General features: G+C 45.3%; 1 protein-coding gene across 2 annotated transcripts; it reads right to left on the reverse strand.

The window, feature by feature from the left end:
* Nucleotides 1–6,886: 6,886 nt before the first annotated feature.
* GABRR1 (gamma-aminobutyric acid type A receptor subunit rho1) lies at nt 6,887–40,035 on the reverse strand (the record flags this gene model as incomplete). Of its 2 annotated transcripts, XM_079716415.1 has the most annotated exons (10): nt 6,887–7,180; nt 8,537–8,733; nt 11,303–11,455; nt 13,424–13,564; nt 15,883–15,965; nt 20,167–20,390; nt 21,455–21,522; nt 22,988–23,094; nt 25,797–25,841; nt 39,914–40,035. In XM_079716415.1, 10 exons carry the CDS (start codon nt 40,033–40,035, stop codon nt 6,887–6,889), a joined length of 1,434 nt encoding a protein of 477 aa, XP_079572541.1. The 2 variants fall into 2 exon arrangements, with proteins under 2 accessions (XP_079572541.1, XP_079572542.1); XM_079716416.1 differs by lacking the exon at nt 25,797–25,841.
* Between the last annotated feature and the right edge of the window lie 19,497 nt (nt 40,036–59,532).

A 59,532-nucleotide genomic window follows, 5' to 3' on the forward strand; every position in this document is an offset into this window, starting at 1 on the left:
TTATCCCAAGTCACAAAACCCACTTAGGTGGGTTGTGTGTTTCTTAAGAGAAGCTTCCTTGTAAAAAAAAGATGTATATAAGAAGAGTTTATGATAGAAAATCCCAGCCAGAAAGAGATTGCAATCATGGTTATTTTGGATTTTTATCTCTCCAATAGATAAAGTAGGTGTCGCCAATCAGATTTTAGCCCATGTTCCCCAGCTTCTGATGTTGCTATTACCCCACCCACTCTCTGCCACTTTTTAAGTTCTGGCCTAAATATTTGTTCCATTGATCCAAGGTTGGACAAAAATGAATTTAGAAAATCAAGGGGAAAAAGCTACAAAGGCTTAGAAATTAACGCACAAAGCACAAATTTCTTATTCTAAGATGATAACAACAGATAATTTGACGAATAAAACTTGTTTTCTGTCCTCACTCCAATATGTCATAACCACATTTATTACCTATTAATATATGGCCTGATCTATCCATTCCCACTGCCAAAGAAGTATATTTTCTGCATATTCAGAAGCATGTTCTTCATGTTGAACCAGTTGTTGATGTTTTGGTTATTTGGGGCATTTGTTTATTTGTTTTTAACAGTGTGAAGGATCCTCATTCTGGCCTCATTTGCAGACAGCCATCATTGAGCTCAGGTTAGTTAGAGTAGAAAAAATCTAATTCCAGCTCTGGTTACTAATTCCTTTCACATCTCCTGAAGGGCCAGCTCACCCTCTTTCAGCTCTCTCGAAGGCCTATACAAACTGAAATGGAATTCTGGTAAGGGTGGAGAGACTCTTGAATTAGCTCTCCTGGAAATTCAGAATCGAAGTGAGGCCATTTAGATGATGATGAGCCCTGGAATTTTAAGGTCAACAAATCTGGAGCTGAATGTCATGTAGAGGACATTCTTCACAGCAAATAAAGCAATCAACCAGAAAAATGTAAAGGTAACTGCCTAGAAAGAGAAGCTGTCTAAAATCTTTCCAGTTCTCGTCAGGCACAGCTCTACCTCTGTTTACTTCATGTCTGTGCAATTCCTGTGTTCTTCTTAAGCTAGTTTGAGTGGGTTACTATTCCACAGAATCAGATACCACTAAGGTATAGTTCAGTACCTTTTGTGATTTTTAAAGTCTTAAAAAGCTAAGGACCTGAAACTATACTACACACAATTTATTCAACATAACAAAGAGTATTGATCTCAAATCAGCATCCAGTCTATACATTCATTGTTAATATGAGGAAGTAGAGTGTGACAAGAATATATGCTTAAGAAAATTCATCACAGTATTATTTTTTATCCAGTATTAAAGAAAAGATTGCCTTGTACATCCATAGTATGGAGTGATTTTATTGGCTGCAAAATACAGGGAGTTTTTAGTAGGAAAAATGGTCATACTATGTCATGGAAAAGAACCTATATCAATTTGTATCTAAAGTATGATGGCAACCGTATAAAACTATATAGGAAAAAAAGATGAGAGGTAATCCTAGTTGCCCATGGCTGATAGGATTAGGAATGGTTTTTTTCTGCTTTTTATAACTTGAACTTGACAAATTACCCCTGCCCCACCAAAATAAAGGTAGAAAAGAAAGGAAATACACCTCCCAAATCTGTACTTAAATTTCTGGTAACTCAGATTCATACTCCCTTAGAATTAAAAAAAATTTTAAACTCAATTGAGCTTTGTGGTAGAGGAATATTTTTTAAATATTCCTGGAAAAACATTTCTTCCTATTTTGTAGAGGCATTTGCGTTCTTTAATCTGGGCTTGGTGCTTGAGGGCTGTAGGCTTTAGGAGGGTTCTTTACCAACCTGAATGAGATCAGCAAGTCAGCTATAGCTCTGAACACAGTGCTTATCACATATAGTAAGCACGTACTATTGAGTTGATTAATGTATAAATGCAGCTCTTATATCACTTTTTGTGAATGATACTCAAAGGCATATGGTCAGGTGAACCTAGTTCAGTGCTTTGCTCACTTGTATGCACATAAGACTCACCTAGGGAACTTGTTAAAATACAAGTTCTAACTGGGTGTGGGGTGGAGCTTGAGATTCTGCTTTCCTCACATGTTCCTAGGTAGTGCCAGCACTGTTCTGGGAATTGCATTTGTTCCAATTAAAAATAGGTGCAGTGATTACCCCATAATGGAATTCCAACTTGAGGAATTCCATGGTAATTAAATCTTATTATGGAACAGTATTACAAAATGGGAAAATAGTTGTAATACTGTAGCTTAAATCCTTGGATTTTAGCTACCAGATATATTGGAGTACAGTCATGCCGTGTTTCATAACTAAATACCATTGTGCGAAGATTGTTAACTATTTGTAACGGCAAAGCCAGTAACTATGTTAACTAAGTTCATATTAAGTTGTAGTCATGGTATATTTGGGAAAAGCCAGAACATTAAAATGGATTGTTAAATAAGGATAGTTATATTCAGATGCACAGCATGAGAAAACGGTGCCAATTTGGGGTGAAGACTGAGAAATTTTCAGACTATCACTTTCAGATAATTTTTTATAAATTTGTTTATTTTTAATTTTTTTATTTTTGGCTGCACATGGTATTTTTTTCTTTTTGGCTGCATTTGGTCTTCGTTGCTGCACGCGGGCTTTTTCTGGTTGTGGCGAGTGGGGGCTACTCTTCGTTGCGGTGCATGGGCTTCTCATTGCGGTGGCTTCTCTTGTTGCGGAGCACGGGCTCTAGGCGTGCAGGCTTCAGTAGTTGTGGCTTGCAGGCTCTAGAGCACAGGCTCAGTAGTTGTGGTGCCCAGGCTTAGTTGCTCCGCGGCATGTGAGATCTTCCCGGACCAGGCCTCGAACCCGTGTCTCCTGCATTGGCAGGTGGATTCTTAACCACTGCACCACCAGGGAAGCCCTCAGATAATTTTTTAAGTTATCATTTTTTCATACTTGAACTATTTTTCTGGGTGTATCATTAAGTTGAGCAATACTAAAGTTGGTTGCTTTCCAATAGCTCTAAGAGAAAGAAACCTACTGGAAAATTACAAGTGGAATCCTGTTAAAACACGCCTGAGTGAGATTTAAAACTTGGCCTTTGCTCAAAGGAAATCTTGCTGTAGTAGCCAGGAAATTTTCCTACAGCAACTTCCGTGACTCTTTACTTAATCCTTATCAAACAATTACGTTGACCTCTGCAAAAATTTCTTTTTCCTTGGAATCCATCATTGGTAGGGACAACGTTATGGAATTACATTTATCTAGGTTCTACATTGCAACAATAACAAAAAATTCACATTTTATTGCCAACACCAGTTTTCTTGCTCCAACGGCTTTTCCCCAGCCACTTGGGAATCACAAAGTTTATAAATTGGAGAATCAAAGTTTAGATAAGTAAGGAGGGTTCAGTCTACAAAATGCCAAAGCTACTGTTCAATTGATCAGACTAGTCAAACTGTCGGACATTCTATAGACCCAAAAGGCATTGAATTTTTTCTCGCAGTCACTAGGGTTGTGTTTAACCCTCACTTGGGGACTTCCCTGGTGGCGCAGTGGTTAAGAATCCGCCTGCCAATGCAGGGGACACGGGTTCAAGCCCTGGTCCGGGAAAATCCCACATCCCGTGGAGCAACTAAGCCCATGCACCACAACTGCTGAGCCTGCACTCTAGAGCCTGTGTGCCGCAACTACTGAGCCTGTGCGTCGCAACTACTGAAACCCACGCACCCAGGGGCCCGCATGCTGCAACTACTGAGCCCACCTGCTGCAGCTACTGAAGCCCCAGCACCTAGAGCCCGTGCTCTGCCACAAGAGAAGCCACCATAATGAGAAGCCCGTGCACCACAATGAAAAGTAGCCCCTGCTCACCGCAACTAGAGAAAGCCCTCGTGCAGCAGCAAAAACCCAGTGCAGCCAAAAATAAATAAGTAAGTAAATAAATAAGTTTATTTTTTAAAAAAAAAGCTACTTGAAACCCACTAAACTCACCAATAGGTAAATTGTTTTTGAAATAAACAGTTTATAAAATACTCTGATCTCAAGAAAAATCAAATACGTCTCTTTCCACACAAAGGAACTAATACTAAAAATGATTCAAAGAAAATAGATTAAAATTAAATTCAGAATATGAAATTGAAAAGTTAAAGCATCCCATCACTACACTTCTCTATGAAATATGAATTCTGAAAAAACTAAAGAATATTGGTTAGGAACATAAAACACAGGAAGAGAATATTGCCGTGAAATAAAAGCTGGTCTGACTAGCCCCAGTGCTCTCTTGGCTAACACTCTGCACATCTTTGTGATGTCCACATTGTATCACAACAATAATAAGAAACCCTCAGACTCCTGGAGTGCCTTTTGAACTATCCAGCAGAGAATAAATTATTTTTGATATCGTTTTAGTCAAGTGTATTTTACAGTATTTTAACTCTTTAAAAATTAATTATTCAATATGGCCATATGGTACCTGCATATTGACCAGACAATATCATTAACCAAGTCTTCCTACCCTCCAGTCATGCCAGCAAAAGTTTATTAAGTACTATAGGTGCCCACATATAAGGCGAGGTTTTCTCCAGAATTATCAGAAAAGAGAGTTGCTTTGTATTTGGGTCTTTACAAAGTCAAATTACAGAGTTCTCTCTCAGTTACATAGCTTTGAGAGCAAAGTACTGTCTTGGGAAAACATTACCATGGAAATCACCTCAGTCGATGCTACTTTTAAATGCTTGTAGAGGTCACCTGGGAGAATTGCTAGAAAAGATAGCAAAGAAACAACATGAATTTAATAACTTATTCTTCATAATCACTAGTATAGATATCAATGTAAACAAGCCTTTTAAAGATAAGTTTAAAAAACAATATGTGATTATGTTGCAAAGATCAAGAGTAAATACCTATAAGATGCACTGGATATACTATTATGCAGCTGAATAATTCCCATGGGCATCTGTTATGGGCTGAATTGTGTCCTCCCCAAATTCGTATGTTGAAGCCCTCACCCCCAGTGTGACTTATTTAAAGATAGGGCCTTTAAAGAGGTAATTTAGGTTAAATGAGATCATAAGGGCTGGGCTCTAATCCAGCATGACTACTGTCCCTAAAAGAAAAGGAAGCGACACCAGGGATGCATGTTCAGAGAAAAAAGCCATGTGAAGACACAGCAAGAAGGCAGCCGTCTGCCAGCCAAGGTAAGAGGCCTCAGGAGAAACCAAACCTGCTGATACCTTGATCTCGGACTTGCAGCCTCCAGAACTGAAAGAAAATAAATTTCTGTTGATTAAGCCGCCCAGTCAACAGTACTTTGCTCTGGCGGCCTGAGCAGACTAATACAGCATCCTATTTGTTGATTTGAATGGTGGAGTTTCCCAAATGGGGTAGATGGAAGTTCAGATTACGTGCCCCAGAAACCTGCCAGATGGTTTAAAGTGGCCTTGCTCATGAGGACAAAGCAAGTGGCAAAGATGTTTGTGAAGTTTGATTGAAATTGTTTCATAAAATAAGCATGAAAAAGGTAATGTTCTAAAAATATTTTTTAATATTAAAAGTTGACGTTCAACTATTTCATCTATATTCCTTTACGTTTTTCTACTAGCGTTTGCTAAAAAAAATTTTTTTTGATGAGCTTTTATTGGAAGAAATGGGAGATTGCCTTGTAATTAGGCTTTCTGCAAATTTGGGTCTTTTTAAAGATTAAAGTATAGCCCTCATTAAGAAATAAAATGATATTATTTAGTATAGAGATCAGTCAAATTAACTTTGGAATAAAAATGGCATTACTGTGTACAGAATTTAGTTGTTTCAAACAAATGCTGTTGCGGTAAGTTTGGTAGGGGTTGATCCTGTAGATATATGGTATGAATAGCTATTTGTTTTTTAAATAATACATCAGATTAGAACACTCTCCTTTATCCCATGCTCTTACATCAGTGGCCATTGTTTTCTGGTTCACAGAAAATGCTGGTATTCACTGAGTATAAATGGAGATGACCAGTGATGTGCTCCCATTTCTTTTTTTAAAATTCAGAAACCGTGTGTTTCTCATCCTAAAGAGTTACAGGTAGTCCCAAATTATGCATTTCCTTGAAAAGTTTATGCAGAAAAAAAGCAGTCTATTCCCAAGTTCCTCAGTGAAGATATCACATTACTGATTTCACTTTGAACTTGGACATGCTCCAAGGTGGAGATCCATGAAGCAGTAACTATTAAACGGGGAACACTTACAAGTTTTCTAGGCTAGTTACCTCTATGACAAAACTGACAAAATGCATGCATATACCCTCTTCTTCAAAGTTTCCCTACCAGGGAAATTTCCTACCCAAATCAGAAGCCATTGCACCCAATCAGAAGAGCTTTTCTGGTGAAGAGGTAAAACCTGAGGAACCACAAGAGGTAAATAAAAGGAGGAATATTATTATTGCCTTGTATTGAAATCAACACGAGGAGATGCATATAAAATAGGTAAGAGGCTATAAACTGAAGTATGAATTTTGATCAAAGTGGGGTTTAGGTACATGTATGTTCCATGTAAATGAACTTTAGGTGCTTCCCAGTTCCACTTGGTCCAGAGAATAGAATGATACTCACGTAAGGGATATGGTTCATATGAATAAGCATTTAGGGTCTAAAAGAGGTTGAACCACAGTGTGCCCACCTCACTGGCAGCGTGCTTTTCTAGGGGATCTCAGTAACAACTATCATCAGTTGCTATGGGTGTTTATACCTGCAGCACTGAGTATAATGTTGTGTACGCAATAGGTGGTCAGTAAGTGCAAATTAAACCAGTAAGTGTCTTGTCAGTGTAGTTTTGGAAAGATGGAGAAGGGTGGGTACTGTGAACTTTCTTTTCATCATAACCTTATTATTTTTCATCATTCAGGTATTTCTGTAGTACATATAGAAAAATGTGAAATTTATAGAATTACAGGCATTTATGAGAAAATCGACCAGTATATTAAATTGAATAAGATGTATGCAGCCGGAAAAATGATCCTGGAGTATTTATCAATGGCATGAGTGTCAATCTTCATGCTCACGTAGCTGCTCCTCTGGCTTTTCCTCTGTGGGGAGCTCCTCTCCGAGGCCAGCGTCAGCTGCACCATCATCCTGTCTGGCTTGTCTCTGTTCTCGGGCGTGTAGTTGCCCAAGTCGTTCACCTCCCCGTCACTGTAGCTGCCGTCCAGCAGGACCGCGTGTGGCTGAGGCAACCCGCAGGTGCAGGGAAGCTGCGGACACAGCAAACGCACGTTGGGATGTGAGCTCAGCATCCTCTCTCAGAAGCCCTTCCAAAGAAGCTGCCTAGTGGAGAGCATTGCCTTTTTCTAGTTTCTATTATGGGGTTGGGGGAATAATGGTGATGGCACAGGAAACATTCTAGAACAGCAGGTAACCCATCAACTGTTAGGAAACCACGTCATATCAGGGACCCACAAGAAGGTTCATGATCAGATAATCGGCATGTTCTCCATGAGATCATAAACTGATATGAGCCCTGATAAAAATGTTTACAATTGGGCTTCCCTGGTGGCGCAGTGGTTGAGAGTCCGTCTGCCAATGCAGGGGACACGGGTTCGTGCCCCGGTCCGGGAAGATCCCACATGCCGCGGAGCGGCTGGGCCCGTGAGCCATGGCTGCTGAGCCGGTGCACCCGGAGCCTGTGCTCCGCAACGGGAGAGGCCACAACAGTGAGAGGCCCGCGTATCACAAAAAAAAAAAAAAAAAATGTTTACAATTACTGCATGCATGCATGTGTGTGTGTGTGTGTGTGTGTGTATGTGTGTGAGAGAGAGCAGCAGGGTGGCGGGGGGAGGGATGGGGGGATTTGAAAGGTGTGGCATCGTGGGGATAGTTCTCTTATGTAGCTAGAGTTTTCTGGAGGAGATAACCATTGAGTTGCAGACAGGAGGACGAAAGGGAAACCAGGTAGGAGGGAAGATGATCTGGGAAGCGATGGGAGATGTATGAGGTCACATGTGGAGGAAAATTTCCTAGAATGGAGGATATGTTTCCCTGGAAGCTTTTATATATATAAATATATATGTATAATATATATATTATATGTATATGTATATATATTTATATATATAATGTTTATTGAAGCATTTATTATAGTGGCAAAAAATGGAAACAATATACTGCCCATTAATACGGGAATAAATCATGTTACATCCAAGCCATTTATTATTATACCACTATTAAAAAGAATGTCTTGGAGAAATTCCTGGAAGCTTCTTTTATGATACCTCTATGTTCATAAATCATTTGTTCCACCGCGTTGAACTACCATTTATTTTTATCACTAAACTACCAACACCACCAAGATTAAAGGGACTACGTCTTAGTTAACTTGGCTTAGCAGCTCCTGGTATACGGTAGGTGCCAAATAAATATTTGAATGAATGAAAGTAGTAGCCCAGAGTAAATTTCACACCGTTTCTGTTTGCTCTTCACACCAACCCATGAAGTAGGTGGAGGAGGGGGTGTCATTGTCCCATTTTACAGAGGGGTCGGACCTGCCCAGGGTCCAGAGCTGGTCCAGGCCCGCATTCCAGGGCAGACACTCGAGCTCACGGTAAAGTCACCTTCTCCTGCAGCTTCCGCTCTCTCCGCTCCTGCACGGTGGTCAGGTAGTTGACGGCCGCGTACTCCAGCACCGAGAGGAACACGAACACGAAGCTGACCCAGAGGTAGATGTCCACGGCCTTGACGTAGGACACGCGGGGCATGGAGGCGTTCACCCCCGTGATGATGGTGGACATGGTCAGCACCGTGGTGATCCCTGCAGACACAGAAAGAAGCATGGGTTTGTCTTTCACCAAACCCACTGGATGGCTTCGTGCCTCTGTTCTCTCTCCCAGCTGCTCCTCTAGCCTAGAATGTCTCCATCCCTGCCCCCTCTGTTTAGCAAACACCTGCTCACGTTTCCAGTTTTAGCTTTTATGAAGCTTCTCCTGTTTCTCCATCCCCCATGCTCACCCTCTCCCGGCTCTGTATCCCTGCATCTTCATCACAGCCTTTGCATCACGCTGTTCTTCGGCAGAGGGACCCTGACAGGCTGGCAGGGTCTTTCCATTCAATTGCTCAAAACAAAGATTGCAGGGGACTTCCCTGGTGGCCTAATGGTAAGGATTCCGGGCTATCACTGCCCTGACCCGGATTCAATCCCTGGTCAGGGAACTGAGATCCCGCAAGTCGCGGGGCACGGCCAAAAAATAAATAAATAAAATACAAATAAATGAATAAAAAAACAAAGATTGCATATATGAGCAGGTACGTATATTTCTTGTAACTCCTCCAAAAAAGGGGGAAAAGGTACACAAGTTTTATTTTAATCTTTGTGCCCTTGTTGCTGGTGTAGAATCTTGCAGTCCTGGCTGGGCCTATATTACCAGCTGTCAGGGCACCTCTGGCAGAGCCCCATCCCACTATGCTGCACCTGGCTGCGCATTCTGCCGTGTTGACTTGAGGACTCAGTCAATTTTACCAAGAAAGATGTTAACCTCATTTATGGGAAACAGATTTTTTAAACTAGAATGTTTACTTACTGAGCACAGTAACTGTTCAAGCTACAGAACAACCGTTAAAGGCCAGGGCATCTGTCAGTGGAAATTTCCCCAAGATTTCAAATTAAGCTCAGAACATTTGCTTGGCAAACACCAAATCACAGCGGATTGGGGTCATCTTAAGGGCCAGCGCCAATCCTATTTCACTAAAACCTGGTGAGTCATCTCTCCCTTGAAGCTCCTGGACGTATTAGCAATGGTGCCGTGTGTGGAGTGGGTGCGATATTTAAAGTGGGGAAGAGAGTTGATAGCAAATAGCTGTTGATGGAAGGCTTGTAGAGTAGGGATTCTCAGACTTGAGTATGTATAGGAATTACGGGGGCAGGGTAGGGGGGTGGGCAGTAAAACAATGATAATAATAGTTCATGAGCTTCTTTTATGCGAATTAAGTGGGATAATGTACGTAAAACAGCCCAATACTTCACAATTAGTATTAGCTGTTACTATGTTACCTTATGGATTCAAAGCAGTGACAGACACCAATGATAAGGTGTTTTTATCTTTGTGAACCAAGGCAAAAGATCACGAAGACTTGATCGACAGATCGATGAGTAAGAAGAGGAAACCAGTCAAGACAGGAAAAGGTAATAGATGCGCAAGAAAGTGGAAAAATAGTAATAAAAAAAGAAATCCGGACAAGCAATTTAAAAAGCAAGACTTCCTAAAATCTGGTTAGTTTTCTGACTTTAAATTGAAGAATGCGGGAATTCCCTGGTGGCGCAGTGGTTAAGAATCCGCCTGCCAATGCAGGGGACAGGGGTTCGAGGCCTGGTCCGGGAAGATCCCACATGCCGTGGAGCAACTAAGCCCATGCGCCACAACTACTGAGTCTGCGCTCTGGACCCCTCGAGCCACAACTACTGAGCCCACGTGCCACAACTACTGAAGCCCACGCGCCTAGAGCCCAAGCTCCGCAACAAGAGAAGCCACCACGATGGGAAGCCCACGCACCACAACGAAGAGCCCCCGCTCGCCGCAACTAGAGAAAGCAACTAGAGAAAGCCGCGCACAGCAATGAAGACCCAATGCGGCCAAAAGAAAATAAATAAAATAAAATTTTTAAAAAGGAGAGATAAATTGAAGAATAATTTGCTTACAATAAAGTGCATAAATCCTAAATATTGAGCTCAATGAATTTATATATTTCTACAACTGCCATACAAATCAAAATATAAAACATTTACAGAAAAAAAAATTACTGGGGGAGCTTGTTTAAAATGCAAATTCCTGGTCCTCTCTCAGAGCTTCTGATCCTATACATGTAGATGGGACCCCGGATTCTTCATTTTAAACAATTTCCCCAGAGACTGTCACAAAGATCCCTTGGGCCACCTTTGGAGAAACCCCGTTACAGAATGTGACTTTCTTAGGCAGGTGGGCAGAGAAAGCACCACAGGCCAGGACCACCCACCCCAGAACTCAGCTCTAACAAGATTAAAATGAGTTGTTTACATGGGAAGCTATGGTGACCTAGAAACAGCTTTGCTGCATAGATTTTTTTTTTTTCTTTTTTGGCCTCAATGCTTTGGGGATCTTAGTTCCCAGACCAGGGATGGAAGCCGGGCCCTCAGCCATGAAAGCACAGAGTCCTAGCCATTGGACCACCAGGGAATTCCTGCTACATAGATTCTTAATAGTGGCATTTTACCTGTGAATGAATAACAAAGTTTTTCCAAGTTATAATACCAACAAGGGTTCAGGGCCAATTTGGAAAGAATGGTTTTATCTGGAAGGAAGCACTTGTATTTTCAGATATCTGGAACGTGCACTTGAGAGGTTTCTTACCTAAAGGGACTCTGGCGGGCACAGCTCTGCGGTCGATCCAGAAGGACACCCAGGACAGCATGACCATCAGGGTGGCGGGAAAGTAGGTTTGCAGCAAGAAGAAGAAGATGTGGCGACGCAACGTGAAGTTAATGTAGAGACGGTTGTACCAGCCTGGGGGACACAGGAAGAAAAGAGAACACACAGCAGAGCCACTCAGCTCCTTCATAGGACAAACTTTATTCAGAGAATCATAAATGCCTTAGACGCTTCCCTGGAAACTTACCCTACCTTTATAAAGGGGAAGTGAGAAAAACCACGGAACAGAGTGATAATACGATAACTCATACCACATGGGTGAGTCCATCTCAAGGAATTTTGGCCCTCATTCTGTACGTAAAGGGAACCAGGCCATTGAAGACTCTTGTTACTCAAACTACGGCACAGGGCCCGGCAGTACCACCATTATTTGGTTGCTTGTTGGAAATGCAGACTCTCGGGCCCCGGCCCAGATCCTACTGACTCAGAACCTCCTTTTAACACTCCTCCCCACACGATTCCTGTACACGTTAAAGCCTGAGATGTATGGCTTTAACAACGCCCGTTTTAAATTTCTTATGGGGGAAAATATGTTTGAAGTTAAAATACCAAGCTAACTAGAACAATGCATTTAGGCTATGCTTTAGCTCCACCCTGTTGTTCTTTACAAGGAAAACTTACAGGGAGGGGTTGAAAGGAACAGGAGAATGGTGGAAGGAGAGGAAAAGGCAGGATAAATTGGACATGATGAGGGCTGAAAATAAAATGGGGACTTGGCAACATTAACTAGAAAACTTGGCATCCAGGACAATATTAGTGCAACGGTTATAATTATAAAAGCTCCAGAAAGTGACTGTGGAGGTGCTTACAGACTGCCTGTGTCCTTCTCAAATTCGTGTGTTGAAACCTAACCTCTATGTGATGGTATTTGGAGGTGGGGCCTTTGGGAGGTGATTACATCATGAATGGGATTGGTGCCCTTATAACGTGTATCGGAGAGCTCCCTCGCCTCTTCCCCCACGTGAGGACACAGAGAGTCTCTGAACGAGGGAGTGGGCTCTCATCAGACACTGAATCTGCCGGGACCTTGATTTTGGACTCCCCAGCCTCCAGAACTGTGCGAAATAAATTTCTGTTGTTTGGAAGCTACCCAGTCTATGGTACTTTGTTATAGCAGCCTGAAATGGACTCACGCAAGGAGGAAGGTCAAAATGCTAAGAGTCAAAGGAATGGGGGATCCCCCAAAGGACCAAGACTGGTGGGTGATGTATGCAAAGATAAGAGACACGGGATCGCCACATGTTGGAAGGGAGCAGTGCCCTCTGTTACAGATCAGAGAGACTCAAACGGTGGCACTTCTCTGGGTAGTCAACCATGCGATGTTTTAGCAACAGAAACTGCATAAAGATTAGAGCAAAATCAGCCTGAAAGGTAATTGGTCAAGAAAGAGGCAAGGGTTGGAGAGAGTGAAGCTCAGCTGTAACCTCAGCTGCCAAGAGGACGACCACAGCGCCTGCCCTCAGGCAACGTTGGTGCGGTGGAGGGTTGGCAAGCTTGCCCAGGCCCTTGGTTCAGAAAGCAACCACACTGCCCACAGAGAATGACCAATGACCAGTAGTTCCTGCACCATGGCTCACCAAAAGGGTCATAAGAGGGCTCGTGCAAGCAGTATAGTAGGAGGGGACTGGTTAAGAGAGAAGCACTCAAAGGGGCTGAAGCCAAGAGAACGTGAACGGAAAACAATAAACCTGAAATTGGACTATCTCTTGCCCATAGGAGAGGGCGCTCTGGGAGTTATATCAGGGTGAGATTCCCGCTGCTAAACTGGCGATGCCGTCGTCTCAAATAGACCTCCCCACGGGGCTTATGTTGGAGCCCTTACCAGCATTTTCTAGGTTATCACTTCTGATGCTTTGGAGGTATCAAAAAATCACCCCCACCCAATGCTCACCACCCTCTAGACCTGATCTCGAAGTCCAGATCCTTGGTTTCACATCCAAGTAGCACAGGCTCTGCTCACTTGACAACAAATTCACAGGCTTCCCGAGATGGAGGATGCCCCGCCCCCTCTTAGTCCCGCCCCTCTCTTAGCCCCGCCCCCACCTGTGCTGCTGTAGAAGGCCAGTTTGGTGGTGGTGTGGAACTCCTGGATGAGGAACTGGGAGAGTGAGATCCGCTCATCTGTCTTTAAAGAGTCATTGCCTTTCTTCCAGTACAGCATGAGGTCGTCTTCCGTGTAGGCATCTGAAAAGACAGAGACAGCGTCAGACGCCAGGAAAGATGGCGAGCCTGTCTGTGAGGCTCTGTGGGGATTGGGATAAGATGGTCTGAAGAAACAAACCGCAGTCTCAATGAAGCAAAAGTAAATCCAAAAAGACAAATCTAATTCTCCTCAGCCTTCCAAAAGTCATCAGGGCAGAGCTCTCAGGCCTAAATGATCATTGCTGCAAAAGTGCTCACCCCTCAGTTCAGCCTTAAACCAGATGAAATTGCTATATTTGTAGACCAGAAACTACAATTTGTGCTTCTAAAAATTTTTTTTTGCAGGTTAAACAGCGGCAACATTTCATATGGTCAGCTTTCTAAACCATGGGTGATGTAGACCTTTCTTCTTTCAAAGGGTGACCATGCATTATTGATGGCAAATACCTTTAAACACTCTCTCAGGTAATAAGGGCTGCATTCTAGCAAGAAAGGATCCATAAAGAGATGCAGCAGAACAAGTCCCTTCTCTGCAGGCTTCCAGTTGCTCCTGCCCAGGGTAGAATCAAAGTGATTCCCCTGAGGATTGCTTCCCCTCTGGCGCTACACTTCCCCACCCTGCCCACTTAGCTGAGCACACCACCTACCCCAGCCAAGCAGACCTACCTGCTGCATGGGCAAAACTGGGATAGAACCCTCAGGGGTTGCCGGTCCAGTCTGCTTGTGTGTAAACAGTTCTTTCTGGGGCTCCCTGAGGCTCTATTTTATTCCTCTTGTATTCTGCCTCTAACCCTTGACCTGTGTGATGGCTGCTTTCACGTGTCCCCTTGGCCAGGCTATAGTAAGAACCCAGTGATTCAATCCGACACTCATCCAGGTGCTGCTGGGAAGATGCTTCGTAGTTGTGACATCCACAACCAGTTCATGTGAAGTAAAGGCGATGATCCAGATTAATCTGGGTGGGCCTGATCCAATCAGTTGAAAGGCCTTAAGAGCAGATCTGAGGTTTCCCCGAGGAAGAAGACATTCCACCTGTGGGCAACAGGGTGGGCTCCTGCCCAAGAGTCCCCAGCCTGCCCTTCCCCAGGGCCTACCTTGCAGGTGCTCGCCAAGCCCTCCGGTCCCCTGTACTAACTCTCTCCCTGTGTATCTCCTATGGTTCTGCTTCTCTGGTGGAACCCTGACAGATGCCGCTGCCTGGGTATTGTGGAGAAAGCAAGGTTCTGGAGCCAACAATTAGTCCTTCCCTCTGTTACGCCGCTCCTCTGTGTAATGGAGATCACAGTAACCTCACAGGGAGCTTGGGAGGATTAAAGGACAGAGCAGGTGGAAAGCCGCGGTGCAGGGAGCAGTCACCCCCTTGGTCCTGGGGTTTATTCCCCCTGATCCCACACTGAGCGCCCTGCAGAGCTGTCCACGTGGCCCCTGCTACATGGGGGTCCACATCCCTCTGCTCCTCGGCCCTGGATGACTGGAGCCAGGGGACCCCTGCTGCACCACCACCGCCCGGGGAGGCTTACCAAGGTGCCCTGGGCCAACATGACTCCTTACGGGACTTTAACACAGGCTGAGATGTGCCCGTGGGTGTGTGTTGGTTCGGGAGAAGTATAGGGATGGGAGTCATGGGAGGGTCCAGACTGTGCCCATCAGAGGAAACGTTTTGGCAGAGATTGGAGCACGGGGGCAGGTTCGCAGAGAGCTAGAGATGCCAGCGGCTAGTCCTGGATGCTGCTGCAGCCTTGCTGTTCCTGGGGCTGGTGGTTAACTTTCCAGGGCGTGTGTGTATGTGTGTGTATGTGTGTGTGTGTGTGTGTGTGTGTGTGTGTGTGTGTAAGTTTCCCGAGGTCCCTTAGTTGTATCTGAGCATCTCAACCACCACCTGCACTCACAATGGCTGTCCCCTGGGGCAATTGCTGCCAAACTTGTTTTTGCCAGGAAATTCTTTGCTCAGTGGAAATCTTATTCAGAAGAGCAATAAAACAGATCCAAAAGGAACTTTCTGGTGGGCTGCGTGTGTGAGTGCTGGGCTGGGGGGCTTGAAAGGAGACCCACACTTGCTGAACCCTCTGCTTCCCCGCCCCGAGCTCTTGCCCTGGCGAACTGGGAAACATCTAGGTTCCACAGCACCAAAGTTCAAAGCCATTGCCATGGGCATGAAAAGGGTCAGTTATGGGAATAGAAGGTTTGAGTCCCAAATTTGTTTCTGATTTTCAAACTTACCCGAGACTTCGCTTCTATCTAAAAAGTCATTTTAAAAGCATAGGCACAGATTAGGAACACATCCTGCTCCTGTTGAGGGTCAGAGGTGTTCAGAGTAACTTCAGATGTGTGTGTGGATATCTGGGCACAAGCCTACTCACAGCTTTCAATTTCGAGCGAGCACGTTTGTGTGTCCAGGGGAAACCGGCTGAAGTCCATGTTGCACATGGCGGTCACTGTAACCCTAGAAACAAAAAGACAAAATCCAGGTGTGCAGAGGCTGCAAAGTACAAGTGCAAAACGATAAAACAAGCAGAAAGCCCGCTGCTTCCTCCCAATACAACTGCCTCCTTCTTGTAATTCAGAAGCAGTGTGCCAGCATTTAGAGAACCAAGCATCTTACGTGTGATACTCACACTGGAGTAATCTTGGGTGTTTACGTTTAGCCCCAGGGTCAGTGTGGGGAAAACAATGACTGCACTAAACTCCCATCACATGCAAGCATTGTAGTGAAGCAATGGTCTCATTCGATAAAACAATGTGAAATCACAACTCACCTGATATGGTTTCTTAAACCACAGGAGCATATATTGCTCTCTGGTTTCAGATCATTCAAATTCTTCTTTTACTGATTTTATAGATATTCAATATTTGTGTGCAGTGTCTTAGAAATAATATTCATGAAGTACTTATGCCAGTTGCCAGATTGGCACTTTTTTTTTTTTACAGTGTTGATATTTCTATATTGATAATAACATCTACTAGTGGATGCAGGTGTTTTTAATGGGTAATTCCATGGAGATCACAGTAATGGAAAAACACTGGAAGATCTTAAGGTATCAACATGCAAGCACTTGTTGGCATCTAATGGTTTTGTTTCAGAGTTTACACAGGAAAGTAAGATTCTGCATCAGAGAAGAAGCAAATACAGATTGTCAGTCATGGAAGAAAGATCTCCCGCCCAGTGTGGAATTCCATGGCAGGTTAAGATGGACAGTCATTGGCTAGTGAACATACTATTTTCCCTTCAACCACAGAAAATGGGTTATGTATAAGTTGTAAACATTATCTGGATAATTCACGGCCAAAAAGGAAAAAAATTCACTTGTAAATGGAAATTTCAAGGAAAAGAGCTTTCTTGAAGAAATTAATTATCCATATATTCACCTTATTTTCCTCGTTCCATTTGAGTGTTGGCATGGTTGTGTTCTGGGAGGGTTTCTGTATGGTTAACAGCTGGGTCATCTTATCTCCCCTAGAAATACTGATATACAGGATGTTTTTTGGGGGTTGTCAGGCTGGCCCCTGACTTGGACACCTAGTGGGTAGCCAGCCTCCCATTTCTCTGGACACATCACCAGATAACCACACCTGATAGCATCACCAGCAAGAAAGAAACTAGGAACTAAGCTTGGAGACATTTGTGGCACACTTTGGGGACATGAAATGTCAAAGGCAGGCAGTTTTTGCTGTGAACAAAAGGATTAAATAGCTTTACTCTCAGTATCAGTAAGTACAGGAACAGATGTTTCCAGAACCACAGACATCATCAGACTAGTTCTTGGCACCCTGACTTGATGTTTTTCCACTTGTAGCCCACACACTGAACAAGCACAGCGTGTGGTGTGATCTCACCCGTGTTTATTATTATGCTTCCCCCAAGTCCCTTTACGTTGTTCCAGTGGGAGGATCGTCCCTTGTCTGGGATGAAAACTTGCCAGGTCCTGTGATTTTCCTGCTTACTCTCATGTGACAGGCAGTCAAAACCCTCAGAAGTAACAAAACACATCTCACTTCCGAAATTAAAAGAATTTTGGTCCGAGATATTAATCAACACTTCACATTTCATTCACATCGAGACTTCCGCTCCCCCTCCCCAGCTAAGGCAGGGCTGGCATGTGAGTGGTCAGTGTCTGCCCATCTCTGGTCGCCTCCTACCTACGCGGGTGGAAGTGAGGGCGGGGGGAGGGCAGGACAGTTCTCTGGTGAGGGTGGCTTCAAGCTCTCTGGGCCTGCTACGCAGCTGAAGCGGAGACTTTCTTTCCTGTGTCCTTCATTCCCGCCGCTGGCCACCTGCATCCTTCAGCTGCATCTCCCATACCAGCTCTTGGCTCACCCAATGTCCATCCCACACACACTGAACTACTCCCAACAACGCTGGGAGTGCAGACCGAGCCCACCTGGCTCTGCCCCTAGGTGGTTAGGTAGCTCTTCTGTCGCCCACTAACTGCAGTGTCCCCCAACAGTAGGCACACATGCTCCAAGCTCTTCAAGTGGTCCCCATGGTCCCACTGCAGGCCCGCTCATGCAGTGCCCCCAGCTCTTCCCTCAAAACATCTCTTCCTCCCACAATCACTGACTCTCATATCTTGAAGCTGACTGGGAATTCAAGAGCCATGGAATTGGTTTTTCAAGCTACCTGGTGTTTTGGTCTAGTCCTCTGAATCCCTGGTGTTATTAGATCGTGTTATTTTGTTGGTGGTTGCTGAGCTGAAGATGTCTTGGCAGCTGCCTCAAATGTGAGGACTCCTGGGAGAATCAACCCAACGTGGCTTGGGGAAGAGGTTGCACACCCTTGAGCCACCTGGGTACTCCTGTGAGAGGTGGTATTTCAGGTCCTGCAGAGGAATACCCCATAACCCTGCTCTGAGTCCGGTATCAAACTGCTTAGATTCCAAGCCAGCATGAGTAATGAAGGACTATTATAAATATCCCTTTGGGAGATGGGGCCAGAAATTCAGCTTCGACACTGCCATCTCTGACTCTAAAGATACACTGCATCCACGCAGACACCCACTACATAGACACTGGTGTGTGGATTCAGCTTTACCAAAACCAAGTGTGTAAAACTGAAATGTACCGTCAGCATAGCACAGAAGGAGTAAATCTTAGCCAGTAGCTGAGTCGCTTCTCTGTGAAGGCCTGCAGCTCATCTCCACACGCCCTCCCAGGGGGAGGCGGGCACCACAAGTTTCTAAATTGGGCGTACAGGGAAGGCCCCACTGCATGCCTGTGCTTAAGGAAAGCTTCCCCAGGTCAGTGCTTGATGAGCAATTAAACATTTCTAAGGCTACTGCACAGCATAGGGAATACAGCCAATATTTTCTAATAACTGTAAATGGAGTACAGACTATAAAAATACTGAATCACTATGTTGTACACCTGAAACTAATGTAATATTGTAAATCAGCTATACTTTAATAATAAATAAATAAATAAATAAATAAAAGAAACATTTCTAAGGTATCTAAGCTTGTGAGAAGAGAAGATTTTATTCTTTATGTTTTCAAAGTGATGCTCAAAATACCATTTAAAATCATCAAGCGGCCCACGGTCCCCATAGTTTCTCAAGGAGAACACCAGGGAGAAGGGACAAAAAACAAGCCTGGGGCTTCCCTGGTGGCGCAGTGGTTGAGAGCCCGCCTGCCGATGCAGGGGACACGGGTTCGTGCCCCGGTCCGGGAAGATCCCACGTGCCGCGGAGCGGCTGGGCCCGTGAGCCATGGCCGTTGAGCCTGCGCGTCCAGAGCCTGTGCTCCACAACGGGAGAGGCCACAACAGCGCGAGGCCCACATACCGCAAAAAAAAAAAAAATAAAAAACAAAACAAAACAAAAAAAAAAACAAGTCTGAGCTGGCCAGGCAAGGTAAACAAATTTTCTTCTAAACCAAAATTTCAAATCGGAAATTAGGAATCGGAGGAGTTGAAGGAGGCAGGTCTTTGAGAAGAATACGTTAGCTACTTCTATGACCCCTACTAGAGAAATAAAACTTTCATTAAACGTTTGAAATTGAACTTGAATAGGGCATAAATCATAAGCATCAGCCTGAGAAATTTCCCCAACTGTATTTGCAAAATGAAATAATTCTTTAAAATGTTTACTCTGGGGCTTCCCTGGTGGCACAGTGGTTAAGAATCCGCCTGCCAATTCAGGGGACACGGGTTCGCGCCCTGGTCCGGGAAGATCCCACATGCCGAGGAGCAACTAAGCCCGTGCGCCACGATTACTGAGCCTGCGTGCTACAACTACTGAGCCCAATGAAGAGTAGCCCCCCTTCGCCACAGCTAGAGAGAGCCCACGCACAGCAACGAAGACCCAACGCAGCCAAAGATAGATAGATAAATAAATAAATAAATGTTGACTCATGTGTAGAGTTAGGTTTTCTTGATGTTGAGAAGTCGGAAGCTCCTGGAAAGTTAAAAGCTAAGCTGTTCAAAGCCAAAAAGCAGAATTCCCTGGCGGTCCATGGTTAGGAGTCCGCTTCGACTGCAGGGGGCAGCCGTTCCATCCCTGCTCGGGAACTAAAATCCCACAAGCCACGCGGCGTGGCCAAAAAAAAAGGTAAAAGCAAAGCTGCCGTGGTGGGACCAGTGATGCTCTTGGCTGACAAGTTCTCCCTTCCTCCCAGCTTCAGGAGTAAGAGGACTCCGAGGGAAGGGCTCACCTGAGGCTGTAGAGCACCGTGCCGTCGGGCTGGACCCGCAGCATCACGTTGTCCGTGGTGGTGTCGTGGATGAAGGAGCGCTTGGAGTGCACGAAAAACATGTCGGGGACCCAGATCTTCTTCACCAGCCGGCCGTCGAACGTCATGCTGAGGTTTTTGGTGCTCGGGAAGGACAGCCTCTCGTCCTTCCAGTAGTGTCGCAGGTAGAGGGTCATCGTGAAGTCCTGGGGGCCGAGGGCAGAGAGGGAGACCCCACCCACTGAACAGCTGGGTGATGGCAGGACCCCCTGTACCCCAGGCTGGGGAGGGAACTGAGCCCGGGGAGGCCTTGCTTCTAGTCCCTGGGGTTTGCTGCCGCAGGAGGCTCTCGAACCCTGCTTGGGGCGGGGGACTCAGCAAGAGGCTCTACAGAGGGAGGACCTGAGCCCCACTCCATCCTCTGACACTCACCTCCGCTGGGCGAAGGCTGCTTCCACCGGCAATGAGACCCCCAGCCTGAGGGCTCCTAACGCACGCACAGGGCCAGCCCCAAGTGCCAGATAGTTCAAGCCTCTGGAAGCAGCCCTCAGCCAGGGAGTGGAGTTGGGGGAAGGCTTGGGAGATGGTAAGTCACCCAGCTCCCGGCCCCTCAGCTGGGACAACCCTGAGGTGAGTTCTTTGCTGACTCGGAGTACCCCCGAGGGACCAAGTCTCACATAGATCTGGTTGGATGGCCTGGGCCTTTCTGCTTCCTTCCCTTCCCCTGTCTCCAGCCTCTTCTTGTGTTTCCTGGGATCGCCTGCAATAAACTGCTTGTGCTGGAATGATTGTCTCAGGTCTGCTTCTTGGGGAACCCAAACTAAGATAAGGCCCTAAAAAGTCCTGTAAGTCAAGGAGTTGTGGAATGTTCTATTTTTTATCTAAGCCCACTAAAAAGGAAAAACAAAGGAAACTTTTGCTTTTTCTGCATTTTCACAGCCAGACACAGAAGCCACAGCTGTAGCATATATCTGGCTCCTTGGACCCTGCTGTTTGTGTTGGAGAGCCTTTGCCCGGAGAACAATTCCAGTGGCAAGACCCTGGACACTGGGGCAGGGAAGATCATGTTTGTCATCTGACTCTGTTTCATACCAACTGGGTAGCTTTGAGCAAGTGTCTCAACCTCCCTGAATTTCTGTAAAACGAGTGTGGGAATTACCACCACCTGGGGAGTTATGAGCCTGGTGAATTCTGGTGTGTGGAGCTCCTGGCCCAGCATAGGCCCTGTGGGAATCTCCCCGTCTGCAGCTCTGGTTAGAGAAGCACTTACCATGTCGACCTCTGAGATGCTGTCCAAGCTCTCCACCTGCACATCCACGCCAACAGGAATGGCCGGGCCTGGGGACAGGGCACGGCAAGAGCATTTATTCTTTTCGCTTGAACTTTGACTGTGAACGAGACAGGCATAAGGAGCATTTCCCCTGGAACCTCCGTGTCTTGTCAGATTTGAAGGTTTGGTGTCCCACATGCCAGGATAACCAGAGATAAAAGGGTGGAGTCATGGGCTGGCTCCCTGGAATATTCCAACTAAGGTGAAAAAAAATGTTTTTGGTCTGAATCATCCAGGTGATTCTGAAACAATTAGATTAATATAAAGCATCTGTCTTTGGTTACACATGCTCATCTAAGGGGATGATGAAGACCTAGATCAAACTCAGGTCCCATCTAAGGAGTTACTCCTCAGCATGAGGTCACACATTTTATTTTTTTATATTTACCTTCTGGTTTTGTACCCTCTTTCATCTTGGAAGCCAATGTCTCTGGCCATAAGAAAGGCATTGCTTGGTAAATCAGTGCCCAAAGTCATATTCAAAACATTAGCCAAGTCCACAGATCTGCGTCTTTGCTACATGATGGAGTAGCTTCCATGGGGGATGTGATACACTGGGATGGATATGAAAACATTAGATTTGGGGGGGGGGTGTTTCTAGGCCATAAACACAATATTCATAAAGAGAAAGAAAGTATTATAAGGGAAGTAAATTGTTGCCTCTTTTCCTCCCTGCTTTCAGGCGTGTAGGGCAGGCATGGAGCACACTTAGATCATCACAGAGTAAAAAGGTGGATTTGGATCCAACAGCAGCTGATTATGGACTGGACAGAGACTCCCTTCTAGAACCTGTTTATTCTTTAGGCAAAGGTGACTGGAAGAAATAAAAGGCATGAGAATGATTTCTGAAATAAATTTTTTTTTCCAGGGAAAAAACCCATAAGGATGAAAACCCTATTTGACACTAAGAAAGCTGAAATCTGGCAGCTGCAGGCTAAGCTCCAGAGGGCTTTGGCATCCCTCAGCACTAAATCATTATTTTCTCTAACTATTTTCATTTAATTAAACCCAGCAGACCACACTCTGCCCTTGGATATGGACCCAGAGTTCTGTCTGCCAGCTCCCAGACAAAAACAAATTTAGTCCAAGATAGTTCTTTCCGAGCATTTTCAAGAGGCAGCTTTGGGCTGCAGCTGCCCTGTTTTCCCGTTGCCGTCCTCACAGCCAGCTGCTGGGCTCCCCGATGCTGAGCCATCCTTGTCAGCAGTGGCCCGAGGACAGCTCGGCTGGGCTGGCCTGGCCACCAACCAGCAGCCGCCTCCCACGAATGCTTTCAGCAGAGCCCAGGACAGGCCGGCCAGGGGAGGTACTCAGATGATGCTGAGGGCTCAGGGGCCTTGTCCACCAAGCACAACCAAGGCAGACGTGAATGCAGGAAGCAACGTTGAGTGGACCCTTGGCTTGATTTCTGCCCACAGACAGACAGAAGGACCTGTAGAAAGAAGACAAGTCCCCAGAGTGCATGTTTCATACCTCCAAAGCCAGGCCTCATGCTGAAATCGTGGTCATCTATCCTCAGGAGCTGTTCTGACTTTGTCAGTGGTGATTTGGTAATATCTGGGCTGCGTTTAAGAACTGGGCTGCAGAGGGAGAGAAAACAGGTTGATCACATAACCTAATTAAGCCAGATGAAACCCATTTGCATTCAGACTTGATCTTGACAAGTTTGATGGGATGTGTTATTTCTTCTTTAAAGCTGCTGGAAATCCTCTCTTCCTTTCTCCAGCTTTCTGGATAAATGAACTGACCCAGAAGGTCCAAGACAGGGGTTTAGGAGTGTGAATGAGGGACTTTAAAAATACCAACATCCAGGCCCCATCTTAGAGGTGCTGACTTGGGTGGTCTGGGAATGGGGCCTGGACATTGGTGTTTTTTAAAAGCTTCCCGCGTGATTTTAATGGGTAACCAAGGCTGAGAACTGCTGGTCCTGGGCTTACTAATAAGTCTAACTCACCCAAAGCTCCTCGGCCATTTTGGGCAGGTTGGAGCTGGAGGGGAGAGGTGGCAGGTATGGGCTGAGCCCAGCTCCTTTGGCCTCTGCTGGCCCGTCCTGTGGAGGGAGCATGGAATTGCCCTTGGGTCAAATGCCAATCATCCTGGCTCCCTGGGAGGCAGTTTCTTGTGCTTCTGCTTCTGAATCACACTAGGGCCATTTTAATTTATTTTCACTTTTTCTAAATAGACATTATATTTGCAGGGTTTGACAATTTTTTAAAACGGAAATACAGTGAAAAGTTGGCCTCTTACCTGTGCCTCCACCCATCCCATTCCCCCATCCTCTGGTACCTCTCTTATTGGTTTCTGGTCTATCTGTCCAGAGTATCTTGTAGGTACAAGTAAATACAAATATATATTCTTAGATCTCCTACTTTTTTCCAGTTTCACTGAAATATAATTAACACATAACGTCGTCTTAGTTTTAGGTGTACAACATGATGATTTGATACATGCATATTTTGCGGTAAAATTATCACTGCAATAAATCTAGTTCACATCATCACCTTACATAGTCACAGATTTGTTTTTTCCTTGTGATGAGAAACTTTGAGCTACTCTCTTAGCAGCTTTCAAATATACAGTACAGTATTGCTGACTATGTCACCACGCTGTACATTAAATCCTCAGGACTTACATATCTTATAACTGGAAGCGCGTACCTTTTGATCCCTGTCACCCATTTCACCCACCCCCTATCCCCGCCTGTGGCAACCACCTGTCTGTTCTCTTGTGTCTACAAGTCCGTTTTTTCAGATCCCACGTAGAAGTGGGATCACACAGTATTTGTCATCCACGTTGTCACAAAGGGTGTCCTATTTTTATACACAAAGTTTACATATTATATAAACTTTTTTTTTTTTTTTTTTGCGGTGCGCGGACCTCTCACTGTTGTGGTCTCTCCCGTTGTGGAGCACAGGCTCCGGACGCACAGGCTCAGCGGCCATGGCTCACGGGCCCCACCGCTCCGCGGCATGTGGGATCTTCCCGGACCGGGGCACGAACCCGTGTCCCCTGCATCGGCAGGCGGACTCTCAACCACTGCGCCATCAGGGAAGCCCTATATAAACTCTTATACTTTTTCTTTCTTTCTTTCTTTATATATGACTTGGATTTTTTTTTCCATAGCAAAGTGTCCTAAGCCTCGTATTCTGTTTCGCACTGCGCAGTGTTCCATTGCACGGATGCACCATCGCTCACGCGCCCGGTCCTCTATTGGTGGACATGTGAGTTGCTGCCAGTCTTCTGCTGTTCCAATCAGTGCACGGCCTTCATTTACCCATCATCACCATCTCTAAAACCCACAGAAACAGTGAACTGCTCTCCTAGTTCCTTCTTGTTCCAGCACCAGTGTGTGTGCCCTCCTGGCTAACACACACACACACACTTGTTCCTTTCGATGCACACTTCCCACACTTTGGCCCGCATCAGCATCTCCTAGAGGGGCTCGTTCAAACCTAGGTTCCTGAACCTCTCTTTGCCCCATAGCTTCTGATTTAGTAGGTCTGGGCTGAGGTCTAAGAATTTGCATCTCTAATGAGTTCCCAGTTGCTGCTTCTACCGGTGGTCAGCAGCCAGTACTTTGAGAACCACGGCCCTGATGCATTCATCCTCAGCACGCAGTTTCCTTCCTTATAACTGGCTCCGTCCGCCTTTAAAGTCCTTTGCTACCTGCTTTCCTGAAGAAATTCCTTATCCTTTGGGGAGGGGGGAACTATGTCTGGGAGACAGAAAAACAGAGCTCTGCCCTCCACTGACCTGCCTGCTCTGCGTCTATGGGCATCTTATTTCCCTGACACTCGGTTTTCTCGCCTGATTAAAGGTGAAGCTCTGTGACCTGACCAGGGGTGTGAGGGGCCAATGAGATCGTGCGTGTGCGTGTGCTTTTCAAACTCTAAGGTGGAAACGCAAATGGGAGGAGCCATTGTCGTTTCTGAGCCAATAAGGAAGAGTTCTCCTAAAGGAAGGAAATCATTGTGCTGGCAGCAAAGGCAGTGGCCCAGGGGAAGAACTGGAACTAGCGAATCAGGACGGAGCTACGCTGCTGGTGGATGGCATGGAGGAAGCTGGGGTCCCCACTGCCGCCCACCTCCTCTCTCTCTCCCACTGGAGCCAGGAACCCCCTCCCTTCTCCTCCGTTTCAACTCCCCCTTCCTCTTGTCCCACCCTCTGCTTCCCGCCCCTTGGCCAGCGGTGGGGGTGCTGCTGAAAATCACTGCAGCCGAGGTGTGGGGAAGAGACCCCCTTAGGATGTTGTGTGTGCACCTCTGGCCCGTGTCTGCCTTACTTGAGGGCATCTTTGTGTGCTCCTGGTCTCTGTCTTTGAGGCTTACCATGAAAATTAAAAATAAAGGTGTTCTAGAGAGTCTAGGTACTCAGATCAACAAAGCATCCCTCACCCTCCAGATTTGCTTCAAATCTAACCAGAATATAATGTGAAAGAAAAAAAAAAAAACTATGACGCTGCAATGCATTAATCTAGCTTTTGTTTGTTTGTTTGTTTGTTTTGCGGTACGTGGGCCTCACACTATTGTGGCCTCTCCCGTTGCGGAGCACAGGCTCCGGACGCACAGGCTCAGCGGCCATGGCTCACGGGCCCAGCCGCTCCGCGGCATGTGGGATCTTCCCGGACCGGGGCACGAACTCGTGTCCCCTGCATTGGCAGGTGGACTCTTAACCACTGCGCCACCAGGAAAGCCCTAATTTAGCTTTTTGATGAGCATTTCCGCAGGAGCCACAGGAAGAGGAATTGGAGGATTAATTACTTAGTAGGCCTGATTTGAAAAGGTCTGACCTAAACTATCTCCCCCACTGAAATTGATGGCATTCTTAACCTGGATCTACCATGAAGCTGTCAGTACAGAGAGGAACACATTGCCAGGTAGACTGTATCGCTTGGGCATCCTTGCCTCCGGGCTTAGGGATTCAGCCAAATGGGCACTGGCAGGAGATGAAACACAGAGTGTTTATTCCTCCTTCTCTCTCTGCTTTGATGCCAGGGACTACAATGTCTGTGTTGCTCTGTGATTACAGGTAATCGCAGTATCGTCGATAAGCTCCAATAACACAATTTACCCTTCAGGCCTATGGGCCGTCATGGCTTCCTTCTGCTCCTAGTGCTTGGGGGGCATCCACCTGCCTGACTGCTTCCCTGAACCCTTTGCACAGCTCTGCGAGCAGTCCCTTTGTTCAATTATTGGTTAAGCCCTTTTGAGTGCGGTGCTGTTTTCTGTCAGGACCAGACTGATGCCCAGGGACACATCAGGGCTGATGCATAGGGATTATGTCATCCGTGGCAAAGTGGAACAGGGACAGGTGTGTGGGGGCAGGTCCCAGGGGGTGGGAAGGGCTAAGATTACAGGGAGGGCGGCCTGTTGGGCTACGGGCAGATGGTCAGGAGGGGCAGGATGAGACCACAGGCCACCGAGGGCAGAGTCCTCTTCATCATCAGCACTTTGCACAGTGCTGGGCCCCCGTGGACTCCCAGCACATGTTCGTGAATGAAGGAAGGGACCAGCCCCTTGGACAGGCACCAGAAAAGAGAGCCAGGAGGGACCAAAAGAGGGGGAAGGAATGAAAATCAGGTTTGGCCCTGGTCTTACTGTGGCTTTGGGCCAGGCTGAAACAGAACTGGGCACTGACTAAAGGGAGGTTTGTCAAATTCTGAGGTGTCACTGCCTTTGCCGTCATGAAGCTTAGATTCTAGCTTAGAAAAAACTGATAAATAGGATGCTTAAAGTCTTTTTTTTTTTTTTTGGCCTCACCACACGGCTTGCAGGATCTTAGTTCCCGGACCAGGGATTGAACCCCGGGCCACGGCAGTGAAAGTCCCAAGTCCTAACCACTTGACCTCCAGGGAACTCCCTTAAAGTCTTTTTTTTATTGTTGTTGTTTAATATTTTAAAATAACTTTTTTTCTGTTTACATGCCCATGTTAAAACTTTTTGAAAAATAGATTTAAGCATAAAGGAGAGGCTGAAAACCACTAAGAAATAACCTGTGCCATCCTGAGTAGATCCTTACGCTCCTGAGAGAGAGAGAAATACTGTAACTTGCTTTTTTTTTCTTTTTTTCTTTTTTTTTTTTTGCGGTATGCGGGCCTCTCACTGCCGTGGCCTCTCCCGTTGTGGAGCACAGGCTCCGGACGCGCAGGCTCAGCGGCCATGGCTCATGGGCCCAGCCACTCCGTGGCATGTGGGATCTTCCCGGACCGGGGCACGAACCCGTGTCCCCTGCATCGGTAGGCGGACTCTCAACCACTGCGCCACCAGGGAAGTCCTGTAACTTGTTTTTAACTCAAGTTACAATACATCTTGAAATATTTTTCATGTCATCAGCATCTTTTTACCAGCCGAGGTATGATTATTAACCTTGAAATGAAGTGCGACACACATCAAATAATAGGAATAACACTGCCTGAGCACTCTGCCAGTTATCATGCTAACTATATTACATGTATTAACTTGGGTTAGTGTTCAGAACAATGCTGCGAGGTATGCTTTGCCACTGTCCCCATTTTATACACAAGGAAACTAAGACACAGAGGGTTTGAATAACTTGTAAAAGTGAAGGACCCAGGAGTCAAATCCAGAGGCTCTGGTTCCGAGGGTGAGAGGCAAGGTTGGCCACAGTGTCTCGATGGAAGACCTGGCTCCCATTGCCTGGAATTTGGGTTACATGCGGAACATCCAAGCTTACCTTTCCTCTCACAGAGAAGCCAGCATGGACCTTGCAGAAAACTGGTGGCCACTCACTGATTAAACGAGTGCATTTATTGAATGAGTCCCTGGAAAGTTATGAAGAAGGAATTGACATGTCCCAAGTTATGATGATACAGGATGACATTTGAGACAGCTTTTTAGAATGAACAGTGGGTGTATGTTTTTTGAACATCTATTGATATCTTTTTTCTGTCCTCTTGGAGAGAAGGAAAAGTTCTGACCTATGGTTCTTCTTCTTGACGTTTCCTTGCTTTAGTTCCTCATCAGTTGTATGTGGATGATGTTTTCTCAAAGCATCTCCCAGAGGTTAGATAAAACAGGGATGGGGGAGTGTGAGAAGCAAGGGATCTGCCGGAAGTCTCATTCAGCCAATAGCAGAGCGCTTGCTAAGTTATACTTCACTTTGCTGATTATTTCACCTCTGAGAAGGTAGAGAACTTAATTTTGACAAGAAAGCAAGAACTAGCTAATGAACCATATGACCCAGCAACTCCACCCCGGCCATATATCCAAAAAAACAAAAAAAATTAATTCAAAAAGATACATGCACCCCATTGTTCATAGCAGCATTATTTACAATTGCCAAGCTATGGAAGCAACCTAAGTGTCTATCAACAGATGAATGGATAAAGAAGATATGGTCTATATATACAACAGAATATTAGCCATAAAAAAAGAATGAAATAATGCCATTTGCAGTGACATGGATGGACTTGGAGGGCATTGTACTTAGTAAAATAAGTCAGACAGAGAAAGAAAAATACTGTATATCACTTATATGTGGAATCTAAAAAATAAAACAAACTACTAAATATAACAAAAAAGAAACAGACTCACAGATATAGAGAACAAACTAGTGGTTACCAGTGGGGAGAGGGAAGGGAGGAGGGGCTGTATAGGGGTAGGGGATTAAGAGATACAAACTATTAGGTATAAAATAAGCTACAAGGATATATTGTACAACATGGGGACTATAGCCAATATTTTATAATAACTATAAATTGGGCATAACCTTTAAAAATTGTGAACCACTATACTGTACACCTGTAACTTATTTAATATTGTACCTCAACTACACTTCAATTTTTTAAAAATCCAAATAAAAAAAAAAAGAAGAGGGCTTCCCTGGTGGCGCAGTGGTTGAGAGTCCGCCTGCCCATGCAGGGGACACGGGTTCGTGCCCCGGTCCGGGAGGATCCCACGTGCCATGGAGCGGCTGGGCCCGTGAGCCATGGCCGCTGAGCCTGTGTGTCCGGAGCCTGTGCTCCGCAACGGGAGAGGCCACAACAGTGAGAGGCCCGCGTACCGCCAAAAAAAAAAAAAAAAAAAAAAAAATAGAAGAAGAAAGAAAGAACTTGCTAATGAAATGTTCTTGCTTTCTTGGCATATGAATAGCCAAGGAGAGAAACCCTGAATGTGGTCCAAATCACCTGGATGTCATCCTCCTTCACACCCCCATCCAGGGCCATGGAGAGCAGTGGGGCATGTGCAGCCCTAGCTGCACTGCTTGGAGGTGTATCTGTTCATAGGGCTGCCCTTCTGGCTAGGCCAGCCTCGCCCACCCCAGGCACCCCGCCAGTCCTGGCTGAGCCTCCTCCTCACGGCCTCTCTCCACATCCTGGCCTCTCCGTTCCCACTCCCTCTGCCCATCATCTCTCCCATGGGAAGCAGCAGACTTCCTCGTCTCTGGTCTCACCCTACTCTAATCCAACCATCACACCAACAGCATGGTATGGGAATCACAATCATGCCACTTCCCCTCTTAAAACCCTTCACCCTCAAAGTGAAATCTATACAACTTAGGCATGCAAGGCCCATAATAAGCCTCCTGCCCACCTCCCCAGCCGCAGCTCCTGCCCTGCCCCCCTCTTCTTGCAGCTGCCAGTTATACCCCCCATGCCTTTGCTCCTGCTGTCCCATCTATCTGGAAGGTCCTTTCCACTAGTCTTCATACACTTTCTTACCCAGATGATGCCTTGCACACCCAGATCAATACCACCTCCTCCGGGAAGAATTCCTGGGCTTCCCTCCTTCCCACTGAAGTCAATACCTTCACTAGAATGTGCTCCATCCTGCACAGCGGGGGCTTTCTGATCATCCCACCCACTTCCCTGTGCACTCTGTGTCGGAGGGCCTCTATCTCATACATCCCTCTGGCCCCAGCTCCTAACGGTTTGCAGAGCTCAGACTTTACTAAGATATATACAAAATATGGAAGGAGAAACACAAACCCACAGGTGTATTCCAAAGAGATGAATGGGTCCATAAGTGATGTGGCAAGAAGACCAAGGTGTAAACGAGGCAAGGCTCAAAAAAGGTGCTAAAGACAAGCAGAATTCTTTAAAGTTGGATTCTGAACCAGGACACTCAGTAGAAGGAGGTACTGCTTGGAAAAGATGGAGCAATGTGGACAATTACAATAAGACAGTAATTCTGCTAACAGAATCCAATTTTACTTTGATACTCTCCATCAAAGAGAATGGTCTTCAAATTGGGAAGGGAAGAGTGAAAAGAATTAGTGGCTGACCAGCGTGGTGAAAATGATAACCTGAGATAATCTCACTCAGTGTTTCTCAGCCTTGATCACATATTGGGTTCACTGGAGAGACTTAAAAATTCCCAGGCCACACCCCAGACCAAGGGTGGGACCCAGCCATCAACAGCTTTCAGACCTCCTCAGCCAACATAGAGAACAACTGCTCTAGCTTTTTAAATGAAACTCAAGCCTACAGACCCAGATGAATTACAGCTCAAGAAACTTAAGGATCCTGCAGCAGAGAAAACCTGGAAAATAGGAGAGAAGCCAGAAAACTGGAGGTGGAAAGACACTTTCTTGAGATTCACAAAGAAGAAAAGAGTATCCTGGAAACTGCTGAGGTTAAGCTCCAGGTTGATTCCTGGCCATGTTCTAGAACTTTGATTACAAAGACGACTTAGGAACATTATTGGGTCCCATCATGTCAATAGCATGTGAGTTCAGTGTGAGTTCAGACAGGGCAAGACACCCTAAAGTGGTCTCCTTTCCCTGGGCAGGACCTCCATGTTGGCAAATCAGGGAGCATCACTGGGTGATGTGTAGAGTATAACTGTCCTCAAAGCAAAGACAAGCTCTACGGGGCTCCTGGTGGATGAGGGTCTGCACTGGCGTTTCTGATCTGTGTCCACCATAAGACGGCATAAGTGAGGCCCAGCATCTTTATGGGTTTTCGAGCTTTACAGTCAAAGTTCTTTGACATGCATTGGCCCACACGATCCTTACAATAACCCTGAGGTGATAGACATAATTGACTCCACTCTATGGAAGGGGCAGACTTGAAGATATCCAGCGACTTGTCCAAAGTCACGGTGTGAGAATGTGGCAGTGGCAGGTCCCAAAGCCAGGCACTCTTACAGTTTGAGCCTGACTTCCCACCATGGTCCCTCTGGCTTGGGAGCTTTGGTGATGGATTCTTGGGGTTGCCCGTAACTGTTCGTGCCCAAGCCAAAACTTCGAAGGAAATCCTCACGGACACACATCCAGGGCTCCATCTTACCTCATGGGAACAAAATTCGGGGCTATGATGGTAAGCAGGGTTAGGGGTTAGGGAATGGGCCGCTGGGGGGTTGTGTTATATCGGTGGCCAGGGAACATGTCCCTGAGAGGGTGACAACCTAGCAGAGGCCTGAGGGAGGTGAGAGAACGACCTGCCGATTCTGGAAAAGAGTGGTCCAGGCAGAGGCACAGCAGGGACAAAGGCCATGAGACGGGACTTGCTCGGTGTGGCCAAGCTGGTTGGACAGCAGAAGGGAGAGGAGACCCACGCCAGACCAGCTGCGCTCCCTCTGCGCTGAGCCAAGGTTGAACATGGGCTAGTGTCTTGGTTTTCCACCCAAGTGAGGCTGCTGTGACGTTTGCACACCCTGCTCTTCTGCACAGATCTTTGAGGCAATGACCTGTCGTGGCAGGGAGGGCACGGGGCAGTTAGGGGGCTGGCACACTGCCGGGAGCCCCGGCTTTTCTGACTGATGAGGGAACACGGCACGTTCCTCCTCTCTCCAAGTCTGTTTCCTCTGCCATGAAATAAGGGATTGGGCCACAGGGCAGCTTTGAGACCTTTCAAGTCTGTTCCAGAAGCATCATCCCTCAGACGTTAGAGGTACTTTACAACTCTAGTCCTATTGGCAGACGATGATGTGGAAAGGGTCAGTCCACTGTCAGGGCCCCACAAAGACGGTTTTGTGTTCCCCCGGACCCGCCAGCATGGGGTTCGTGTGTGTGCATTTAATTTTTATTTATTGTATTTATTTATGTTATCATAATGTTATTTTCATTGCATTTCTTGAATTGCTATAGAGGCTGTGCATTCGTCCACATCATGAGTCAGTATTGTGTATTTTCCCTCGAGTATAAATAGTTTATTTCCTTTGATTCCTCACTAAGTGGATTTTGGGGTAACCAGCAATCTCTTTTTCAAACCACTTCCTCTAAGAAGGTGTGATAGGTAATTTTAGGTGTCAACTTGGTTAGGCTATGGTACCAGTTTTTAGTTAAATGCCAGCCTAGATGTTGCTGTGAAGCTATTCTTAAGATGTAATTAACATTTAAATCAGTAGCCTTTAAATAAAGCAGACTACCCTTCATAATGTGGGTAGGTCTCACTTAATCAACTCAGTCTTTTCTCCTAAGGTCCTCTGAGGAAGAGGGAGTTCTCCCTGCAGACTACCTTCAGATTAGAGCTGTAACATCAACTCCCTCTGGAATTTCCAGCCTGTGTGCCCCATAAATTTCAGACTTGGTGGCCCACACAATCATGTGAACCAATTCTTTAAATAAATCCTCCTCCTCCTGTCTCTCCATATATATATATATATATACATATACATATATATATATATATACACACACACACTCACACACACACATATTACACTATATATATGTTACACAATACACATATATGTGGGTAAGTAGATAGATAGAGAGAGAGAGAGAGAGAGAGAGAGAGAGAGAGAAATAGGTATTATATATATCCTATTGGTTCTACTTCTCTGGAGAACCCTGACTAATCCAGAGTGTGAATATTCCTTGACACCTGAAGTCTGCATACCCGTGGCAGACCTGAGTCACCTGGACCCAGAAGGCTGTGTCTGGTGTGGGTAGGACCAGCCCAGCTTGGATGTGGCTTCTGTGTTATCTTGGGTTCCTTTGATCAAGCCTTCTTCTTGCCACCATGACAGACCCAGGTTCCCACCAACCTGATGGGTCCTCAACTCACAGACCTGGCCTGCTATGGCCCTCCAGGGAGACAAGAGGGTACAGTAGGAGCATGTTTGTCCACCTGGTTTTCAGGTAAAATCTCAACCTAGATCATCCCTTTTTCCTTGTACATACGACTGAACATAAATTCTCTATGCCTTCCCATTCAAAGACACTGCATTACTTTTTTTTTTTTTAATTTAAAGCTCTGAATTTTCCCCACCTATTCTCTTTATCAGAATGCCCAGGTTGTATTTTTCCCACACGTTATAGAACATTCTACTTTCTAACTTGTAGATCAATATCTGTCCCTAATACCAACACCACCTGCTTTATGAGCAACCTTTGTTTAGTGATCATATCCTATTCACAATGTACCTATATGGCTTTGAACATTTTAGACTCGCAATAAATGTCTTATGAGTGGAATTCCCATCACTAATTAAATACACCAGTTGTTAAACAAAACAAAACAAAGCGTACGGACATCAAGGAGCCTGCGATGCATTTGGGAATGAGAAGTTGCTGGGTGACTTCTCAGCCTAGTGACCTCCCGCCCTCTCACCCGAGGAATGGGGAGGAGACCAGGCCTAGAACAAGGGGTCACAGATCCCAATGTCACAGAAATCACAAGTACAATCACTTGTTGGAAGTTAGATTTCTTTAACGAGGCTGCTCGTGGTATTGGAAGGGTCACTGATTTGGCACCATTCAGACTTCAGTTTGAATCCCAGGGTGGCCACCAACTAGCTGTTAACCTTGGGTGGGTTACTTAATCTTTCTGTTTCCCAGTTTCCCATAAAATGGGGAAATAATACTCACCTTAGGGGATCACTGTAAAGATTAAACAAGAAAATGTCAGCTAGAACCACGTGAAATGGCTGATAGTTCACTGTGTTTGAAGTATCAAAACATTCTCATATGGTTCAACCCGACTTTCACATCCATGAACAGAACTTCCTGTTCTCATTTTATGGTGGTCAGAGGAGGGCACAGGAAGTAGAGAAACAGGGGACGCGGAACTCTGAGGGTACGTGGGGTGGCATGAGTTCCATACCTTTCTGGGCCTTTCTCTCCTCATCTTTAAAAGGAGGGGATTTCTAAAGTCTTTGATATTCTGACGTTCTGTAAAAATTATTGGATTAAGGTCTGTCACCCCCACTAAACTGTCAGCATGTCACAGGTAGGAGTGAGGTCCATGTTCCTCTCCATTGCCTCCAGTGCCTGGGACAGTGTGGTCAATACGTATTTGTTGAATGAATGAATGACTGAAGGAATGAGTGAGTGAAGTACAGGAATAGCAAGGGTTAGGAGTCACTCATTTATTCATGCCCAACATTTCTTGAGCATCTACTATCTACCAGATATGGTACTTGAACCTGGGGAGCCAAGAATAAATGTGCTGGTTGAGCCCTTGTTCTGAACTGAATTGTGCCCCTCCCCAATTCATATAGTCCCCTAACCCTTTGTGTGACTATTTGGCGATAGGGCCTTTAGGGAGGTACTTAAGGTTAGATGAGATCATGAGGGTGGGCCCCAGACCCAGTAGGACTGGTGTCCTCATAAGGAGAGGAAGAGACACCTGGATCCTCCCCCACTCCCCCACTCCGCATTGGCGAGCACAGAGGAAAGGCCATGTGAGAAGGTGGCATCTACAAGGCAGGAAGAGAATCCCTACCAGAAATCGAATTTGCCAGCATCTTGATCATGGCTTTCTAGCCTCCAGGACTATGAGAAAAGGAATGTCTGTTGTTTAAGCCACGCAGGCTGTGGTGTTTTGTTATGGCTGCCTGAGCAGACAGCTCGCAAGGGGCTCACAGTCTAGAAGCTGAGACAGATGAAGAAAAGTGATAATGCTGAATGATCAGTCCTCTGAGATAGGACCGATCAGGGGCCGTGGAATTTCGGAAGAAAGTTACCTGAGACTTGAGAGGCAGGGGTAGGGGAGGGCCAAGGAAGGCTCCTCAGAGAAGGTGACATCTGTGCTAAATACTAGAGGAGGAAAAGACTTGAGCCAGAGGAAGTGGGGAGAGACGGGTGTCATGAGCATGGGAGCAGCCCAGCAGAGGCTCAGGAAGCCATCAGTATGAGGGGCAGCTCATACCAGATGAGAGAGAAGCACAAAGTGGAGACTCAAAGTTCCAGCAAACTCTCTGGAGAACGAAGGGATGAGATGAAGAGAGAACACTAGTAACTTAAGAGAAAACCCCATTCCACGGTGTTTAGGGCAATCAGAGAGACGCTGTCCATAAGCCAGAGGCTTGCGCTTTGTCAGGACAGGATGTGACAGCGGCGCCTCGTGCGTGATCACCGCCTCCCTCCTGGCCTCTGTCCTTCATCACCTGAGCCCGCTCGTCTCCCCTTGCCTGGAAGCTCTGTCTGTCACTCCCTCTCACCTTCTCTAGTCTCAGTCTCCCCGTTCACAGCCAGGTTTCTTGTTAAGAGTCAACTGCATTCACTCCGTTTTCTCAACACCCCACCACCCGTCTCTTCTCGCTGAGGTTGTTAATGGCTCTTCCTACCATATCTCTTGGCCCGCTCACATCCTGGCCCTCTACCTAACTGATTTTGACTCTGGTGGGATCTGACCCTGTGGATCGCTCCCTCCTTCTGGAAACCCTTGACACAGCACTGGAACACTTCTCTGGTCTGTAAGCCTCTTGCGGGCAGAGCCGGTATCTGATTCAGTCATTGGCAAGGCACCCATTGCCCAGGGCAGTGCCTGCCCTGTAACAAGCAACTGACAACTGTCCCAAAGACGCTCCCTTCGCCTCCTTGGTACCTCTCTATTCCAGTGCTACATCTCTTTCTCTGGTCCCTCATTTTCAGCTTCCTTCCCCGAGTCCTCTTCCTCCAACCTCTCCTTAAATGTTGTTTGTCCCCAAGGCTCTGTCCTTTGTCCTGCTCTTATCTTATGCTACACACTGTCTTTGGGTCACCTCATCCACCACCACCTAGGAGGACTCTCTTTACAACTACATCTCCAGACCCGAATGCCCTCCCAAGCTGCGGACCTGTAGGCCTTCCTGTCAACTGGACAACCATCTCCTGGTATCTTGCAGGCACAACCAGGTCCACATGCTCACACTGAAGTCATCATCTTTTCCCCCAAACGTGCTTCTCTTCCTGCTCTCCCTTCCCTGGTACCACCGTCTGCCCAGTTATACCATCCAAATACCTACTAGACTTTCACCCAACCTAATTCTGACAATTCTACCTCCTTAAAGCTCTCATCCATCTTCTCCATCCCTGTTCATTTCATCCGACTCATATTATCCTGGTTCCAGCTCTCACCACCTCTCATCTGGTCTAAAGCAGACACACTGGATGACTTTCTCTGTCCCCCCTGTAGCACTTTTCCCATCCTCCTGCCATCCTGCCACCAGTGCCATCTCTCCAAAATGGAAATCAGCTGAAACTATTAGAACCTCTCTACCTTCAGAGTAAATTTGAATTCTTTAGCAAGACAAAGCAATATGATAATGGTACTTTGTCTCTGATGGGATCAGTTTACCCTCCTAGAGCTTGAGCCAGCATTTGTCCAGGGGCCTGCGGTATAGACAGGCTAGATCTTTATTCTTTTTTTTTTCTGGCCACACAGTGTGGCCTGCAGGATCTTAGTCCCCCGACCAGGGATCAAACCCGTGTCCCCCTACATTGGGAGCACAGAGTCTTAACCACTGGACCGCCAGGGAAGTCCCTAGATCTTCATTCTTCCAGGGAGGAGGGAGAGACCATAAGTAGTGATTCATTCTAGAAACATTGCCCTGGCATTCTGATCTTTACCGAGAGTCAAGTAAGGCACAAAATGTAAGGAGGCACGTCCTCTCAGGTCGTGCGAGGGCCTCCTTCAATTTTGCATCGTAGCCGCCTTACTTGTCTCACCCCCATTGTGTGCATGAGTTCACCTTGCTTCCTATTATTATTATGCCCCATGAAACGAAGCCTGGATACAAATTACCAGCAGCTTATGAGTTTAGAGTCTGGCTGAAATTAAGTGAGCCTTTAAAAGTTGAGGCCACATAAAAACAAAAACCTGGCTGGGTTCACCATTCTGGAAAGCAATTCTGCCAGTTATATTGGAGCTTTAAATGTTCTTCTGCCATTTGACCCAGTACACTTCCAGGAGTCTATCCTAATTAAATAATCGTGTATGTAGACAACTACCCTGAGGTACAAAGATATTCATACAGAATATTTATTTATTTATTTATTTATTTATTTATTTGCGGCACGCGGGCCTCTCACTGTTGTGGCCCTCCCGTTGCGGAGCACAGGCTCCGGACGCACAGGCTCAGCGACCATGGCTCACGGGCCCAGCCGCTCCGCGGCATGTGGGATCTTCCCGGACTGGGCACGAACCCGTGTCCCCTGCATCAGCAGGTGGACTCCCAACCACTGTGCCACAAGGGAAGCCCCAGAATATTTATAATAACAAAGAGGAAGCAATTAAATGTCCACAAATAGAGGAAGATACTTAAATGGTGGTAATTATACACTATTATGCATTACAGTGTGGCCATTCAAATGATAATTCTATAGACTTCAAATAAGTAAATAAGCAGACAAAATCATTGTATTAAATACAATGAGGTTACAAAGTTATATGCATAGAATAATCCCAGACTAGTAAATACTCAATATATGCTTAGAGAAAAAAAAGACTGGAAGAAAATACACAAAAATGTTAACAAGGTTACTTCCAGGTTTGGGGATTATGGGTGATTTCTGTGTGTTGAAAAAAATTTTGTTCCTATGGTTTTTAAAATAATGGTCATATATGGCTTTCATAATTTTAAAAAAAGTAAAAGTTCTTTTAAGTAATTTTTAAAAGAAAATCTATTTCACTCTCTAGACTTCTCTTCCTCAATGGTATTTACTAATAGGTCGCCCCTCCAGCTCTAGCCTGGGGGAGAGGCTGAGAAGTTTTTGGCGACAACCCATAGGATTTGTTGCTGTCATTGTTTTTAATCCTTAAGAGCACATTTGGTTCAGATCATCTCTATGGCAGCACCGCTCCACTGATTCCACCGTTTGCCCAGCAGCTTCTGACTCTTGACTGTAACAGGACATATGGCTCGTGCACAGCGGTCTCTGTCTGTGTCCCGGGCTCACCATGACCACTGGATATTTCAGCTCCTAGCTTTGTGATGGTGCTAAAACAGCTTGAAACAAGCGCTGTGAGCCAAAGCTGGTTGTTCCGGATCCCATGTGTGGAGGGCTCTCTCAAACACAGAGCTGGGCACTGGGGAACAAGACACCCAGCCCAACCACTAGCCCCAAACTCCAGAAAGCTGGACTTCCTTCCATACTAATTGCTTTTTTATGACCTCTATTCATGTTACATTCAGAGATGAAGAAAGCTGAAGCACAATTTGGACTCAGGCTGATAAAGAACCAAGAATCAGTGCCCCTCCTGCCTCCATCTCTTCCTCAGTGAAAAAGAGAGAGAGCTGGATTGGGGGATCTCCAAATGTCCTATTTTATTTTATTTTATTTTATTTTATTTTATTTGTTTTTTGGCGGTACGCGGGCCTCTCACTGTTGTGGCCTCTCCCATTGCGGAGCACAGGCTCCGGACGCGCAGGCTCAGCGGCCATGGCTCACGGGCCCAGCCGCTCTGCGGCATGTGGGATCTTCCCGGACCGGGGCACGAACCCGTGTCCCCTGCATCGGCAGGCGGACTCTCAACCACTGCGCCACCAGGGAAGCCCTGTCCTATTTTATTGATGCATATCGGACAAGCAGGTATGCAGGTATTCCATTACCAGCTCCATCACAGAGCTGCCCAGGTGAGACCGATGCGGAAGGATCGGTCTGGCTCTAAGTTCCCTCCGCAGGCTGGTATGGCCAGGGTGACGTGTACCGTGTTGGTAACCAGCAGTGGCTGGTCCTCAGGCAGGTCCACCCCTGCATCCTCCCGATTTACTACTGGTGGAGACAGCCTAATGATCCTCCTAGCCACACAGCTTGAAGACAGCTGCTTTCTTCTCTTTTAAAAGATTTTAAAAGGGACTTACACATCTAGCAGAAAGAATTAGAACTCACAGAATCATTCTCACTAATTAGAGGTCCCATGGGTTATTTGAGAAGTCCCAGATTTGCTCCAACCTAGGATGCAAACATCAAATAATTGCCCTTATTTTTTTTTAATGTGCATATATTCTTTTATCCAGTATCTACTTTTACCCAGGGCAATTCCTAAGAGATTGAAGAATATGCAATGATAGCACTGTATCAAATCTAGCATCATTTAAAAAGAAAACATAATTCTAACTTCCTAAAAGGGGGAGTAGGCGGAAGCAGGAAAACAAAGGGAAAAGGAGTAAAAAGGCAAAAGGCATCCACGGGAAACACCATATACTGTAAACGATTCCACAACAAAACCAGAAGCTCGCTTTACATACCCTCTTCCCCTAAATCCTCGATCAGGAAAAGTCCACTCACCTGCCTTTCTTCGACATCTCCTGTACGTCTCTTTTTCGCCAGTGCACTCTGCTTTCAGTAGCCAAAGCCCATGGCCACCACAAAAGGAAAAGGCCAACTTTCATGTTCTGGACAGCCAACATGCGTTTCCAAATCCAAACAGTTCTCTCAAGAAACAGCAAAAAAGGAAAAGGATGTTCTTTTTCTCTCTTAACACATTATTGTTCTGTTCATTATTAGAAAGATGTTTACTCATGCAAAAAAAAAAAAAAAATCAACCCACAGTCTGTAATCTGGAGGGCAGGAGAAAAAGCAATTTCCACTAAACCTATAAATCCTCCTACGTCAGATGTCAGGGATTTTCTGAACTGAGGTTGAAGTCCTGTGTCCCTGTCGGACAATTATTTTGGCTGGTCTAAATGAGTTTATCGTCAGACGTGGTGAATACGTTCGTAAAAGGTCTGTATTTTCTGTTCCAACAGAATAGAAGGAAGTAAAAACAAACCAAAGCAATTTCCGAAACAAGAAATACCTGAGGTGCTGCACTGCTTCTTAGGCCCCGAAAATGAGCTTCTCCCTGGATCTATTTAAAGCTTTTCGCCATTATTATTTGCTTCAGCTGAAGGCTGGATTTGGATGGTTCCCCACCCTCACTCCTTCCTGTGGTTGAATCTGTGGAAACTCAGGGCTCTGTACCTGTGCCGTTATCTATGTGGCTGAGGTTGGGAGGGCTAGGGGGAAGGAGGCTTTTTTTTTGGTCTTTGTTTTACACAGTAAAAGTGAAATTCTCTTGTCAGTTGTACTATTCATATTGTGAAGCTCATCAGACTTTTCACGTTTGGAAAATATCAGTAATAAATTAACAATAGTGATTAAGTCTGAGTTATCTATTGTTAAAAACAAGACAAGAGGGGCTTCCCTGGTGGTGCAGTGGTCGAGAGTCCGCCTGCCAATGCAGGGGACATGGGTTCGTGCCCCGGTCCGGGAAGATCCCACATGCCGCGGAGCGGCTGGGCCCGTGAGCCATGGCTGCTGAGCCTGCGCGTCCAGAGCCTGTGCTCCGCAACGGGAGAGGCCACAACAGGGAGAGGCCCGCGTACCACACACACAAAAAAATCTTTCTTTGAAATTATGTATGATCACAGGGGAAGGAAGACTGTCAGGAAAAGCTGTCAAACTTTGAAATGGTCAAAAGAGATTACTGGGGGTCCTTTCAACAGAAGGCTAAGCCTTGTCCAGTGGACCCTCCAGGGATTTTCTGATCCTCTAGGGATGTGGTTTGGATTATCTTTGTTTTTGTTTTGTTTTGTTTTGATGTGGAGAGTGGTAAATATGTTCTTTTTTTGTATTTTTTCATTTTTTCTTTATTTTTTATATTGGAGTATATTTGATTTACAATGTTGTGTTAGTTTCAGGGGTACAGCAAAGTGACTTAGCTATACATATACATATATCTATTCTTTTTCATATTCTTTTCCCATATAAGTTATTACAGAGTATTGAGTAGGAGTTCCCTGTGTTATACAGTAGGTCCTTGTTGATTATCTATTTTATGTGTAGTAGTGTGTATCTGTTAATCCCAAACTCCTAATTTATCCCTCCCCACCTTGCCTTTCCACTTTGGTAACCATAAGTTTGTTTTCTAAGCTGTTAGTCTAATTTCTGTTTTGCAAATAAGTTCATTTACCATTTTTTTAGATTCCACATATAAGTGATATCATATGATATTTTCCTTCTCTGTCTGGCTTCATGTAGAATTCTCTAGGTCCATCGATGTTGCTGCAAATGGCATTATTTCATTATTTTTTATGGCTGAGTGATATTCCATTGTATATACGTACCACATCTTCTTTATCCATTCATCTGTCAATGGGCATTTAGGCTGCTTCCATGTCTTGGCTATTGTAAATAGTGCTGCAATGAACATTGGGGTACATGTATATTTTCGAAGTATGGTTTCTCCGGATATATTCCCAGGAGTGGGATTACTAGATCATATAGTAGCCCTATTTTTAGTTTTTTGAGGAACCTCCATACTGTTCTCCATAGTGGCTATACAAATTTACATTTCCACCAACAGTGTAGGAGGGTTGATTGTCTTTGACCAGGTTATTTTACAACTCTGTGAAAGGTAGATATTAACATGAAGAAAACTGATAGTAACGCATATCTTTCCTGTCCATAGCTATGCAAATTATTCCTTTTGTCCACTAGAAAATATAAATCTCTGTAAATCAAATCCTCATTTGAACCATTTATAACATCCTACTGGTCCCCTCACTAATTAATGAGTTAAACAAAATCTTTGATACATGTTCATTTTATAGTTATATGAGTCATGGTTAAATACTCTTATATAAATCAGCCTAAAGCACTTTAAATAAACACAGGTTGGAAACAGTTCAACATACAGAAATAAAGGCAGAATATGTGATGTCTCCAGAGGTCAATATAAGCTAAGCATGATTAGATACTTAACTGACGGTGACTTGCCGATCTGAAGAACCAAAGTAGCAAAGAGGGAACATTCTGGAGTTGAGTACATTAAAAACCTCAGGCCAGGGCTTCCCTGGTGGCGCAGTGGTTGAGAGCCTGCCTGCCGATGCAGGGGACGCGGGTTCGTGCCCCGGTCTGGGAGGATCCCATGTGCTGCGGAGCTGCTGGGCCCGTGAGCCATGGCCGTTGAGCCTGCGCGTCCGGAGCCTGTGCTCCGCAACGGGAGAGGCCACAACAGCGCGAGGCCCACATACCACACACACACAAAAAAAACCTCAGGCCACGAAGGCACTGAGGGAGATTTTAGACGGCTTTTTTTTTTTTTTTTGGTCGCACTGTGTGGCCTGCAGGATCTTAGCTCCCCAACCGGGGATCAAACCTGTGCCCCCTGCAGTGGAAGCTCGGAATCTTAACCACTGGACCGCCAGGCAAGTCCCTAAATGGCTTTTTGATGTTCAGATTAGAAAATGTCTTTCTTTCTTATTTGGAGGACCCTGGACTAGCTCCAGGGGCCAGGAGCCTGGACATAACCAAAGAGCAAATCCGGATGGCCTCACACATGCATTTCTTCACCTTTTCTCTGTAGCTTAGCAGAGAGCTGGCTCAGTAGGTGTGAGTTAGCTCTGTGGGAGAACAGGCTGATACCAGCTGCTGAGCCTTCCCAACAAGGCCACTTCTTCCTCTACCAGGAAGTTCCCATGGCAGAGCCGGAGGGCAGGGGCCCTGTCTTGGAGCCATTTGGCCCTGGCCAACCATGCCCAACCCAACTCGGGGGGATCATGAGGGCTCAGAAAGCCGTGTGCACTTTGCTACTTCCCTGCTTGTAAGTACTCTTAATAAAAAAATTTTTTTTCCCATGAACACCACATGACTCTGCTGCAGAGTATCTGTGCCCTCTCTGCAGGACATGGACATGGGAGGAGTTGTCAAGGGGACATGGGCCTGAGAGAACCAGCTGGGGCCAACCCCCAGATTCAGGAAGGCAGAGGAGTTAGGAAGCAGGATCAAGCCTTACTGGGGATCCAGACTGACTTACTCAAGTGCTGGATTTCCAGACCAATTTTAAAAACCGCTGTGTTTTTTTGTTTGTTTGTTTCTTTCTTTGGTTTTGTTTTGTTTTACCAAACTCTCCTTTCCCTTTACTCAGTATACCAGTCTCCTCTTTTTCCCACGTCCCTTTTTATTCCTCAATCATCATGCCCTTCCCTACATCAGCGTAAGGCAGCCAGGGTAGAAACTCCTTCCGCGGAGAAAGGACCAGGCAGCAGTTGGGGCTCTCTTACTTTCTCATTGCCTCTTCTAGGCTCTGCAAGAGTACCCTTGGCTCCTGCCCTCAGAACCAGCCAACACTCCACGCCATAGGCACTCACTGACTGAGAGGGTCAGCTTCAGACACCATGCTCCCAACTGCTCCCGGACGATGACCCCAGGCCCACATTAACTGTTTTTGAGTTGCTCCCTCTAGAACATTCTCTAGCTACATGCCCACCAATAATGCTCTGGCTCTGAGTTCAGTGCCTAAATGTGGTTTCCCAGCATGGATCGGACTGGACCTTGCCAGGTAAGGAATTAGGCATAAGTGAAAGAACAAAGGAAAGGAATCTGTTGAAACAATGACCAGAAGCATCCCTGATACAACAGTGTATTACTCACTGTATTGCCTAGCCTACAAATTAAGCTGTTGCTGTAATCAAGACATTTAAAGATCAGCAAATAGGATAGAAAAGTAAAAGTTCAGAGGCAAATAGTCCAGGCTGATGGGGATATCTGCTCCATATGATGGCCTTTCTATCTTGTTGCTTCTTCTTAGCGTGTGGTCCTTAGATGCATGGTTAAAATTGGGTTGCCACTAAGATTGTGGCCCAGGCCACCGGGAGAGGCCAAGAGAAGAAATGAAAGGCAAGCAATTTCGCGAGTGACACAAGAGCTGTACTCATCACTTTTATTCATATTCCATTGGCAAGAACTTGGCCACGTAGCCACTCCTAGCTGTGAGGACTCTGAGAAATGCAGTCTGTAGCTGAGTCACCTTCTGTCTAGCTAAAACTCCATCGCTATGGGAAAAAAGGAGAATAAACTGGGGGGAACACTCAGCAGTCTGCCAAACTCCCCAGTTTTGCTTCCCATCTTAGGAATCAGGTAGCAGTGACTTGAATCGCAACTTCTATTCCTATAAACCCCTTTTGCTGGGGTTTACTGGGCCCCTTTCCTCCTTGGCCCGCTTTATATGTAGATCTAAACATTCCAGATCTGTCAGAGCATCCAGACTGAAGAGAGAGGGGACAAAATGTCGGTCAGACCATTAATCTGAGGCATGTTGAGAAGGCTGTGGTATTTATGGAGAGCATCCACCCCCGTTCTGCATCGCTATTTTAATTCAGGTCAGAGTCCTTGATCCCTAGGTCTTTTAAAGCCCATCTGTAATGTGCACTCTCTTTGTCATTTCCCTGTGGCCCCTTCCCTGTTGAACCACCAATCCCACTAAAAGCACTTAGATTATTTAATTCAAGTTATTTAATATAGCAATGACAATAGGCTATCTGGAGACTACCCACCAACTATACTGAAATTTGCATGATGGATGGGAAGTCTAAATTAACAAGAAGCTTCTAGTTACCTAGAGTTGACTTTTTTTAACAGTGTAAATCTTGTGATATGAACATACCTTGTTGATATCCCTGACTAAGATTTTAATCATCAGTGAGGCATATCTGTTTCACTCATCACTTAGAACATTAGCTGGTAAACAGTAGGTGCTCAGTAAATATTTAGTAAATGAATAAATTAATCTATTAAATGCCCAATGCTTTTATTTCCTAAGGAAGATAATGTATAAATTTGTTTACATTTTTGTCTAAGGTTAATTTCAAAATATTCTAAACAATTTCAGATCCTCATGTATTAATACATTTTGGGAAAATTTTTAACAACAATGTTTGAAACAAAAATTATTTATGACTAGTATTGATTTAATTTTTTAAACACCGTACCATAATTGCCCCAATTTTCTCACCTTGAAAGTTCATCCACATCCAAACCATCCTGTTTAGCTCTTTTCCTCCATAAAAAACCTCTCCTGATCACAGTAGCTCATTCTAAGCCCTTTTCGCTGTGTACTGATAACACTTATTCTATACCTCTTAACTTGAGCATTTCATTTTCTGCTGCCTAAAATAGTTGGCTACTTATTTCCCATATACGGTATGAATCTTCTGTCTCTAAGGACATCTTTTAATCACAACATTACTCAGAACAAGACTTTGTATACTGTTGGCTGAAAAATTACATTCCTTTTTGATTCTTTTTCTTTTTTTTTTTTTTTTTTGGCTGTTCTGCACAGCTTGCAGAACTTAGTCCCCCAACAAGGGATTGAACCCGGGCCATGGCAGCAAAAGCACCAAGTCCTAAACACTGGACCGCCAGAGAACTCCCCTCCCTTTTGATTCTTTATTTCTCATAATTATGGCCAAATAATAACTGTTTCATGAATGCTTAGACCATTTATCTGGTGATTCTCTGAACAATCCCTCAAACACTTGGCCAAAATCCTTGGAATGTTGGGCCCCCTGGTCTCCTTCCTGTGAGGCAACCACTACTTCCTGCTTTGGCAAGCTCTTTCCACCAGGAGCCACAAGAGGCTTTTAAAATGTGGTTTTTGGTTTAAATTCATTAGAAGTTATGAATATAAACTAGCAATGAAAAATCAGTAAGAAAAAACACATGTATAATCCCCCAACCTTGAAAAAGAGAACAGGGACTTCCCTGGTGGTGCAGTGGTTAAGAATCCACTTGCCAATGCAGGAGACACGGGTTCGAGCCCTGGTCCGGGAGGATCCCACATGCTGCGGAGCAACTAAGCCCGCGCTCCACAACTGCTGAGCCCGTGAGCCACAACTACTGAAGCCCACGCGCCTAGAGCCCGTGCTCTGCAACGAGAAGCCACCACAATGAGAAGCCCGCACACTGCAATGAAGAGTAGCCCCCGCTCACCGCAACTAGAGAAAGCCCGCGCACAGCAATGAAGACCCAGCACAGCCAAAAATAAATAAAATAAATTTATAAAAAAAGAAAAAGAGAACAAAGTAAGACAGCACTAAAGATTTCTGTTCTTTAAAACTACCATAGTTTGCTATGTTAGATAAACTGAATTTTTCCCTCCATCAGGCTAGAACTACAAATGAGAAGTGCACTTATGAAGTACACAGTATTTTCAGCACAGTCATGGACATATTGGGTGACTTTGTACATGTTTTGACTTACTGTACTGCAATCTCTCACTTAGAGATAACCCCTCTAAGTTATAGATCCATCTAGGACTAGGAATAAATAACAAGTATCTCTAAAGCACTGGGTTAATGAAAAGGATAATATCACAGAAATAATATGCAACAACATCCTCAGCAAGTGACCCACGGAAAACCAATAGATAGTTTAAGATAAAAACTAGTCCAAAGTAGTTGCTCTCAACCACTATTTCAGCCCACCCAGCGGGTGGCCTTGGGAAAAGTGAAGGGAGCTCATTAATCCATATACATATGGTATCTGCAAAAAATAAAGGCTTGACCAAAGTAGGTTTAAACAGAAATGTATTATCTCACAAAACAAGAAGTCTAGGTGACAGGGTTGTTGGATTTAGTGGCGTCACCAAAAACCTGGGTTATTTCCTTCCCTCCTTCTTTTTCCTCTGGCCATCTTACCCACCCTTACAATATGGCTGCCAATAGCAACAAGTTTCCTCATTCATATCCAGTGGGAGAGAAAGAGGTAAAACTTTTTCCCAGATCATAGAAGATAAGCCCTACACTTCAGTCTGACTAGGCCAAGTAAAGCCCTAAGTCCATCCCTGGACCAGTTACATTTACCAGATTAAAACATGCTCTGATTGGCTTAGACTAATCAGGACCCTCTTCTGGACTGGAAATGGGACAGATGCTTGAACAGCCCCCAGGTTCTGATTCAGGAAGAAAGAAAACAGGGTGAATTCTGGCTCTGCCACCAATGGTGCCCATCGGTGTGAAGCATCCGGAGACTGAACACATTACGTGCCTTTGTTGCTGTTTCCAAATGCCCTAGTGGCTCCTGTGATAAAAAAAAAAAAATACAGACCCATTCTGGAAGAGTTTGGGAAGTGCAGCCGAATGCATAATGGCCTTTAGCCATGTCTTTTCTCTACAAAGAGGTATTAAAATTATGACTATAATCATCTGATTAGAAAGGAAAGAAGGAAGGCAGGCTCTGTGTGTTGTTAACCTTTGAATTACGTTGCAGTTCCTGTGGGAGAGTCACTGCAGCCCTGTTGCCCTCTACTGGAATCATAGCAAAATTGTTGAACTTTTTATTTGTTTCCAAGTCCGTTTTTAACCAAAATGCATAGGCTTCTAGGTTCAAGTCTAACTTCGCAAAAAGTTGCCTAGTTTCTTGTTGATGGACTGTGATATGCTTGTCATGGCTCCAGGGGAATCACTGTGGAGAAAAGAGGAAATACTGTGAGATCAATCCAGGTCTAAAGCCACAGAAACCATGAGGAACCCCTTAGGGGGTCTGCTGGGTTGGAAGAGGGCATGCAAATGTGGGGTTCCCTCAGCAGCATTACGTGGTCTGAGGGCTGAATGTAAAACACAAGGACTTTTTCTGTTGTCTCCAAAGCAACCCAACTACTGAATAATTGTAGTTTGCAATTGAATGGTCCTTTGGCATTTACGAAACATTTTTACATGATTCATTTGGTCCCAAGATTGCGTTCTGGAAGCAGGCATAGCAGATTACTACCTCCACTTCATCAGTGAGGAACCTGAGGCCCCAAGCCATTAAGTTATTTTCCCCAGGACACGTGGTTAATAAATAGGGAAATTTGTGCTTTCAATCCCAGGGCCTGTGCTTTTCCATTGACTCTATGCCCTCTTCTCCCTTCCTGGCTGTTCTGTAAAGTGATTTTATTATCTTACTTAACATGTTTCCCAAGGCATTTTGATGACAACTCAGATCTTTTATTTATTTATTTATTTTATACAGCAGGTTCTTATTAGTTACCTATTTTATACATATTAGTGTATAGATGTCAATCCCAATCTCCCAATTCATCACACCACCATCATCACCACACCCCTCACCCTGCTTTCCCCCCTTGGTGTCCATACGTTTGTTCTCTACATCTGTATCTCTATTTCTGCCTTACAAACTGGTTCATCTGTACCATTTTTCTAGATTCCACATATATGTGTTAATATACGATATTTGTTTTCCTCTTTCTGACTTACTTCACTCTGTATGACAGTCTCTAGGTCCATCCAGGTCTCTACAAATGACCCAATTTGATTCCTTTTCATGGCTGAGCAATATTCCATTGTATATATGTACCACATCTTCTTTATCCATTTGTCTGTCGATGGGCATTTAGGTTGCTTCCATGACCTGGCTATTGTAAATAGAGCTGCAATGAACATTGGGGTGCATGTGTCTTTTTGAATTATAGTTTTCTCTGAGTGTAGGTCCAGTAGTAGGATTGCTGGGTCATATGGCAATTCTATTTTTAGTTTTTTAAGGACCCTCCATAGTGTTCTCCATAGTGGCTGTATCAATTTACTTTCCCACCAACAGTGCAAGAGGGTTCCCACAACTCAGATCTTTTAGTTGATTAGTTCCAGATTATTTCCTGCTAATTAGAGGAGCTGATTCATTTGAATGAAATAGAGGGGTTTTGGCAATGGTAAGAATGAATTCTTTGAATGAAAAGTCACATTTGGAACCATTCAACTGTTGAAGAAAATAATGTAATTTAATTGTATGACAAAATAAACAAGAGGCTTAAACTGAACTCATGGGTAAATGTACAACAGAAAAGGACAGTTGGGCACTTTAATATATGACTATTCTAGGGGTGGAAAAAATTTCCCTTCTTCCATTCTGGGTTCTTTGGCTAGTCTAATAAGTAAATTGACATAAGACAGATTAACAAGAGAAAACCAAGTTTAATTTTGACAAGAGTCCCACAAAAATTTGAGACCTAAAGGTAAATTGGGCAACTGAGGCTTATATGTCATCCTGAGTCAAGGATTGGGATAGGGAACCGGGGTCTTCAAAGGGGAGGAGGGTAATTCACAAGAAGATAAGAAGAGCAGGTGTTTGATGATTAGATGTTCACCCTGCCATGAAGATAGGTCATTCAGATAAAACGTTATCTCTGATAGTATCTCTCTTTCAGGACCAGGCCCGTTATCTAAATTCTTTTAGGCAGTTAAGGGAGAGGTAAAAGTTTTCCCTGAGTCTGCTGGGTCTTGATTGCCTTCAGCTCAAAGTAATCCACGTGTCAAATTGGCCTATTTGGGGGTGACCTATTCTGCTCACCCTCACTAACTTTTCTCAGCATGTCACTATCTTCTTTTTTTCCTTTTTTTTTTTTTCAGTCATGCAGCATGTGGGATCTTAGTTCCCTGACCAGGGGTCAAACCCATGCCCCCTGCAAGGGAAGCAAGGAGTCTTAACCACTGGACCACCAGGGAAGTCCCAGCATGTCACTATCTTGGCTCACAGATTAACTTTGTTTGCATATAATTTCTTAAAGTAATTTAACATAAATTCCATTTTTTCTTTGAATCTGTTGAAAAAACTTTTTAAATAGCAGGCTTCAGACTGTATTCATTGGTTGCCATGTTTCCAAATGATTTGGTTCTTTGCTTTAAGGAGAGAGAAACCACTGGAGATATTTAAGAGTCAGTGACACAAAGGATTTTTGTAGATTGGTGTCCACCTTCTGCCCTCTGAGGGTTAGGGTTAGGATTTCTCTGGGGGCTTCTGTAATCACCCTGCCACCCCACCGGGAGAACACCCAGGACAGCTCAGATGTGAACATCGCAGGTGTGTGGAGGATTGCAGCCCTTGACCGTTGGTGGCCCAAGTGTACAGAATCATGACTCTTCCAGCTGGCATAGGTATTGGGACTCCCCCAGGTTAACCTACCTCATTTACCACCAGAAAATGGGTCCAGATGGGTTATTTGGTTTTAGTTGCTTTTTCCAAGTGGCTATAAAGTCAAAGGAGGTTCTTGTTTTATTGGTTCCATTTAGTTACAACTAGTATTTCCTGTTTTTAGTCAGTGCTGGAGATAGAGCTGGCCAATCCCTGGTGATTGTGGGATTGGAGCCGTGACTCCTGCTTCTAATTGTTCTGTAGAAAATGCAAACAAGGGCAATGCTGGTGGTTTTCTCGGTTGATTCTTCTTGAAGTGTATAGTCAGTCGTTTCAGGAGTTGCTGAATGAAGTTTCATCTAACTTTAGAATTTCCACAGTTCACGCTCTGAAACCTCATTGTTAGGGACATATAATTTTTAGACATGGTTCGTTTGCTTAAAAACCACATTTTACTTTCAGGTCCATTTACAGGTGTTAATTGGTTGTCCCTAGTAATTTTTTTAAAAACTGAAGTATAGTTGATTTACAATGTTTCAGGTGTACAGCAAAGTGATTCAGTTATACATATATATATGTGTGTATATATATGTATAACTTTTTCAGATTCTTTTCCATTATAGGTTATTACAAGATATTGAATATAGTTCCCTGTGCTATACAGTAGGTCCTTGTTGTTTACTTATTTTATATAGAGTAGTGTGTATCTGTTAATCCCAAATTCCTAATTTATCCCTCCCTTCTGCCTCCTAGTAATTTTTAAATGGAAAAGAAAAAGGAAAGCTGGGCTGCCCATCCCCACCTGTCCGCACCCAGTCTTGCAAACGGCTCCCCCAACTCGGTTATTCACGACCTCTCAGACAGAAGGAGGGGGCCCTGAAGTGCCTTAGGATTCTATAAGAAGCAAGTCCAGACCATCCAGGTACTGTGGACAGAGACATTGAGTAAATGACCAAATGGCCTTGGGTGGGGAGAGGCTCTCTTCTTAGCAGTCAATGCCATGGGGCATTTCCCACCTCCGTGGGACACCACGCTGTGTGTCCTGAGAAAGGCAGCCACATGTAGGAGCTCACGGGATTTTGTTCCAGCTGGTTAGAGGTTTTGATTGTTTTGCAAATACAAAGTTTACCCCAAGAATATGGCTGACTCAACCGTCTCACTGCAAACCTCCAGAAGACCAAAAAGGGAAATCATTAAGGTTTTAGGCAAACTTTCAGCTTCCTTCTGTTACATCTAGTAGATAACATGCCAAAGAATTTGAATATAGCAACCCTCCCACGAGGAAAGAAAGGCTGTGGATGAAGACATTTACTGTACAGTGGGTGGCTAGGAGGAGGTATGATGACAAGTGCTTAGAAAGGCAGATGGCACAATAGTAACAGCTCAGATTTGAGCCAGTTCGACCTGGGTTCAAATCCCAGTGCTGCCATGTATACCTGGGTGGCTTCTGGGTGTAAACCTGCCCAGGCTTCAAGTTCTTCATCTGTAAAATGGAAAGCTATCAACTGCACTTACTTCTTAGGGAGGTAAATGAGTTAATAAACAAAAAGTGTGTGACATGTAAAATGTTCCACTGCAGTCTCTCAAGGGAAAACTGTGAAGTTGTGATAGATACCACCACCACCTTGCCCTTAGAGCTTTAAGCTAACATTCTCTCATTTGCTTCTCACGCCAACCCTAGGTGGTCGGCTAGGTAGGAATTAGTGCCTCTGCTTTACACCTAAGGAAACTAAGAGCCCAGGGATGTTCTCCACCATAAAATGGAACAATTACGAGCCCATCAGGATTGCCTCATCTCTAAGTTGTAGACATGTCTTTTTAAACCAAGCCTATTTTCTTCATTTGACTGCAACTGATAGATAACAACTTTTTAAAACTGCATGAATTTTGCTTCATCCTACCAACTTCTACAAATGCTTCACTCACCCTCCTGTCCACCCAAAGCAAAGTTCAAGTGTATGTTCGCCACCTCTGAGCTTTAGTCCAGGAACTTTTTTTCTTTTTTTTTTTTTAACATCTTCATTGGAGTATAATTGCTTTACAATGGTGTGTTAGTTTCTGCTTTATAACAAAGTGACTCAGCTATACATATACATCTATCCCCATATCCCCTCCCTCTTGTGTCTCCCTCCCACCCTCCCTATCCCCTCTAGGTGGTCACAAAGCACCGAGCTGATCTCCCTGTGCTATGCGGCTCCTTCCCACTAGCTAGCTATTTTGCATTTGGTAGTGTATATATAAGTCCATGCCACTCTCTCGCTTCGTCCCAGCTTACCCTTCCCTCTTCCTGTGTTCTCAAGTCCGTTCTCTACGTCTGCGTCTTTATTCCTGTCCTGCCCCTTGGATCTTCAGAACCATTTTGTTTTCATTCCGTATATATGTGTTAGCATACGGTATTTGTTTTTCTCTTTCTGACTTACTTCACTCTGTATGGCAGACTCTAGGTCCATCCACCTCACTACAAATAACTCAATTTCATTTCTTTTTATGGCTGAGTAATATTCCATTGTATATATGTGCCACATCTTTTTTATCCATTCATCTGTCGATGTAGTCCAGGGACTTCTTTTTTTTTTTTTTTTGTGGTACGTGGGCCTCTCACTGCTGTGGCCTCTCCCGTTGCGGAGCATAGGCTCCGGATGTGCAGGCTCAGCGGCCATGGCTCACGGGCCCAGCTGCTCCGCGGCATGTGGGATCTTCCCGGACCGGGGCACGAACCCGCGTCCCCTGCATCGGCAGGCGGACTCTCAACCACTGCGCCACCAGGCAAGCCCTCTAGGGTGGTTTTAAATGTTTTCATGCAGCAAAGTTAAAAGTTGGCAACACTCTTCCTCCCCTTCTTCCCTCTCCTCTCCTTCTCTTCCTTCTTCCTTCTCCTCATCCCTTCCTTCTCCTCTCCTTTGTCTACTTCTTATTTTTCTGGGCCCAGCATTGGGCTGAGTACTTCAGACACTTTAACTCAGTCCTCACATCCATCCTAAGAGGCCAAAATTATCACCTTCTTTTTTTTCAGATGGAGAAACTAAAAATCAGAGAGAGTAGTAGATTACTCAAGGTCACACAGCTGGCAAAATGCATTCACTTAATCTCTAGTTTCCTGTCTGCATATTGAACAGGAATAAGATATTGCAATAGGTAAGAGTAAATGACATGATGTAAGTAAAGCATCTTTTTTTCCTAATTGCAAAGCTATAAGGCAATATCTTTGAAACAATTTCTCTACAAACAGGAGAGTTAAAAAAATTTTCTGTAAAAAACATACATGTGTCCTTATGTGTAAGCAGTGTAATTATGAAGAATATCTTAGTTTGAGGAAGTTTATTGTTACATTTTTGCAATAGGTGAGGCACAACTGTCTCCTGCTTCTCCAACATCTCAATTAAAAAAAGAAAATAATCAAGGAAAACAGTGAAATTAAAATTAAACAAATGCAAAAGCCTAAGGTTTTTGGAGAGAAAAATGACCATAATCTGTGTAGCACAGCATCTAGAGCATAGTGGGTACTTACAAACGGTAGCTTTCGTGTCATTTCAGCAGCACATACTGTATACTAAAATCAGAACAATACAGAGAAAATTAGCATGGCCCCTGCTCAAGGATGACAAGCAAATTTGTGAACCGTTCATATTTTTTATGTATAACAAAATCACTTTGCTATATAGCAGAAACTAACACAACATTGTAAATCAACTATACTTCAATTAAAGAAAAAAAAGAACGACAACAAAAAAAACAGTAGCTTTCATTAATTCCTTCTGTCGGTACTTACTGGGCATCTAACATGTGCCAAACACCGTTATGTACCCTGAGATACAGCAGCTAAGAAAATAGACAAAAACCCTTCTCCCTGGAGCTGATGTTCTAGGGCTTGTTACCTCTGTGATTACATCCTCTGTTACAGCTTTCACCCACGTGCACTCTCTCTGCTCACAGGAGGAAGGAGAGAGGTTCGTGGCCATGCTCCACTCTGCAGCCCTTCCAATGCCACGGCAGCGCAGACATGGGGGAGAAGATGTGCTCTCTGGGGGAAAAGGAAAGGTGACGGGAGGAGGACCTGGATAAAGGCTGGAGGCTAGAAGAGTCTGGCAACCGGAGGACCAGGACCTGGGGTTGGAATGTTCCTCCCAGCAGTTTGGGCAAATCTGATGTCAGAGCAGAAAACCAAAGCTCTGCGGGTGGTGGTGCCTGCCTGTCCCTCCCACCTCCGGCCTCCATTCCACCCGTGCCAGGAGGCCAGGTACTTTCTGGACTGATGGGAGGAATGTTGATAGGAGAAGATGGAAACTTCCCTTGGGCCCTTTGTGTCTCGGACCCCAGAGCTTTATAGGAGGAAAACGTAAAAAGTGAAAAGGTTTTGGGGCCAGAAGTCCCAGTTCCATTTCTAGCCTGTAACTTGCCATCTTTATTTACCTCTTACCGCCTTTAAACCCTACTTCACTGGATTCTTGGAAGGATTAAAGGACTGGGTTCCTGTAAAAGCACCTGCTCATAGTAGGTTAAGTATCCCTGTTGGGATGGTTTGTTTGCCCAAGATTGGGATGAACAGATCTCTGAGAAGAGGAAGGGTGGGCTTCTTTTCCTCAGTGCCCTCCCTCACTTTCTGGCTGGGTCCACAGCCCGGTCCCCACACACTCTGCTCATTCCTGCTCTCCTATCTCCCAGGGTCCTCCCCCAGAGCAGACCCTGAAGCACCCCCAGAGAGCCCCTTGTATCCCAGGGAACCCAGTTTGCAAACTATGCAAAACTCTCCCAGAGGGCTTCCCTGGTGGCGCAGTGGTTGAGAATCTGCCTGCCAATGCAGGGGACACGGGTTCGAGCCCTGGTCTGGGAAGATCCCACATGCCACGGAGCAACTAGCCCCGTGAACCACAATTACTGAGCCTGCGCATCTGGAGCCTGTGCTCTGCAACAAGAGAGGCCGTGATAGTGAGAGCCCGCGCACCGCAATGAGGACTGGCCCCCACTTGCCGCAACTAGAGAAAGCCCTCGCACAGAAACGAAGAGCCAACACAGCCATAAATAAATAAATTAAAAAAAAAAAAAAAAAAACTCTCCCAGAGAAATTTATTTCAGACTTTAGTACCAGCCTTTAAAAAAGAGTTAGTGCTAGGGCTTCCCTGGTGGCACAGTGGTTGAGAGTCCGCCTGCCGATGCAGGGGACACGGGTTCATGCCCTAGTCCGGGAAGATCCCACATGCCGGGGAGTGGCTGGGCCCGTGAGCCATGGCCGCTGAGCTTGCGCGTCCGGAGGCTGTGCTCCGCAACGGGAGAAGCCACAGCAGTGAGAGGCCCGCGCACCGCAAAAAAAAAAAAAAAAAAAAAAAAAGAGTTAGTGCTATTAACAACAACAACCAAAAAAGGAGTTGTGAGTACAAGAAAACCAGGAGCTCTGGGGATGGGGCTCAGGCACTGAGATTTTTTTCAACAGCTCCCCAGGTGACTAAACCAGGGCTGGGAAGCATGGATTAAGGAGAATAATCACAACATAGAGGAAGTGCGTCAGTGCACAAATGCATAAGATGCTTTGGAAACACAGGTGAGTTAAAAATAAATTAAGCCTGGGCAAGGGAGAGGATGTCAGGAAAAGTCACAAAGGGGAGGTGACATCTGAGCTCAACTTTAAATAGTGAGGGAAGGTGGTCTCTAGGGCCTCCCTACTTGAGATATGGTCTGCAGACCAGCAGCACTGACGTCTCCGGGACGCTTGTTAGAAACACATAATCTTAGGTCCCCTCCCAAACCTACTGAATGATAATCTGCATTTTAACGAGGTCTACATGGACTTCCCTGGTGGTCCAGGGGGTAAGATTCCGCGCTCCCAATGCAGGGGGCCGGGTTCAATCCCTGGTCGGAGAACAAGATCCTGCATGCATGCCACAACTAAGAGTCCGCATGCCGTAACTAAAGATCCCATGGGCCACAACTGAGACCCAGCACAGCCAAAATAAATTAATTAATTTTAAAAGTTTAAAAAATAAATAAAGTTTATTAACAAGGTCTCCAGGTTACTAATAGGCACGTTAAAGTGTGAGATGCCTTGGGCTAAACGGACAAGGTGAAGTGCATTTGCCATCATAAACCTCCCAGTTTAGATTCATCAATGGTTTCCTACACCTGAGGTTGGTTTTTCTATTTATCTTTTAAACCCCAAACCTAATGTTCTCAAGGGTTGACCCCAATGTCATTCCACGATGACATCTGCAGGTCTGAAGGTGAGGACTGAGTGTTTTAGTCAATCCGCTAGTGGGGAATGTATTTATACTACAGGTGTGGACACTCTCCGATGGCTCTGGAGGTTGGACAGGCTGGGATGTAGGGCCCTTCTGGCACCAGATTTAGCTCTCAGGGCAGATAGGCCAGTGTACTCGTCCTCAGACACATGTTGGGCACACAGCCTTCCTTGTGGGTACCATTTTAACTTGTGTCACATTTCTTAGGGATTGGTGGGGAGTTGGGGGTGGGTAGGCCCCTCTGAATGGCTGCACGTCCCACAGGCCAGCTTCTAGCCTCCAGGAGCCAACACTGTGTCCTAGTTTAATTCCAGGTTCCATCTGGGTGTAGGGATAACTCCAGGCCGACCTGTTTCAGCACAACCCAGGCCAATTTGGGTTTTATTTTAAGCCCCTTCTCTGTCCATCTAAGTAAGGAAATAAATCACTTTCCCCTGAAAATACCGTGAGAAATGAATTGTTTCATGCAAAGTGCACCTACCTGATGTGTTCACACAGGTATGGCAGGCAGCAGTCTTCCGTGGGTGTGTACTAGGGGAAACCCTTCCAACCTTGGCCGCATTTATGTGAGAACTGAATTAGGAACCCTACGTCCCGCTCTCACCGTGGCGCCAGGCACAGAGAAGGCACTCGATATGCCGTCCTTTAGACAACGCAGCTGCCCACACCGTGCGGCACGCGAGATCCTAGCTCTCCAGCCACAGATCGAACCCTCGCCCCCTGCAGTAGCAGCTCAGAGCGTTAACCACTGGACCGCCAGGGAAGTCCCGGTGCAGTTGCTTTAATGTCTGTCCTCCCGTCTTCTGTGGTGGCCGAGGCAGGTGCCGCGCTCCCTCCCGGCAGCGCCCACCCCACGTGTATGGAGACGGAGGACGGCACGAGTCCTCGAGACTGCTGCTGCCCAAGCTCCGTCCACAGACCTGGTAGCTGGGTTATAGACTCTGTTCTTGGACCACGCCCCCCAGTTCTAACTGAAGAGTTTGGGGAAAGCACCATCGAGACCACAACCTTCACCCGCACCAGGTATGCCAGAGTGTTATTTTTAAGTCCTCCAAGTAAACAAGAGTCTAAAGTAGTCTTCCACGGTATTATTATTTTTTTGGCTGCTCCACGCAGCTTATGGGATCTTAGCTCCCTGACCAGGGATGGAACCCACAACCCCTGCACTGGAAGCGCGGAGTCTTAACCACTGGACCGCCAGGGAAGTCCAGTTTTCCATTGTAAATAGCAGTTCTCTGAACGTTTTTCCTTCTACCTACATAAACCTCTTAACTGGAGAGAACGGTCCCTCTTCTTGGCCACGGAAGGCCACCTACCTGCATGATTTATCCCACCTAGCCTCTGGACTCCATCTTGCCACATCTGTTCACAGTCCTTACCCTTCTCAATTTTTGTGGTTATTATTTTCCCCCAGCCCTCCCGTCCTCCACTTGAGAGTACGCCTTCTTCCTGCATCTGTGACATACATACTCTTCTGGTTCTCCTTCCATTTCTCTGATCAACCCTTCTCTTCCCACCTAAATAAATACTCCCAAGCTCTTGTTTGCAGGCCTTCTCTCTTCCGCTTCTCTCCTTAGGAGTTTTGTCCACCTTGATAGCTTCATTCATTGAGCGCATCGGGGAGGGTAGTCCTGAATCTTTACCTCTCTCCAGCCGCAGACCAGTGTTTATAACTTTTTTTTTTTTTTTTTGGCGGTACGCGGGCCTCTCACTGCTGTGGCCTCTCCCATTGCGGAGCACAGGCTCCGGACGCGCAGGCTCAGCGGCCATGGCTCACGGGCCCAGCCGCTCCGCGGCTCCGTGGGATCTTCCCGAACCGGGGCACAAACCCACGTCCTCTGCACTGGCAGGCGGACTCTCAACCACTGCACCGCCAGGGAAGCCCAGTGTTTATAACTTTTTACTTGACATCTCCACTTGCTTGCCAGACCAAACTCCTCACCTTCCACTGGAATAGCTCCTTCGCCTGGCTTCCTGGTCTCTGTCAATGTCAGCACACAGGTGGAGGTTCTCAAACATCACTGAGCTTAACATCATTATTTTCCTGCCTCATTGGTTCCCTGAAACTCAGCAGCTTTCCATTTTCCAAAGTCATGCTCTCCCTTCTGCTGAGGTTTACAGAAAGACTGAACCAAATCAAAGTGGTTTCAAAGAGTTCTGTCTCAACTTACTCACAGCCCAGAACACTGATTATCTTTGACATACGTGGCCCAGACCAGACCCGTCCAGTTTCTTCCCAAGGTTTATTCTAAGCGGAATGAAGCTGCAAGGACCCTTGACACTGGGTCATGGAACTAGAAGGATGTGAACCCAAGACTTTTGTGCATTTGGTGGAGTGTCTGCTCGCTGTCCCCTAGACACACCCAAGCTTTCCTTCTCCATGTTAATATTCCCTCCCCTGCTTTCTACTAGTTGAAATTATACCTATCCATTGCTCAGAATTTACCATAAATAACACTACTCCTCAAATGCTGTAATCTCCCCCTCCTTTGAACCATGCCCGCTGCCACTGTAAGCTTCTTAATGACTGAAAGCTGTTTCCCATGCATTTCTCTATCTGTCACCGCCCCCTCCACTCACCCAGGCACAAGGCCTTGAAGACAAGTGCACAATACATGTTGGTTCCTAATTGTCAAAGAGGTATGTCTGATCATCAGTTTTTGTATAACACCTATTTCTTTTATTCTTACATGCACATTTTCACAATTTAATATGGGTGAAGTCAGGCTTCATCCTATAATCATTGGCTGCTCTAATTTAATTAGCAGCATGTTTTCTTTCTTGGTGGTACCTAAACTATGGGTGCATCTTACATCTGATAGTGTCTTAGATTCAGTGAAATAAAGTATCATTCAAGCATCCCTGATAACAGTTGTGTTTACTCTTCTATCTTCCTGTCTCTAAGGTGAATCGTTCCATTCTCAAAATTTCCTTAGTTCCTGTTCTCTATTCCTCCTGTTGTCTCCTTTTTACCTCATTTAATTTTCTACTTTTCTCAAGTAGAGTCAG

Source organism: Hyperoodon ampullatus, assembly GCF_949752795.1.
Source record: "Hyperoodon ampullatus genome assembly, chromosome: 12".
Classification (NCBI taxonomy): Eukaryota; Metazoa; Chordata; class Mammalia; order Artiodactyla; family Ziphiidae; genus Hyperoodon; species Hyperoodon ampullatus.